We start from the raw sequence: 60,948 nt of genomic DNA, 5'->3' as shown, positions 1-60,948 counted from the left end.
CACACCACACCGCACACGGTCACTTTATACAACACCACACCGCCCCTTTATACCACACCACACCACACACGGTCACTTTATACCACACCACACTGCACATAGTCGCTTTATACCACACCACACATGGTCGCTTTTTTAGAGGCGATAAGCGGAGGCGGAGAGAAAACTCGTTTTTTAATATCACTCCTGTACACTACGTATCCCTAAACTTAAAAATTTTTACTTTTTCTTCTTTGCTTATCTTAATTTTCGTCACAATATCCGCTTTCTGGCTTTGATTCGCATCTTGCAGCGGCGTCTCGAGCTCGTACCTCAAGTTTTTGCTTGCGTAACAAAGCAAAAAATCGACCGAGTGACCGCTCGTAGCTCAAAAAACTCGTGTGTTTACACTCGTATGTCGAGGTACCACTGTATATATCTTTATATATTATATTTTACATAGTATATTCTCTTATTTATCTGCCTTCTTTTTTCTTTTTTTTATTCCTTCTCCCCATTCTATTTCCTTCACTGCATGTCGTACTCTGTATGTATGTGTGTGACAAATAAAATTTTATTTGATTTGATTTGAAAATTTTATTTGAATTTTTAACTGATTATTTATTTGATTTATGATTTATATTAATATACGTGCTTTGAATCTGACATGTATTTCGCCATGAAAAAATTATTACATATTTATATAATCTCAGTCATATCATATCCTCCCTTCCTCTTTATATGATATAAAATTTGTATTGTTTAAATGAGGTTATTTATTGGCGGTTTAGTAGTGTCTAAATCAAAAAAGTAAAACCACGCCCACTTTCATGATGTTGTGAAGATTTTTCTGTTCTCTCAAAGTGAAAGTTAAAATCCTGTACCGTTTCCTCATAAACCTCTTTATACCTTCAGATGAATAGAAAATGAAAGTAAAAAAGCTGGTAATAAAAAGCACCTCGGTGTGTGTTTAGGATCCGGAATAGCAGAGGCACTCGCAGAAGGAGGTGAGTACATCTCTCATAATACTTCACAAGAAAACTAAAAGAGAAAGATTACTGTCATAAGAATAAAAATGTCTCAATAGATAAATAACCTAGAAGTAAAGAGTTTTATTTAGTTTAGTTGTATGTCCATATTTAAAACTGATTCAGTAGATCTGTTAAAAAAAAAGAATAAAAGCTGTTTACTATTTACAATCAGTTGCCTGTGCAGTGTACTGGTCTGTTTACAGCTGTGAATTGTCTTTTATAATGTTTATAGTGTAATATTCCATTCCATTCACATGTTGTTACATCTCTGCTGTTTAATTTCAGAGATCTGCTGAATGTAAAATGTAAATGCAGGGGAATGGAATTATTCAGGCTCTTCTTTGTGCTTGTCATTAAACTGCAAAAAGCAGAGCTCTGGAAAAAACCCTAATATTTCGCTAATATTACCCGAATATTCTTTACCCATATATGAACATACATGTGTCATACAGTAAGGAAAATAAGTATTTGAACACACTGCTATTTTGCAAGTTCTCTCACTTAGAAATCATGGAGGGGTCTGAAATTGTCATCGTAGGTGCATGTCCACTGTGAGAGACATAATCTAAAAAAAAAATCCAGAAATCACAATATATGATTTTGTAACTATTTATTTGTATGATACAGCTGCAAATAAGTATTTGAACACCTGAGAAAGTCAGTGTTAATATTTGGTACAGGAGCCTTTGTTTGCAATTACAGAGGTCAAACGTTTCCTGTAGTTTTTCACCAGGTTTGCACACACTGCAGGAGGGATTTTGGCCCACTCCTCCACACAGATCTTCTCTAGATCAGTCAGGTTTCTGGCCTGTCGCTGAGAAACACGGAGTTTGAGCTCCCTCCAAAGATTCTCTTTTGGGTTTAGGTCTGGAGACTGGCTAGGCCACGCCAGAACCTTGATATGCTTCTTACAGAGCCACTCCTTGGTTATCCTGGCTGTGTGCTTCGGGTCATTGTCATGTTGGAAGACCCAGCCTCGACCCATCTTCAATGCTCTAACTGAGGGAAGGAGGTTGTTCCCCAAAATCTCGCAATACATGGCCCCGGTCATCCTCTCCTTAATACAGTGCAGTCGCCCTGTCCCATGTGCAGAAAAACACCCCAAAACATGATGCTACCACCCCCATGCTTCACAGTAGGGATGGTGTTCTTGGATGGTACTCATCATTCTTCTTCCTCCAAACACGTTTAGTGGAATTATGACCCAAAAGTTCTATTTTGGTCTCATCTGACCACATGACTTTCTCCCATGACTCCTCTGGATCATCCAAATGGTCATTGGCAAACTTAAGACATGCCTGGACATGTGCTGGTTTAAGCAGGGGAACCTTCCGTGCCATGCATGATTTCAAACCATGACGCCTTAGTGTATTACCAACAGTAACCTTGGAAACGGTGGTCCCAGCTCTTTTCAGGTCATTGACCAGCTCCTCCTGTGTAGTTCTGGGCTGATTTCTCACCTTCCTTAGGATCATTGAGACCCCACGAGGTGAGATCTTGCATGGAGCCCCAGTCCGAGGGAGATTGACAGTCATGTTTAGCTTCTTCCATTTTCTAATGATTGCTCCAACAGTGGACCTTTTTCACCAAGCTGCTTGGCAATTTCCTGTAGCCCTTTCCAGCCTTGTGGAGGTGTACAATTTTGTCTCTAGTGTCTTTGGACAGCTCTTTGGTCTTGGCCATGTTAGTAGTTGGATTCTTACTGATTGTATGGGGTGGACAGGTGTCTTTATGCAGCTAACGACCTCAAACAGGTGCATCTAATTTAGGATAATAAATGTAGTGGAGGGGGACATTTTAAAGGCAGACTAACAGGTCTTTGAGGGTCAGAATTCTAGCTGATAGACAGGTGTTCAAATACTTATTTGCAGCTGTATCATACAAATAAATAGTTTAAAAATCATACATTGTGATTTCTGGATTTTTTTTTAGATTATGTCTCTCACAGTGGACATGCACCTACGATGACAATTTCAGACCCCTCCATGATTTCTAAGTGGGAGAACTTGCAAAATAGCAGCGTGTTCAAATACTTATTTTCCTCACTGTATATATGTGTATTTGGGAAAATATATCTTACATATATAAAAATTGATATTTTTGTAATATTTTGAAATATATGTGGCATTTATGTACAGGTATCTGACATATATTTCTATATCTGTGAAATTCAAACATAAATGTATGCATTATATATGTTTTGCATATCCTGCCTTATATCAGATTTCTGTATGGTTTATAGTTCAGAACATGTTGAGAGAATATTTTTCTAACTGTAGGAACACTGTAGATGACATGGCCAGCAACAGGAAACAGTGGTTTCTCCTGGCAGCAGGTTCTAAAGACTGGGTAAACTACAGACACCAGGTGGGAATATTCAATCCAGTATTTAGATTTTACTGTTGGTGGGTTGGGGTTCCGTACAGACGCATTGAAATGTTTTAAATCCATATATTTACTAGAAGGTTATTAATAGTTCATGAGTTCAGAGACACGTGATTCAGTCTGTGCAGTCTGAAGACTTATTCCATCGGTTCTCTTACAGGCTGATGTGTGTCACGCTTACCAAGTCCTACACCAGAACGGCATTCCGGATGAACAGATTGTGGTGATGATGTATGATGACATCGCTTATAACCATGAGTAAGTTAAAGTTACACAGATGAATTTTGTGGAAAAAGTAAAAAATTTTAAAATGCAATATTTAAGACTTTTGTCTTTAAGATCAGCAAATAATTTTAAATAATTTTTCAACATTTCAGTGAACTGTCTAGTCTAAGATTGACGACTCAGCATGTTTGTTTATGAAAATATGGTAAATGAAATATAGATACAAACTGCTGTCATATGTACATGTACATGAATTGTCTTTTAAACAACACACTAAAATTCTGATGGTTCATCTGCAGTTTTGCTTCAGTTCACAGAAAGTGACTTTGATTTACTGCACATTCATTTCATGATTAAAGTATACTTCACCTCCACTACACTCTTACTGTACTCTTCCTTCAGAATCCCCCCTACACCATTTCTCTTTCCATCCACACCATGATAGAACAGTTTAAACACCTCCAATGTTCCTGCTCTTACTCCCTTTCCACTTTGTCTCCTGAACACACAACATCTCTACCTTTCTCCTCTCCATCATATCAGCTCCCTCTCTCCCTTTACCCGTCATAGTACCAACATTTAAAGTACCAACCCGAACCTCCACTCTCCTCCACTTCTCCTTTCCCTGCTGTCTCTGTAGATGTCTTCCTCCTCTTCTTCTCCTCCTTCAGCCAACAGTAGCCCAATTTCCACCGGTACCCTGTTGGCTAACGATACCTGTAGCTGATTCCTGATCTGCATATTTGATTTGGCACGTTTTACACTTGATGTCCTTCATAACAAAACTCTCCACATTTATCTGGGCTTGAGACCGACACTAAAAGTATGCTGGCTTATGCAACACTAATGACTGGGTAATTAATAATAATAATAATTTTCTACAAATTATACAGGGTGTGTCATAAGTGCAACATCACACAAAAAGGAAAAAAAAAAGTAATTCAAACTTTTATGTCTAACATGTTTCTGCTACTCTTACAGGCAATATTCTAAAAAGAAATGTTCCTTACAAAAAAACACATCTTTAAAAAATACAAAATGTATATTAAATATCTGATGCTGATCCTCACATTGCATTTGTCTGTATTATGTGTTTTTTTTCAGGAATCCTTTCCCTGGCAACATCATCAATGTACCAAAAGGTCCAGATGTTTACAGTGGTGTTCCTAAAGACTACACTGGAGAGGTAATGCGATTTGTGGAACAGAGTAAAAAAAAAAAAGTGTATATAAGAAAAATAATGTAATTGTTGAATGTATTTCTAGCACGTATCTGCTGCAAACTTCTTGGCTGTTCTACGTGGAGATTCACAAGCTATAAGGAAAAGTGGCAGGAAAAAAGTCATCAAAAGGTATCAATCATCTATTATTCATTTACATTTACAGTATATGGCATGGGCCCTTATACAGTGACTTACATTTAATATCATCTATACAACCAGCCATTTTTCCTGCATGAGATCAGAGGAGCAGTTTGCATAGTTTTCATGACTTAACATTGAAATGTAAATATTAAAATAATCTGGATCATTATGTCTCCACAATATTGCAGCACACTGACATTTATTATCTGTTTACATTCTGTTTCAGTCGTGCAAATGATTCTATCTTCATCTACTTATCAGACCATGGAGGCCACGGAATCTTTCATTTTCCCAATTCTACAGTTAGTGCAGATTATTTTTGGTTAATAATAATAACAACAACAACAACAACAACAACAACAACAACAACAACAACAATAATAATAATAATAATAATAATAATAATAATAATAATAATAACAACAACAACAACAACAACAACAATAATAATAATAATAATAAAAATAATAATAATAATAATAAAATGCTACTGTTGATTGTATTGTCTGTTACAGCTTTATGCTCATGAACTCATTGACACAGTGAAAGAGATGTCCAGGAAAGGCCAATTTTCAGAGGTACATATACTCTAATCATACTGAGTTTAATTACCTGGGGCTGGGCAACACCCCCAGCAGTAAACAGAGGCTGGGTGACGCCCCCCCAGTAAAGAACAGAGGATGGGGAAGTGGCTTGCTGCTGGGACGACCAAACCTGCACCTGAACTCTTTGCAAAAAGCCGGGTAGCTGAAACAACAACTGCTCTGGAGCTCCCACTTGAGGACTTTGCCTGAGAGGTGAATGATAACATTGGTGATTCTCGCCTGATCGCTCATATGGAATGTGATTGGAGAATAAATGTGAAGTTGCACTGGCTGAGGAACGAACTGCCTGGTCCAATCCAATGTATTGTGCTGTTTTTTACAAATTGTTTTGAGAAATGCATTTTACTGGTATACAAATATTAGAGATTGATTAGAAAAATGCTCCAAAGCAACTGAGAAAAATTTTTTTTTTTTTATTGCGAAACATACTTGGCAATAAAACTCTTTCTGATTCTGAACCAGGTTTTAGAATGATTCATGAGTCCCGGCTGCTTAGAAAGTATTACTGGTGCTCGTTTTCGTGGGTTTTTAATGTCACTATGTTTTTTCTTTTTTGTGTGCAGATGGTGATTTACATGGAAGCGTGCCATGCAGGATCAATGCTCGATGAGCTGCCGAGATTTAGCAAAGGTTAAAAGTTTTCTAAAAATATAAGAGAATATTTTAAAAAAATGTGTTGTTGATGTGTCTTTATAAGCACGAGTCTGTGTGTGTTTCAGTGTATGCCGTTGCAGCATGTACGCCAGATGAGAGCTCGTATGCCTGCTTCCACGACAAAAGGAGGAACGCGTTTCTCGCTGATGTTTTTACTGCATACTGGCTACATCACACCAAGAGTGTTAGTGTTTTATAGAAGAAATCACCATGTGTGCTGTTATAGAAAAATATTTAAACCACAGGATCTTGTGATGAAGCAGAGTCATCTTAAACTTGATTCAGCATTTCCCTTTTAGGAACTCAAGCTGCATTGCAATGTCGATTCTGCGTTTGCATTTAAGGCTCACTGTTAGGTGTCTGCTGTTTTTTTTTCTACTGCTCTCCCCCTCCCTCCTTCTGTCTTTAGCTCTTTACTGTCTATAGGTGGAGCCACCTGGTAATTGAAATGGAGGCCTGGAAAAAAAAGGACCAATGATATGCAAGAGCCTGACTAGAGGAGGCGGAGCCTTCCGTTTAAAAGCAGCTCCTGAAGTCCCCAAGGGGGGAATAAAAGAAGAGAGAGAGATGGTGCGATTTGATGATAGTTGTCTCGATTATACTAGCTCACCTGGTTTAGGAACAGGTAAGAATGTGAGCACACCTACATTCCACCACGTAGGTTTTTCCATTGCTTAGACAACCTAGTTAGAGTGCAGGTGCCACCCACTGTATTTTCTAGTAGCATAGCCTAGAGTAGTCAGCTAGTCTGTTGCTGTTTGTTAGTTAGGTTAAGCTTCCAAAATACAGCCTAGAGTAGACCTTTTTCTTGTGTTCATTTCTTTGGCACTGTCCATGTTCTTTTCTTGAGCATGCAATTGAAGACGTGCAATCCGCACTTTGGCATGGGCCTCATCCCTTGATCCTGCAGACAAAGAAAGATAAAATGGGTCGAAGCGGGGTAAGGTAGCTCTAGCTTTAACCGTCGGCTCAACCATCTCTGCACCTAAATTCCCAGAATCAACATCATTGGATTCCACACCACTAGCCACAGTTGTATCAACATTTGGTGAGAGTTTTAGAACCCCTAATTCACACAGCTTAGCAAGAACCTTACTCTTGATCTCTTTTTTTCAACAGAATCCGAGAAACTGGTACACTATAGTAAGCAGCTAGTTCTAATAGGTCATCCTTCCGACACTTCTCAAAAATATCCAGACTTGGAGAAGCAACAAACAGCTGAAGATCAAAGGTTGCCATGACTATTGACCAGTCAACCAGAACACACGATAAACCATAAATTCAATAACCAACTCTATCCAAACAGATCCCGGATGAGCCCCCACTTGTTATGTTCCCACCTTGGCTAGGCCTAGGGGAGTGTGGGAACAATAACCATTTAGTTGTTATGGATTGTTAAGATAAAAAGCAGGACCAGAGTTTAGAGTAGTTATTGTTTTATTGGTCAAGTGCAGTAAGGTAACAAACAGTTTCCAAGAGTGTTTTACAGAGTCAAGAAGACTAGACTCACACTGGCAAAAGAACATGGACAGTGCCAAAAAAATGAACACAAGAATAACGTCCACTCTGGGCTGTATTTTGGAAGCTTAACCTAACTAAAAAACAACAACAGACTAGCTGAGTACGCTAGGCTATGCTACCAGAAAATACAGTGGGTGGCACCTGCTCTCTAACTAGGGTGTCTAAACAATCGAAAAACCTACATGGTGGAATGCAGATGCATGCACATTCTTACCTGTTCCTAAACCAGGTGAGCTAGTATAACCGAGACAACTAGCAACAACTCTCTCTCTTCTTCTTTCTTTCCACCCCCCCTCTGGGGACTTCAGGAGCTGCTTTTGAATGGAAGGCTCCACCTCCTCTAGTCAGGCTCTTGCTCATCATTGGTCCTTTTTTTTCCAGGCCTCCATTTCAATTACCAGGTGGCTCCACCTATAGATAGTAAAGAGCTGAAGACAGAAGTGGGGAGGGGGAGAGCAGTAGAAAAAAAAGCAGGCATGTAACACTCACCATGTCAGAAATCCTCTCGCCTCCCGGCTTATTTGTTGATTCCGTAAATTTGTAGTTAAAAGGTTCCAGGACGCGAAGAAACAATCTGCGGCGTTCCAGTGGTATCTCCCATGCCCCTTTCATTGGGCTGCTCGGTGGGTGCAGCACCAACCCCCCAAGCCACAAACAGGTTCAAAATGCTGACCCTCCATGGTCATGTCTTAGATCAGATCTGAGGACTGGTTTGTCACGGTAGATCTAAGTTTGGAGAAATTCCAGGTTCCTATCTATAGGCCCTGTGTTGTGAGTGCCTGGTTGTCATGTAATGCTTATGACAAATGCGTCCCTCAAGGGGTGGGGAGCGGTCATGAGTGGGTATATATGAGGTCTATGGGAAGGGCCCACTCTACTATGGAACATCAATTGCCTAAAGATGCTGGCCCTGCTTCTGGCTCTGAAGCACTCAGAGGTCACCATGTGTTGACCCATTCGGACAACACCTCGGTGGTCTCATACATCAACCACCAGCGGGGTCTGAGTTCACACCCCCTGTACAGGCTGGCACGACAGATGGGCTCCAGGGAAGCTCCTCCTGAGAGCAACATACATCCCGGGCCGGTTAAATGAAGCAGCAAACACTCTGTCAAGGCAGGGGTTAATACCCAGGGAAATGGCGGCTCCATCCTCATGTGGTGGAGCGAATTTGGGATCAAGGATTGGGATTCAAGCCCAGGTGGACCTGTTTGCATCTTAAGAGACATCGCACTGTCCCCTATGGTTCTCCCTGATTCCCCCAGCCCCTCTAAGGCTGGACGGCATGGCACAGGTGTGGCCTGTACGCGTTCCCCCCATTGTGCTGCTTCCGGGAGTTCTGGAGAGAGTTCCGGAGTCCGTCTCCTCCTGGTAGCCCAAGGTTGGCCAGACAGATAATGGTTTGCAGACCTGGTAGCCCTCCTCGATCAGCCTCCATGGGAGATTCCTCTGAGGTTTAAGACAAAAAAAACTTCTACAGTCTGCTACACTGACTCAGGACTGCAGTTTGCTTCTGTTCATCATCACTGTACCCCGCAACATTGTTTATCTGTAATAAATGGACATTCGGTGCAACCCGGATGAGGATGGGTTCCCTCTTGAGTCTGGTTCCTTTCAAGGTTTCTTCTTTATTTCATCTCGGGGAGTTATTGCAAGAACAGGTTGCAAAAGGGTTGGCTCCGTCCACCGTCAAAGTCTACATGTCCGCTGTTTCGGCATATCATTCACCCGTGGCGGGACAATCACTGGGCAGAGACCTGCTTTTGACTTGTTTTCTCCGAGGCACCCAGAAGCTGAGGCCCATTGTGCGACCTAGAGTGCCTTGGTGTGACCTGGCCATTGTGTTGGAGGCTATATCTAAGCCCTCCTTTGAGCCCCTGACTGAGGCTTCATGGAGTCATCTCACAGTTAAGACTGTGTTTCTGCTGGCTATCTGCTCTCTGCATCCCCTTGCGGTAATGCCGGCACTCCATGTGCATTTTAAAGCTTCCTGGTCATGAACTCACCCTGCCGGTCACACCGCGCCTTCCATTTGACAGATTACACAAGTGATTAAGAGCGTGGACAACGCGCCCGCATTCCCAAAGCGTGGCGACACAGTGTCTTGTTTCCTCAAGGAACTTGGTTTACATACGTAACCTAGAGACGGTCTAATTTTAGATTGTTATTCTAATCTTTTTCTCTTTTTTTAATAGAAAAAGCTAATGATCAGCACTTTTGATGACCAGTTTAAATACATGAAAAGGAAAGTCCAAGAAAACGGGACAGAATTGGGAGTGAGTCAGACACCCTGTCATTATGGAAACGCGGTATGTATAATAGAATGATTAATAGATATTAGTCAGTAGAGGAAATGAACTAATGCAGGTCCACTATTCCCTTCGTGGGAAAAACATGTTTATATTCATATCAGTTTAATTGTATTTTATTTGTGTAGAGCTTTTAACAGTGAACATTTTCCCCAAAAACAGTTTTACAGAAATAAATACGTTACAAACACACAAGCCAGTGGTGATTATAGTAAGAAAAACTGAGATACTATGAGGAAGTGGAAGTGGTAGCTCAGTAGTTAAGATGTTGGAATTTCTGATCAGAAGGTCATGAGTTCAGATCCCACCACTACTAAGCTGCCACTGCTTGGCCCCTGAGCGAGACCCTTAACCCTCCATTGCTGTTGTATAAATGAGATAAACAATATACAGTAAATATAAAAGTAAATGTAGGAAGGAACCGTGAGAGGAACCAGACTCAAAATGGAATCATCTTGTCCATCCGCAATTCTTGTGGTTGTTGTATTTAAAAGTGTATTAAACATTAAAAAAGTCTTGTTATTCACTGTAAATAGTATTAAACTGTCATTTTATTGTTTATTTACAAAATATTTTATAGGCGATTCTCCACCTCCCCCTGAGTGAACTTCTGGGATGTTCCTCTGAACGCGTTAGGAGGGAATACAAATCCCAGTCACGCAACTTTGAAGTGAACGATGCTGTAGAAAGCGCAAATGTTCCACTTTTAATCCAAGAAAACAGGATTAGAAATGAACAGAACATCAGGAGGAGAGCGGATCTCCAGAGGAAACAGAACGAGCTTAAGAGAGTAAGTGCACAAAATCCTCACACACAAATCCTCACACACAAAATCCTCACACACAAATCCTCACACACAAATCCTCACACACAAATCCTCACACACAAAATCCTCCTCACACAAATCCTCACACAAATCCTCACACACAAATCCTCCTCACACAAATCCTCACACACAAAATCCTCACACACAAATCCTCACACACAAAATCCTCACACAAAATCCTCACACACAAATCCTCACAAAATCCTCACACACAAATCCTCACACAAAATCCTCACACAAAATCCTCACACACAAATCCTCATTTCAAATTCAGTTTACATTAAACTACACACCTTTACACACACACACACACACACACACACACACACACACACACACACACACACACCTTCACCACACACACACACACACACACACACACACACTTCACCACACACACACACACACACACACACACCTTCACCACACACACACACACCTTCACCACACACACACACACACACCTTCACCACACACACACACCTTCACCACACACACACTTCACCACACACACACACACCACACACACACACACACACTTCACCACACACACACACACACACACACACACACACACACTTTCACACACACACACACACACTTTCACACACACACACACACACACACACACACACACACACACACCTTCACCACACACACACACACACACACACACACACACCTTCACACACACACACACACACACACACACACACACACACACACACACACACACCTTTATTACACACACCTTCACCACACACACACACCTTCACCATACACACACACACACACCTGAGATGTGTGTTTAGTTATTTGCACCTATTAGACAGTACAGGAGAATAATTACTGTGTTGATGTTGGTAGAAGCAGAAGATAATGGATAAGGCCATGCAGAAGATCGCTCAGCGCTGCACTGCTGATGGAGGTTCACAAGCTCTGAGTGAGAGATGTGAAGCGACTCGACTGTACGAGCTCAAAGTCGTAGCTGAGCGTTTTAGAACAACAATCTTCAACTGGGATGAAGAGGCGGTACTTCCTTTTAATCACCTTTTTCTTTATGTGGTAGTTTGTTGAAGATGATGCTGTTTTTTTTCTTATTGATTTTATATTTCACATATCAAATAGAAAGATTTAACAGATACACGATAAATTAAACGTTTTAAAATGCTGATTTTCTGAAGTATATCAGTTTTACTGCCTGAATAATTGCCATGATTACAATAAGTATATATATATATATTCTCTCTCTCTCTCTCTTTCTGCAGTTTGTTGTCACTCGTTCACACCTGCAGGTTTTGGTGAATCTGTGTGAGTGTGGGTTGGAGGTTCAGAGGTACGGTTGTGTTTCAGTTCCTCAGTAATTTATTTGGTTTTAAAGAAAAGCCGTCATTAATGATTTCTTTGTTTGTCTCCATCAGCATCACTGCAGCCATTGATTATGTTGGTCAACGGATTCGGTTCTAAAGGAGACACCAGACGCTGTGGAGTGACAGCAGATTTTATTCTTCTTTAATCTTTCATTTAGATTTTTCTTAACTATCCATAGATGCATCCCATAATTATATCTTTTAGAACACAGATCTAATGATGTTTAGGAGCATGTTACAATGAGTCAATATTATCATTATTAGATTTCCTTTACGCTTCTTACAAAAAAAAAAAACATTATAGACTGTAGCTGGAATAGAGTTTATTTCATACAAAGTTTTCCTTCATAACTATACTTTATCATTAATAAATAGATTAGTCCTAGACATACTTGTGTGATAGTAAATAACGATCTTCTACTGTAACCATAATCACATTCTGGAATAAAGACATTAGAAAGTTTACAAGGAATAATGTTTTTATTTCTGTCAACTTTTTATATTTATGTGGTAAATATTATAACTGTAATAGTTTAAGTGAAAACTTTGATGTTTCATTCATTCATTCTTTTTGGATTTTTCATTGTGTGGTTTCAGCATTCTGAGAAGGTCAGTGTAGATCTACAGATACAGTTTCTGCTCCTCCAGTGGGATCCTCAAACATTCCTAATTCAGTTGTGTATTATAACCTGTTCAGCAGATCCTCGCACTGATCCCGGGGGATGCTGTTTTTCAGCGACCTTAAGCAAGCAGTGTATAAACTAATGCCCTCAATCTGAAACAGTGCTGTAAAGTGAAGTGGGCCACATTTTAATCCTCACTTACATCTCTATCCTCCAACATACTGCAGACTCGTGAGCTGACTGAATACACATTCATGAGTAAAACAAATTACACCCTCCCTCATTTATATTGTTATTTATCTAAGAACAGTGAAATAACTTCAGATGACCAAAAACCCCAGATCCATCTATCGCTATCCATCACTTTAAACTCAAAAACAAGAACTTACACACATCAACTCCGAATAGTGCTGGAGCTGCAGAAAAACAGACACCATCAAAAACATAACATTAATGATTGAAGCATAGAACTGACACAAAGCGAAACTTAAAGACACACATGGATGATAAGACTCAGGTGGAACAATAGGAACTAATGAGGGACAACAGGACAAAATGGCGACATCTGGTGGAGAAAATAGGGAATCACAAGGAAAAAAAAACAGATTACTGATTCCTCACACTGTTGATTCAGCAGCACTAAGAGCTCTTATGTAACTCAGGAGGCTCTACTTCCATTCTGTTTAAAATATTATACATTTAGTTTGATGCCCTTTATGTTCTCATTTCCAAGTGGCCTGTTTTAAGGTGTGCGTATGATTATTACTCCACAGTGCTAATTATTTTCTCTCTATTTTTAAGGGGAGCTACTTTATCTAGACTGTAGTAGAACATTAATTCTATACATATACTGGCCTGGTTGAGCTCAGTAGGGTCTGAAGGTGATCCATTTGCTGTTGATAACTCTGGTAGATTATTGATTATTTATTTAATAAAAACAGGCAAGAAATCTAAATTGTAGGGCAAAACTCAGAACTATGAAACAGACTTTGGTCGGGAGATTAGCAAAAAACTATATAAGGGCATAAATGAGAAAAAAGCATGAGACATGAAACAGCAGTTTGGTAATCAGTAAAACTCCCTCCCTTTTTTATTTATTTTTACAAATTACTTCACGGACACAAAACTGAAACAATGTGAAAAGTAGGCAGGAGAAAAAGGAGATGCAGCAGCAGTAAAGAGGGATGTGGTGAAAGCCAAGGAAAAGGCATATGAGGAGCTGTAGGAGAAGTTGGACACTGAGGAAGGAGAAAAGGATTTGTAGCGATTGTCCAGCAGAGGAACTCAGCTGGGAAGGATGTGCTGCAAGTTGGAGCAGTAAAGGATGGAGATGGAAATGTGTTGACTAGTGAGGAGAGTGTGTTGAGAAGGTGGAGGGAGTATTTTGAGCAGCTGATGAATGAGGAAAATGAGAGAGAGAGAAGTTTGGATGATGTGGAGATGTGAAGCAGGAAGTGTATAGAATTAGTAAGGAGGAAGTGAGAGCAGCTATGGCAGTAGGAACGACAGACTGGTTCAGATTGGAGGTAGGTCTACATCAAGGATCGGCTCTGGGCCCTTTCCTGTTTGCAGTGGTGATGGACAGGTTGAAGGACTTGGTCAGACAGGAGTCTCCATGGACTATGATGTTTGCGGATGATATTGTGATTTGTGGTGAGAGTAGGGAGCAGGTGGAGAAGATCCTGGAGAGGTGGAGGTACACGCTGGAGAGAAGAGGAATGAAAGTCAGTAGGAGTAAGACAGAGTACATGTGTGTGAATGAGAGGGAGGGCAGTGGAGGGGTGCGGTTGCAGGGAGAAGAGGTGGAAAAGGTGGAGGAGTTCAGGTACCTGGGGTCAACAGTGCAGAGTAATGGAGAGTGTGTTAGAGAAGTGAAGAAAAGAGTGCAGGCAGGGTGGAGTGGGTGGAGAAGAGTGATAGCAGGAGTGATTTGTGATAGAAGAGTATCTGTGAGAGTGAAAGGGAAAGTTTATAGGACTGTGGTGAGACCTGAGATGTTGTATGGATTAGAGACAGTGGCATTGAGTAAAAGACAGGAGTTGGAGCTGGAGGTAGCAGAGCTGAAGATGTTGAGATGTTTGTTGGGAGTGATGACGATGGACAGGATTAGAAATGAGTTTATTAGAGGGACGGCGCATGTAGGACGTTTTGGAGACAAGGTGAGGGAGGTGAGATTGAGATGGTTTGGACATGTGCAGAGGAGGGACATGGGGTATATCAGTAGCAGAATGCTGAGGATGGAGACACCATGAAGGAGGAAAAGAGGAAGAACATGGAGGAGGTTTATGGATGTGGTGAGGGAAGACATGCAGGTAGTTGGTGTGAAAGAGGCAGATGTAGAGGACAGGGGGGGATGGAGACGGATAATCCACTGTGGCGCCCCCTAATGGGAGCAGCCGAAAGACAAAGTTTTGTACCTTTATTGTAGAGGGATTTATTTTAATTAGACTGTAGAATATTTCTTGTTTATAAAAAGATTAAATGTTTAAATTATAACTAAATTATATAGAAGGTTTGGTGCAGAAACAAATGCACAGCCAATATAATTTTATTAGCAACATGTTCAAAGAAATAGCAATTGTAAAACAAAATCTGAATCACAAACACTTATAGTTGATTTGCTTCTTTAAACATGCCATATTTACTTGATTGTACTCAAATCTACTTTTTGTAAGTGAACAGTATAACCATTGAACACCGGAAACAATGACTGAACGTCACCTCAACCTCTGTAGCCTCAACCTTTTCAGCTCTAACTGACCTCAAACTATTTCAGACTAAAATGTTCAAAGGGATTTATTTTATTACTGTTGTTTACTATGAAAAATATGATTGGGATGTTTTAAACTCAAAGATTAATATTCCCACTAAATGTCATTAATGTTCATTAATTAATTATCATTTTCCAAATCATTCATGTAACTTGCCTTATTACTGAAATATTTTTACTGGCTAAAGCAGAACACAGGAAAAATGTGTTATTGAAAAATAGTATCTTGTTTTTAGCAGCTAAAATGTAGTTACTATTATGGCATTATGTTAAGTAAATGATTTAATCAAAGCTGGTATATGTCTAAACATGATAGTTAAGTGTAATGTAATGCTGATTTTTTCTTTTCAGAATTTTTTTTTCTTAAATGACACTAACTAAAATTGAACAAGTTCTTTGCCCAGAAGTGCACGTCTCACTTTTGATAAACCCTCAGGTGCACATCACCTGATACCACAATCTACTGTTCCAACTACAAGACCAACAACTACTTCCTACAAAAAATGCTGCTTCTCCTCATCATCTCCTAAGCAACACATATTTATATCGGACATCTGCCCTTGAGCCAAGCTCCCAAATCCCTTAAAAAAACTCATCAGCTTTTTTCTTTAATTTAGCAGCTAGCTTGAGAAAAAATCGTTTAAATTTTTTCCAGAATGTTTTGAAGTCAAATCTTTGTGCTGCCTTGTACACTTTGTTGGTGTAGCTCTTTCCACTGTTATGCTCTACCACTCTTTCTATCATTTCTAGAAGATCAGTAACCTGTGTTGTGCTGTCTTGTGCTGTGTTGTCAAACATCAGATATCTATCTCCACACTTTTGTAAACTTCTTTTCAGGTGTTCATTAGAGCTATTTTTTATGTCACTATTTTTCACCCCATCAGCTTTAGTGAAAAGTATAATCATGTGATTAGTCACTTTCTTACCAAAGACCTTCTGTACCTTTGTAATGATTTCTTCCTCCTGCTTTGTAAATGTCCCATATGGAATAACCAAAAGGAAGGCATGAACCCCTTGTTGTGAAAGATAAAAACTCCTGGCTAGCTCTTTGGCTAATTCCTTATCTGACATTTCTGTATCAAAGAATCCTGGTGTATCAACTACACGTACACTCTTTCCATGAATTACTGCCTCCTCAAATGCACACTCCTTTGTTACAGAATCTACGGATCGACGTGACTCAAATCTGTTCCTCCTCAAGATGGTGTTTCCTGTTGCACTCTTCCCAACACCAGTCTTCCCCAGCAGTACGATGGTTCTTTTCTCCATTTCCACAGATCTGATGTCAATATGCTGTAAGTTCAGAGAAAATCATAATTAGAATGGAAATGATGAAAACTGTTGATAATACATGCTTATACATGATATGTCTAGAACTACAAAACACAAGGGTTTAAATAGACAAAGTAATCAGGAGTACACAGAAACAGATATAGACTATCAGTATGAAACAAAGGACAAGACAAAGGGGCCGTGACAAGGATAGGATGATACATGACATAGTAATGCTGCTTTCAAGGCATGTTCACAACATGGAATTCCCTGTATAGAACAAGTAACAAACAAAAACCTCTAGTTTCATTTCCATTTACAGAGGGATGTGTTCTGCTTACACTGAAAGATGTTTAAAGTGTAAAAAAAGTACTTTTAAATGAGTTTATATTGGTATTGGTTTAGTTATTATATAGGCACAGGACCTTGTTACGGCTACAACAATGACCATAATATGTGGCCACATGCCTCCGCCCCATGCACAATGCTACGTAAACAACTGCCAGCAGGGTGCGGTAGGATGACGCAGGGACGGCGTGGCCTATGCAGAGAGCCCAAAGCAAATGGCAGGAAGATCAGACAAGATACAGCTGGAGGCAAATGAGAGTGGCGGTTCCTCACTGTCTTTTAGTAGAGCAACGCTTACAAAAGGACACCATGGAGTTAGTGAGACAGGGAGCCTGTGGTATCCAGATAATGCTGGCTGTTTCTCTCACACTCTAGGTGGAGACGGTAGCAGCAGATTCCTGACAGACCCTCGCATCACTTTAACATTGTGAATACACTCTGTGGTCCTGCGGCAGTTTGCGCTGACACAGCTGGAGGCTTTCATGCACCAATGGCGCTCTCGACAGAGCCAGCTTGCCTAACAGGGCCTGAAGATGTGGCCAGAAAGCCTCACTCCTTCTCCCGCTACAGCCACTCTCCACAACCCTTTCAACAGTACACTTGATCCCCCTTTATTTTTTTTTAATTCTCAAATAAACGTGTGTTCTGCCCGTCACTGCACCAAGTCACCACACCTATTCTCTCTCATTATCACTAACATTAGCTAGCCTGTTGCTAAGTGTATTTATTATTGTCCACAGACTAGCTTGCTGCTCACAATACAGAAAAAACAGACTTCACTTTTTTTTTTCAAGTTTTAGATCCTCTTTCAGTTGCAAGTAGCTTTTAAATAAAAAAAAGAAAAAAGATTTGAATATCAATAATGAAAAATGAAAAATAAAGAAATCCTAAAGATTACTTACTGATATTTTGGATTTACTTCAGATGCTCTGAGATGAAGTTTTTCTTCACTCGTGTTCTTTATGTAGACTTTTTAAAACAATTTTATTGGAGCGCTGCTCTGCTGAAGATTCAGATGTTCTGCAGCTAAGAAGAAGACATTTGGTGTCAAATTTGGAAATGTGCTTTCACTGCTTTTCAGAGTAGAACCAGGCTATATTCACATTTTATCCTCTTTCTTTCTCAATCATTTTACAGTTTGTCTCAGTTGCTTTTGAGCATTTGGATCCTTAATATTTACAAACCAGTGAAGTGCATTTCTCGAAACAACGTGTACAAACATCACAACACATTGAATTTCTTGCAAAAGTTTGAACTTTTCTCAAAATCTGTTTCATTTCTTTTTTACGGCATCTATGAATCTCAGCAGCACAAATTAATATATTTGTTGAATATTTGATTTATATTGATTGTAGGAGACAAACAGGATTCACACTTTTCACACACTGACTGTTGATTTCTGTAAAGCTGCTTTGAGACAATGTCTGTTGTAAAAAGCGCAATAGAAATAAACTTGACTTGACTTTTACTGTACTGTACAAGTGTTTGTTTGTTTCTTATTTATTGATTCATTTTCAGAATGTAGAATTCTGAGTTTTACTCCGTCTGTATTCAGTCTCCAACTGAAGATTCACCACATTCACCTTCCACCTGTTTTAGAGAAGTGGTTGATGATTGGTTGATCTGATGTCGTTCACTCGCCTTCATTAGTGACCTTCAACATTCATCTGCACGATTCATCAGTTCAACACATTTACACAATAAAGTTTAATAGAGATTTTAGAGACGGATTCTGAGAACTGATTTAATAATTTTACACTCAATGACGTTTACAGTGAACTGATGCTGAGATGTTTTTGGGGTTAAAACTATTCAGGTGAAACCAGTAGAATATCTTCTGATCAACAGGAAAATAAAGAACTGATGATGTAGGAAACAGCAAACACTTTTATACAATCAGTTACATTCATGTAGAAAAACATTCACAATCTGATCAAAGCCACAAGAAATGTTCTTCTGATGAGCACAAGTGATTAAATGATGTGCAGGTTGAACAAGTAGTTTTGAGAATTAAATTTATAAACTGAAAAACGCTGCAAAGCAACTGAGAAACACTGTAATACAAACAGTTTTTGATGTGTTATTGCTCTTTTTACAGAACTGTACACATGTGTGTGATATCTGTTTTGTAACTGAACTTTAGAGTAAGAGCAGATCAGGACTTTACTCCACACCACCACCAGTAAAGAACCTTATCTCCTGGGTTCTGGTGTGAAACTGAAATACAGTTCTGGTTCACTTCTGTATTTACAGTATATAAATTCAAGTTTAGCACTCTAAATTCAAATCAAATTCATATATGACTGCTGCATTGCTTCATCAGCTTCTCTTCTGACCCTGACATGCCCATCGCTGTGGGACAAAGTCTATCTGGACTCATCACTCTACAATCTTTATTCTCTGTAGCAAACTGAAACTTTTTGTCTATTATTATTCTCGCTAACTTTTTTTTTAGCTACACAGCAACTTTGTCTCAAATGCTTATAAAGCTGTGTGTGGAAGTGCTGTTATTGTCACTGTTAAACACAGCTACAAGATCTACTGTTGATTTTTAATTTAAAATGGTGATATTAATTTTAATGTGAAACGCAGAAACACATCTCTGTCCACTTCCTCTGGATATGTCTTTCAACATAGTTTAATAAATAAGAAGCTACACACTGCACACGTTAAAATAACTAAATAATACCTGATCATGTTTATAATCAGTATCAATCAAATAAAATAAAATCAAATCAAAGTTAATACATGTATAAAAAATCACAATACCAGAATTTTTTTCCATGAGGTGTTTGAGAACAGCAGTAAACTAGTCACTTTAATAAATCAGTTCTTTTATAAAACAAACACTCACCTTTAGTGTAAAAGCTCAAATCTAATAAGGAGTAACAATGGAACACTTCTCTCTCTTACAGATCACAATCAAATCTGCTCACAAATCAGGAAATATCTTTACTCTTTTTGTTCTTAGTCCAAGCTCCACCCAAACCTTAAACAACATTTACCAGATAAAACATATGAAGAGCTATAAATAATCAGTGGAAATTAGATGTAACCATGAGCAGAAAAAGTATTGTAGAAAATATAGAACAGAAAAAATCTTTAAGAAATACAATTAAATTAGAGAAATAGAATATTTTAAAAGGGTTCTACTGTCAAAATTTGCATTTGTAATGTATTGACTACAGATTAAAATATTACAGATAGTAGACAATAGCAAACTCACAGAACAGGTACTTTATAGCAGTATTTTATAGTTGGATATTTTTTATATAAGAGCAGATTTTAATTTAATGTTCTGTGTTTAGAGCAGGATATGGGTCTTATACCAATCTCCATATTGTTCTACTTGAAAACATCAATAATAAAAAAAAAAGAATAGTCTAGGTTTTATACTTTCACACTGCAGTTTATTAAATTTGAACTTCACAACAACAGTGCTGTTTCCTCATGCTCATGAAAAACACAATGAACAACTGCGTTTATACTCTTGAGGTATTTCACAAAGCAGGATAACTCAATAAAGGCACAGGTACAGTGGGGCAAAAAAGTATTTATTCAGCCACCAATTGTGCAGGTTCTCTCACTTAAACAGATGAGAGGCCTGTAATTTTTATCATCGATACACTTCAACTCTGAGACAAAATGAGAAATAAAATCCAGAAAATCACATGGTCTGATTTTTAAAGAATTTATTTGCAAATTATGGTAGAAAATAAGTATTTGGTCACCTTCAAAAAAGCAAGATTTCTGTCTCTCACAGACGTGTAACTTCTCCTTTAAGAGGCTTCTCTGTCCTCCACTTTTTATCAGTATTAATGGCACCTGTTTGAACTCGTTATCAGTATAAAAGACACCTGTCCACAACCTCAAACACTCAGACTCCAAACTCCACTATGGCCAAGACCAAAGAGATTTAGTTCAGATTTAGTTCAGATTTCTGCTGCCTTTTTGTTGTGAAATCTTTCTGAATGTAACGGTCTGCTGCATTTCTACGGTTTAAAAAAAATCAGACAGGTTTCTCTGAAATCACATGACCTGTTTAGGCTTAAAGAAAGCTGATTTCTCTGAAATCACATGACCTGTTAACTTGACTTTAAGAAAAAAACTGGATTTCAGTCTGTTTAGCCTAAAATACAAATTGCCTGAAACAATGTATAACAATGTAAAATATAATGCAGATACAAATCAAGTTTCTTTTATTTTCATTCTACCCACTTCCAGATGATATAGATTACAGTGAAACAAACAATGTTTCTCAAGGACCAAGTCAATCTGCTCCTTAAAACAACACAAAATTACATTGTGGCTATATCCACAATGGACTTTTAAGTGCAAAAGTGTGTGATGACTGTATGGGGTTAATGCAGAGTAGGTATGAATAACTGAGCTGAAATTAAGTAAATAATAAACACTTTGCAAAACCTGGAGTACAAATACATGATGACAAACAAATGGTATCAATTTCATTTCAATAAAAATACTGTAGATCAGGCAGGTCCACAGGGAAGAAAAGGGTCTGGACAGACAGACAGACAAATGCAGTTTAGCATCTACCAAAAGTAGCAACTGTGCAAATTGACAAGTGCAGATAAATATGTAAGTATATTTCTTCACTTCTCTAACACACTCTCCATTACTCTGCACTGTTGACCCCAGGTACAGTTGTGTTCAAAATTATTCAACCCCCAATGCTGTAAATGGTTTTAGGGAATTTAGTGTACATTTGTAATTGTATTCAGAATGAAATCCTTCAAGGACTTCTTAAAGAACCATATGCAACTAAAATGACATCAATTAGTTTTGTAATACAGTAGTAAATGTTTCTTTTGTGAATTCTTCATTGACATAATTATTCAACCCCTTAAAGACTACCACTCTGAAGAACAGAGGTTCAATGAAGTGTTTTCAATCAGGTATTGAAAACACCTGTGGATATCAGGGAGCAGCAATAAAGCCTAATAAGCACCAATTAGGCAGCTTTAAAATGACTGTGATACTCAGCTCCTTCTAGACATTTACTGGTGTGGTTACAAACATGGTGAGGTCAAGAGAATGGTCCAGGAAGACAAGAGAACAGGTGATTACTCTTCACAGGAAGGGCAATGGCTATAAGAAGATTGCAAAGATGTTAAACATACCAAGAGACACCATAGGAAGCATCATTCGCAAATTCAAGGCAAAGGGCACTGTTGAAACGCTACCTGGTCGTGGCAGAAAGAAGATGCTGACTTCGACTGCTGTGCGCTCCTGAAGCGTAGAGTGGAGAAAAGTCCCGTGTGACTGCTGAGGAACTGAGAAAAGATTTGTCAGATGTGGGTACTGAAGTTTCTGCTCAGACAATACGGCGCACCCTGCGTAATGAAGGCCTCCATGCCAGAACTCCCAGGCGCACCCCCTTGCTGTCCCCAAAGAATAAGAAGAGTCGACTGCAGTATGCCAAAAGTCATGTGGACAAACCACAGAAGTTTTGGGATAGTGTTCTGTGGACTGATGAAACAAAATTAGAACTGTTTGGGCCCATGGATCAACGCTATGTTTGGAGGAGGAAGAACAAGGCCTATGAAGAAAAGAACACCTTGCCTACTGTGAAGCATGGCGGGGGGTCAATCATGCTTTGGGGCTGTTTTGCTTCTGCAGGTACTGGGAAGCTTCAGCGTGTGCAAGGTACCATGAATTCTCTTCAGTACCAGGAGATATTGGATGACAATGTGATGCAGTCCATCACAAACCTGAGGCTTGGAAGACGTTGGACCTTTCAACAGGACAATGATCCCAAGCATACCTCCAAGTCCACTAGAGCATGGTTGCAGATTAAAGGCTGGAACATTTTGAAGTGGCCATCGCAGTCACCAGACTTAAATCCGATTGAGAACCTCTGGTGGGACTTAAAGAAAGCAGTTGCAGTGCACAAGCCTAAGAATGTGACTGAACTGGAGGCTTTTGCCCATGATGAATGGGCGAAGATACCCGTAGATCGCTTCAAGACACTTGTGTCAAGCTATGCTTCACGTTTAAAAGCTGTTATAACTGTAAAAGGATGTTGTACTAAGTACTAAGATTGAATGTCACTTGGGGGTTGAATAAAACTGATAATGATGTGAGCTCAGGAAAGACATTTGTGGTTATTTCATTATAAATGTTATGTTATATTTGTCTGACCTACACGTGCCTCTTTGATTTAATTGTAAGCAGGATGACTGAATGATCATAATCAATGTCAAACCGACCAAAACAATCAATTTCAGTGGGGGTTAAATAATTTTGAACACAACTGTAGGTTGCCGGGAGGTGCTGGCAGTGTTGTTGGGGTTACAACACTTCCTCCCAGTCCTTAGAGGTCGCTATGTGTTGGTCCGCTCGGACAATGCTGCGGTGGTCTCGTACATCATCCACCGGGGGGTCCTCGGTCTCGCCCTTGTGAGCAACGGGCGCAGGGGGTCCTCTTGTGGTCCCGGGACGAACTCCTCTCATTTAGAGCCGGTTACATCCCGGGACGGTTGGATGTCTGAGCAGACGCCCTGTCGAGACAGTGGCTGCCGTGGGACGGTCTTGGCCGAGGCTACGCCTGTACGCCTTTCCCCCGATTGCGCTGCTCTCGGGAGTTCTGGGAAAGTTTTGCCGGTAGCACCGTCTTCTCCAGGTAGCACCTTGTGGGCAGGCGGAACCCTGGTTCACCCCCGCCCGGTGTTGTGGAGCCTGTGGCCCCTGAGGGGACACGGTTTGTAGCGGCTGTTCTCTACCGAGGTAGTAGAGGCCCCTCTCCACTCCAGAGCTCCCTCCATGAGGAGGTCGTACGCCGCACGATGGACGACTGTTCGCGTCACGGTGTGAGCACCATGACTTGGGCCCAGATGACTGCCCGGTCGGTTCAGTTCTGGTGTTTTTGCAGGTACAGTTTGCCGCAGGGTTAACCCCTTCGACCCTGAGGGTTTCCGTGTTCGCTGGGTAGGTCCCATTGGTGACACGTTTCCTCCGCGGCGCCCGGAGGCTGTGGCCCGGGACACGACTCGGAGTGCCTGTCTGGGACTTGGCAGTTGCCTCGCCCCACCTGGAGTTGCCCCCCTGGCATGGCCAGAGTGTTCTTACACGTGGCCGGGTGCTCCCACACGATGTGTCGTGTTACAGGCATTCTGCCCTCCTCTGTTATGGCCCCCAACCAGGGGTTACGAGACCCGGCTGTGTCCAGTGCGGGCACTGGGTGCTTATCTCCACAGGACGAGTCCTTGGAGGTGGTTGGTGCAGTTGTTCGGCTGCGAGTCCTGGTCCCCGCTCCGATTGCGGTCAGGGCTCGCCCCGCCGGAGTGTGGCGGCCTCTGCAGCCGGGTGCACATGAGTGTTGCTCCGGGACGTCTGTGACGCTGCGGGTTGGTCCACCCCGCTGGCCTTTGTCAGGTTCTATGGCCTCGACCTCGGAGCCACCCCGGGCTCCTCTGTCCTGCGTGCTGGTGCCGAGGCCCTCACTCTTTGGCAGGGTCTGGTCAGTGTGGCGTGATTGGACACTCGTTCCCATAGCGTTCGACGCAGCTCGAGTTCCTGAAGGGAACGTCTCAAGGTTACGAACGTAACCCTAGTTCCCCGAGGAACGAGACGCCGCGCCTCCGGCCACACTCCCTGCATCCCTGCGGCGCTTACCTTCTCTCTTTGCAGAAGCTAATGTCGCTACCACCGCACAGCCATCTTGTAGCTTCCTGGTTTACGCGACGTCGCCTGTCTATGACGTCACGGCTTGCCTATTGGCTAGATTTCACACGTGGTTCAGAGCGTGGTCACACAGGGGCGTTCCCATAGCGTTTCGACGCAGCGTCTCGTTCCCTCGGGGAACTAGGGTTACGTTCGTAACCTTGAGACGATCTTTTTAGCAAAGCCTACACATAACTCACATCACATATCATAACCTTGTGCTCCAGAACATCTGATCACATGCACATTATCAACTTGTGCTGTTAATATCATGAACAGCAGCTACGCTAATTCCTCTCCACTGCTTCTCTTTCTCTCTCCATCCCGAGACACCCAGAGGTTTGGCCAGCTCCAGTCATCTCCCACCTCGTGATGATTACGGACCTTTGAAGAAGTAGATGCCGAACTCACAAACATCCCGAACCATCTAGAGACGTACCAGTGCCATTGGGATCCCACTACATGTGTGGAGTTTTGACATTGGTCCTCCTGGAGTGTTTAAAGGCTCTGGCATGGAGAAGCTGATGCTGGATCTGTGGTGATCACAAATGCTGAGCTCATAAAACTCGGAGCTACTGACCATATAGACTGTATAAGACTGCAGAAAGAACATCACTTATAATCTTATACTCCAGTAATCATGTTAGTTCTCACTGTCCAGTGTTCTGTATTGTTGAAAGATTTATGATCAAACTCTTGATGTCACCCAAAATGAGGATGGGTTCCCCTTTTGAGTCTGGTTCCTCTCAAGGTTTCTTCCTCATAACATCTAAGGGAGTTTTTCCTTGCCACAGTCGCCACGGCTGCTCATCAGGGACAAATTCACACCATTCACCATCACTGTTGATTTGTGTAAAGCTGCTTTGAGACAATGTCTGTTGTGAAAAGCGCTATACAAATAAACCTGACTTGACTTGACTTGGATGTGGGACAAGGTCTATCTGGACTCATCACTCTACAATCTTTATTCTCTGTAGCAAACTGATGTCTTTTTGTCTATTATTATTATTCTCGCTAACTTTTTTTTTAGCTACACAGCAACTTTGTCCCAAATCTGGAGATGCTTATGAAGCTGTGTGTAAAAAGGCTGTTATTGTCACTTAAACACAGCTACAAGATCTACTGTTGATTTTTAATTTAAAATAGTGATATTAATTTTAATGTGCACGTCTCTAAAACAATCAAATAAAATCAAATAAAAGTTAATACATATATAAAAATTCACAATACCAGAATTTTTTTCCATGAGGTGTTTGAGAACAGCAGTAAACTAGTCACTTTAATAAATCAGTTCTATTATAAAACAAACACTCACCTTTAGTGTAAAAGCTCAAATCTAATAAGGAGTAACAATGGAACACTTCTCTCTCTTACAGATCACGATCAAATCTGCTCACAAATCAGGAAATATCTTTACTCTTTTTGTTCTTACTCCAAGCTCCACCCAAACCTTAAACAACATTTAGCAAGTAAAACATATGAAAAGCTATAAATAATCAGTGGAAAGTAGATGTTACCATGAAAAAAGAAAGTATTGTAGAAAATATAGAACAGAATAAATTAATAAAAAATGAGCAAAAAAATATTTTAAATGGGTTCTACTGTCAACATTTGCATTTGTAATGTATTGACTACAGATTAAAATATTACAGATAGTAGACAATAGCAAACTCACAGAACAGGTAGTTTATAGCAGTATTTTATAGTTGGATATTTAATATATAAGACCAGATTTTAATGTAATGTTCTGTGTTTAGAGCAGGATATGGGTGTTTTCCCAATTTCCATATTGTTCTACTTAAAACAGAAATATTTAAAAAAAACTCCTGACTGTTAGGAATTTTACTTCTTACATGTCTCCTTCTACTATTTTTAGGTACTGAAGCTGGGTTTTGTGTTTGGACAATACTAAATATGTTTCTAAACCCTGTTAAAAATAAAAGACTAGTCTTGGTTTTATACTTTCACTCTGCAGTTTATCAAATTTTAACTTCACAACAACAGTGCTGTTTCCTCATGCAGACCAGACTTTGAGAATTCCTGGTGCATAATATTAATTAATACCAGTAATGCTTAATATGTGCATTATTTAATGCTTATTTAAGAGTAGAAGTAAACAGTAAAACATAGAACTAAAAAAACTGAAAACAAATCAGTATTTGATCTGCATTACTTCTTTAAACACATATGATGAACATAATGTACTTCACATACATCATAAACAGACGCATTAAGGTTCATGGTGCAAATGATTTATTTCAGATTTAGTTCAGATTTCTGCTGTCTGTTTGTTGTGAAATCTTTCTGTATGTAATGACCTGCTGCATTGCTATGGATTAAACAGGTTTCTTTGAAATCACGTGACTTGTTTAGGTTTAACAAAAATAACTGGATTTCTCTGAAATCACATGACCTGTTTAGACTTGAAAACAAAACTGGATTTCTCTGAAATCACATGACCTGTTTAGACTTAAAGATAAAACTGGATTTCTCTGAAATCACATGACCTGTTTAGACGTAAGATAAAACTAGATTTCTCTGAAATCACATGACCTGTTTAGACTAAACTACAACTTGGTTAAACAATTGTACTATATACAAATATTTTAGACAGATTAGGAAAAATGTAAAAGATAATGCAGATACAAATGAAGTTTCTTCACTGTAATACAGATTACAGTGAAACAATGTTTCTCAAGGATCAAGTCAATGTGCTACAATGTGAAACTATGAATGTTACAACTCAGTGTGTCACTTTGCTGAAAAAAATGTAAAAAAAAAAACAAAGGTGTATTTATACACATTAATCAAACACAAAAGTGAAAACAGTGGTGAATGAAATGACCTTTAAACACAGGACCAAATGTGGGACTGATCTAGAGACTTTGCATAACTAAGAACACACATCACAATTCAAACAGAGTAGGAAATGTGGAAGTCTTTACTGATGCAAGTCAGCATATGCCTTACAATCAGAAGCGACTGGTGTTAGTATTAATATCATTGTGTGAGTCTATTGTGGCTATATCCACAAATGATTTTGATGTGCAAAAGTGTGTGATGACTGTATGGCGTTAATGCAGAGTAGTTATGAATAACTGAGCTAAAAATAAGTAAATAATAAACACTTTTTTAAAACTGGAGTACAAATACATGATGACAAACTAATTGCATCAATTTCTTCCAACAGAAATACTGTAGATCAGGCAGGTCCACAGGAAAGAATAGGGTCTGGACAGACAGACAGACAGATGCAGTTTAGCATCAACCAGAAGTAGCAATTAATTGACAAGTGCAGATAAATATGTAAGTATATTTCTTCACTTCTCTAACACAATCTCCATTACTTTGCACTGTTGACCCCAGGTACTTAAACTCCTCCACCTTCTCCCCCTCTTCTCCCTGCAACCGCACCCCTCCACTGCCCTTCCTCTCATTCACACACATGTCCTCTGTCTTGAAATTCAAATTTTGATTCTTCTGACCACAGAACAGTTCTCCATTTTGCCACAGTCCATTTTAAATAAGCCTTGGCCCAGAGAAAACACCTGAGCTTCTGGATCATGCTTAGATATAACTTTTTTTTTTACCTATAAAGTTTTAGCCGGCGACGGCGAATGGCAAGGTGGATTGTGATCACCGACAATGTTTTCTGGAAGTATTCCTGAGCCCATGTTGTGATTTCCATTACAGTAGCATTCCTGTATGTGATGCAGTGCCGTCTAAGGGCTTAAAGATCACGGGCATCCAGTATGGTTTTCTGTCCTTGACCCTTACCCATAGAGATTGTTCCAGATTCTCTGAAACTTTCAAATTTACCTTTAATTATATGTTATTATTAGAAATAGTAGAAAATATAAACATGCTGTGAAAAGCCCCTAATCAAATCAATAATAATTGTGCTTTTAAGTCGTCGTCTTCTTCTTCTTTTTCTTTCGGCTGCACCCATTAGGAGTCTCCACAGTGGATCATCCGTCTCCATACCACCCTGTCCTCTACATCTGCCTCTTTCACAACATCTACCTGCATGTCTTCCCTCACCACATCCATGAACCTCCTCCTTGGTCTTCCTCTTTTCCTCCTTCCTGGTGTTTCCTGAATCCTCAGCATTCTCCTACCAATATACCCCCATGTCCCTCCTCTGCACATGTCCAAACCATATCAATCTCACCTCCCTCACCTTGTCACCAAAGCATCCAACATGCGCTGTCCCTCTAATAAACCAATTTCTAATCTTGTCCATCCTCGTCACTCCCAACGAAAACCTTAACATCTTCAGCTCTGCTACCTCCAGCTCCGCCTCCTGCCTTTTACTCAATGCCACTGTCTCTAATCCATACAACATCTCAGGTCTCACCACAGTCCTATAAACTTTCCCTTTTACTCTCACAGATACTCTTCTATCACAAATCACTCCAGCTATCACTCTACTCCACCCACTCTTTTGCACTCTATCTTTACTTCCCTAACACACTCTCCATTACATTGCACTGTTGACCCCAGGTACCTGAACTCCTCCACCTTCTCCACCTCTTCTCCCTGCAACCGCACCGCACCACTTCACTGCCCTCCCTCTTATTCACACACGTACTCTGTCTTACTCCTACTCACTTTCATTCCCCTTCTCTCCAGTGCATACCTCCACCCCTCCAGACTCTTCTCAACCTGCTCACTACTCTCACCACAAATCACAAATCAATATCATCCTCAAACATCATAGTCCACGGAGACTCCTGTCTGACCTTGTCCGTCAACCTGTCCATCACCACTGCAAACAGGAAAGGGCTCAGGGCCGATCCTTGATGCAGTCCAACCTTCACCTTGAACCAGTCTGTCGTTCCTACTGCACACTTCACTGCTGTCACACTGTCCTCATACATGTCCTGCACCACCCTCACATACTTCTCTGACAAACCTGACTTCCTCATACAATACCACAACTCCTCTCTCCATTCTTTCGTATGCTTCTCTAAATCCACAAATACACAATGTAACTCCCTATGTCCTTCTCTATACTTCTCTATCAACATTCTCAAAGCAAATAAGGTGTCTTTGGTGCTCTTCCTCGGCATGAAACCATACTGCTGCTCACAGATGGTCACCTCTTCTCTCAGCCTGGCTTCCACTACTCTTTCCCATAACTTCATGGTGTATCCTCTGTAGTTACTGCAGGTCTGAACATCTCCCTTATGCTTAAAGATCAGTACCAGCACACTCGTTTTCCATTCCTCAGGCATCCTCTCACCTTCCAGAATCCTGTTATACAATCTGGTTAAAAACTCCACTGCATCTCTCCTAAACATCTCCACGCTTCTACCGGTATGTCATCTGGTCCAACCAACTTTCCACTCTTCATCCTCCTAACCGCTGTTCTCACTTCCTCTTTACTAATCCTATCCACTTCCTGCTTCACCATCTTCACACCATCCAACCCTCTCTCTCTTTTATTTTCCTCGTTCATCAGCTGCTCAAAATGCTTCCTTCATCTTCTCAACACACTCTCCTCACTAGTCAACACATTTCCATCTCCTTTCTTTATTGCTCTTACTTGCAGCACATCCTTCCCAGCTCGGTCCCTCTGCCTGGCCAATCGGTACAAATCCTTTTCTCCTTCAACCTCTCCTACAGCTCCTCATATGCCTTTTTCTTGGCTTTCGCCACATCCCTCTTTACCTGCTGCTGCATCTCCTTGTACTCCTGCCTATTTTTCTCATCACCCTGTCGATCCTACTTCTGTTTTGTTAACCTCTTTCCCCTTATGCTCTCCTGCATGTCCTCATTCCACCACCATGTCTCTTTGTCTTCCTTTCTATTTCCAGATGTCACACCAAGTACTTTTCTAGCTGCCTCCCTCATCACTCCTGCAGTAGTTTCCCAATTATCCAGCACCTCTTCACCACCACCGAGCCTCTGTCTAACCTCTTCCCTAAACCTCACACTACAGTCTTCCTCATTCAGTTTCCACCATCTTATTCTTCTTTTCGGTTTTTCTTCTTCTTCACCTTCAAAACAATCCTACAGACCACCATCCGATACTGTCTAGCTACACTGTCCCCTGCCAACACCTTACAGTCTCAATCTCCTTCAGGTTGCATCTCCTAAGAGAACATAATTCACCTGTGTGCACCTTCCTCCACTCTTATAGGTCACTGTGGTAGAGCGGCCTTACTGGTTCGCCTTCTACCCAAATGATGGCAATACTCGCTGTGATGTTCCGTGTAAAGTGGTGTTTATTTACAGCGTGCTCAAGTGCAAAGTCCAAAATATATACAATACCCCAGAAAAGAAAAAGTGGCAAAATAACAAAACAAAGACAATTACAGGGAAAGTAAAGAAAACTATATACCAAATAGGCGCACCTGCTCATGTGCATTCACTACAATAGTTCTCAGCCTCTGTTATCTCCACAATGCACCACTCCTACGACTCCACACTGTATTATAGTGGGAGGCTGGTTTATATAGTGTAAGCCCCGCCCCTTGGACACAACCATTTTACCCAAAGGGTTTTGGTATTTTGTAGCCAGTCACAAAATGGCTTAATAACATTGTGAATATCATAATAAATAAATAAACATGACAACAATAATAATACTAATAATAGCACTAATAATACTAATAACAGAAATTCACAAAATCAATAATAATAACAATAATAATAATCACACAAAAAAAAATGTCCCTTCAACATAAGCTTGCCGACTTCCGGGTTTACTGCGCATGCGCGACGCAGCGCTGGCCCTTTAAAGCCGGCCGCTATTCAGCTCGCTCCGATTGGCTGCCATCCAAACCCAACCCGGAAGACCGACGCAGCTAACAGGTGAGCACACAAAGTTTTAGGAAGTCCTTCCGTGTGTGTGTGTGTGTGTGTGTGTGTGTGTGTGTGTGTGTGTGTGTGTGTGTGTGTGTGTGTGTGTGTGTGTGTGTGTGTGTGTGTGTGTGTGTGTGTGTGTGCGCGCGCGCGTGTGCGTGTGTGTTTGCGAGCGGCGTGCTACCTGGCGTGTGTGTGCACCCACAGCGCTGTAGCAAGAACCAGAGCAGAAGTAAAAGTGTTGTGTGTATTGTCATGCCCGCCATAGGGACAGTTCACTCTGTCACATCCACCCTATGATCCTCCTTCTTCTTAAAATACGTGTTCACCACTGCCATTTCCATCCTTTTTGCAAAATCTACCACCATCTGCTCTTCCACATTCCTCTCCTTAAAGCCATACCTACCATCACCTCCTCATCACCTCTGTTCCCTTCACCTACATGCCCATTAAAGTCTGCCCCAATCACCAATCGTTCATTTCTAGGTACACCTTCTACCACTTCATCTAATTCACTTCAGAATCTTTCTTCTCCTCCATCTCACAGCCGATTTGTGAAGCATAAGCACTGATGACATTTATCATCATCCCTTCAACTTCCAGCTTCACGATCATCACCCTATCAGAAACTCTCTTCACCTCCACTACACTCTTACTGTACTCTTCCTTCAGAATCCCCCCTACAACATTTCTCTTTCCATCCACACCATGATAGAACAGTTTAAACACCTCCAATGTTCCTGCTCTTACTCCCTTTCCACTTGGTCTCCTGAACACACAACATCTCTACCTTTCTCCTCTCCATCATATCAGCTATCTCTCTCCCTTTACCAGTCATAGTGCCAACATTTATTGTATCAACACGTACCTCCACCGCTATTGTGCTCGGAGTGTACATACCACCTAGCGCTAATGCTAAGGAAAGCGCTCAGTGTGCTCTACGGGACCATTAGCGGACTTCAAAACACACACCCTGACGGACTGTTTATAGTCGCCGGAGATTTTAATCATGCAAATCTCAGGACTGTGCTTCCCAAATTATATCAGAATGTGGACTTTGCAACCAGAGGAGAAAACACGCTGGATGTTGTTTACACAAACATCCGGGGCGCATACCGGGCGAAGCCCCGCCCCCACCTCGGGTACTCAGACCACATCTCTGTTATGTTGATCCCAGCATACAGACCACTCAGCAGGCGTTCAAGACCTGCTCAAAAACAAGTTAGAACCTGGTCAGCAGGATCCATGTCTGCTCTCCAGGACTGTTTTGAATGCACTGACTGGGACATGTTCAGGGAAGCTGCAACCAGTGGCGAATTCATCAACTTGGAGGAGTACACGTCAACAGTGACCAGTTACATCGGCAAATGCATTGATGACGTGACTACCTCCAAGACCATCACTATACGCTCCAACCAGAAGCCATGGATGACCGCCAAGGTTCGTGCGCTGCTAAAAACAAGAGACTCTGCCTTCAGAGCAGGGGACAAGACGGCCTTAAAAACAGCAAGGGCCAAACTGTCTCGTGCTATCAGAGAGGCGAAGCGCGCACACGCCAAGAGAATCCATGGCCACTTCCAGGACAGCGGAGACACCCGGCGCATGTGGCAGGGCATCCAGGCGATCACAAATTACAAGACCACATCACCTGCTTGTGACCGTGACGCCTCCCTTCCAGATGCGCTGAACGACTTCTACGCCCGGTTTGAGGTGCAGAACAACGTGGTGGCGAGGAAGACAATCCCTCCTCCCAGTGACCAGGTGCTCTGTCTAACCACAGCTGAAGTGAGGAAAACTCTATGCAGAGTTAACCCATGGAAGTCTGCTGGACCTGACAACATTCCTGGCAGAGTGCTCAGGGAATGTGCAGAACAACTAGCAGATGTCTTCACTGACATCTTCAACATCTCCCTGAGCAGCGCCACTCTTCCTTCGTGCCTCAAGACGACGACCATTATTCCTGTGCCGAAGAAGTCTTCTGTGTCCTGCCTCAATGACTATCGTCCCGTTGCACTCACACCCATCATGATGACGAGAGGCTTGTCATGAGGCACGTAAAGACCCAACTCCCACCCTCACTGGACCCCATGCAGTTTGCGTATCGTCCAAACCGCTCCACGGACGATGCCATCTACACAACCCTCCATCTGGCCCTCACCCATCTGGATAACAAGGACTCTTATGTAAGGATGCTGTTCATAGACTTCAGTTCAGCATTCAACACAATCATTCCCCAGCACCTGATCGAGAAGCTGAGCCTACTGGGCCTGAACACCTCTCTCTGCAACTGGATCCTGGACTTCCTGACCGAGAGACCTCAGTCAGTCCGGATCGGGAACAGCATCTCCAGCGCCACGACACTGAGCACTGGGGCCCCTCAGGGCTGTGTGCTCAGTCCACTGCTGTTCACTCTGCTGACTCACGACTGTGCACCAATGCACAGCTCGAATCATATCATCAAGTTTGCTGATGACACGACCGTGGTGGGTCTAATCAGCAAGAACGACGAGTCAGCATACAGAGAGGAGGTGCAACGGCTAACAGCCTGGTGTGGAGCCAACAACCTGTCTCGGAACGTGGACAAAACCAAAGAGATGGTTGTTGACTTCAGAAGAGCACAGAGTGACCATTCTCCACTGATCATCGATGGATCTTCAGTGGAGATCGTCAAGAGCACCAAATTCCTTGGTGTTCATCTGGCGGATAACCTCACCTGGTCACTTAACACCAGCTCCATCACCAAGAAAGCCCAGCAGCGTCTCTACTTCCTGAGAAGGCTGAGGAAAGCCCACCTCCCTCCCCCCATCCTGACCATGTTCTACAGAGGGACCATCGAGAGCATTGTGAGCAGCTGCATCACTGCCTGGTTTGGGAATTGCACCGTCTCGGATCGCAAGACCCTACAGAGGATAGTGAGAACAGCTGAGAAGATCATCGAGTCTCTCTCCCCTCTATCATGGACATTTACACCACACACTGCATCCGCAAAGCACACAGCATTGTGGATGACCACACACACCCCTCACACACATACTTCACCCTCCTAACAGTTTTTTCCCGCAAGCCATCAGGCTCCTGAACAAACATCTGGACTGAACTCTCTCTCTCTCTCTCACACACACACACACACACACACACACACACACACACACACACTTACACACAACTGAGTGACTGATCTGTACAACCGGACTCAACACACATACACTTCACACACCCAGGTCTCAGTACCATCCACACCTCTCATTATAGCATAATGTTTACATTCCGTTTGTTGCTGATCTCAGGGACTTGCTCTTTTTGCACAATATTCCATTAACCCCTTGGTCACTGGTCACTTTATCTTGATTGCTGCTACTATATTTTTTTATACTATTAGTGAATTTCAAAATTCTGTTTATATTTGTTTACATTTCTGCTACTGTGCACCTTATCCTGTCACGACAGGTTTTACTGGCGGAGCTACTGCTGTTTTTTTTATTTTTATATTTTGTGTATTGTCCTGTGTTGTCCTGCACTGTCCTGTGTTGTCTCTTGCACTGTTTGCACCAGTTGCACACATGCACTTTATGTGGCGAGGATCTTAGTTCCTGGCTCTGTGTTCTTCTGTTCTGTGACTGTTGTTTTATGTTGTTTTATGTAGCACCTGGGTTCAGGAGAAACGTTGTTTCATTTCACTGTGTACTGCATCAGCTATATATGGTTGAAATGACAATAAAAGCGACTTGACTTGACTTGACTTGACTCCACTCTCCTCCACTTCTCCTTTCTCTGCTGTCTCTGTAGACGTCTTCCTCCTCTTCTTCCCCTCCTTCGGCCAACAGTAGCCCAATTTCCACCAGGACCCTGTTCGCTATCGATACCTGCAATATCTGCAATAAAATTCTTAATCGTGACCCGCATATTTGATTTGGCACATGTTTTACACTGGATGCCCTTCATAACACAAAACTCCACATTTATCCAGGCTTGGGACTGACACTAAGAGTGCACTGGCTTGTGCCTCCTTAATGGCTGGGTTAATAATTGTGCTTTTAAGTAAACGTTTGATTTCTTTGCTTTTATGCCATTTTCTAAAAAAATAATCTTAATCTATAAATAACTTAAAATATTTTGCTCTCCATAAAAATATCTCCATTCAAACACCAGACGTCTCACAGCTTCATCATGCAGCTCTTCAGAAACTCTCCCTCAGTAAATAACCGGCTGATGTGACTCTGATCTCTGTTTTCACACAAATTCACTTTGTGATTTTGCTCTGGTGAAAAACATCTGCTGAAATGTCAGATTCTTCTTTAACTCTTTTATTTTCTGGATCTTCTGCTCTGCATTCAGATTTTTTTAGCTTCTCAATTAAATTAAATTCAATTCATTTTTATTTGTATAGCGCTTTTAACAATGAACATTGTCTCAAAGCAGCTTTACACAGATAATGTGGTGATTAAACATAAATATGTTCTTTGTAAGTATGTTTGTCCCTGATGAGCAACTGTGGCAAGGAAAAACTCCCTGAGATGGCAAAGGAAGAAACCTTGAGAGGAACCAGACTCAAGAGGGAACCCATCCTCATCTGGGTTGCACCAAATGACCATTTGAAGCAGATATACAATGTTGTGGGGTACAGTGATGACGATCAGAAGCAAACTGCACTCCCGAGTCAGTGCTGCAGACCACCGACACCAACTACAGTCCAATCCGTCCTCAAAGCACCCGTTCTACTCCGGGATTACATGGAACCACCCAAGGTGTTGATGAGAGACCGTCCCGAGCTGCACAGAAGTGTGAAGATCCAAGGAGGGGAGAGGGGCAGGAACAGTGGTCACTGGAGCCTCAGGAGCATGTTTAACTCGACCGAAAGAGAGAGAGGGAGAGGGAGAGGGAGAGAGAGAGAGAGAGAGAGAGAGACGGGAAGAGAAGGATATGGATTATTAAGTGTAACTATTGGTGTATGAAAGTTAATGTCACTGTTCTCCTGATTTTTTGTCTCGTAGTTCCGGCTTACATTCATTTCCTTAATTACAGCCACATTCGCTCCATTGACTCTATTTAAATACATATACTCAGAAAGTAAACATCTACTCAGAATTCCATCGGTTTTGAAAGGCTCTGTTTTCAGAATCCACTTTTCTCTTCGCCATTGTAAGGGGCTTCACAATAACTGTACAATAGCATTAAATACATCAACAAAAGCTCGACTTGATTGACGCTGGAATGTTCCCAAGTAGTCTAGTGTTCGGTAAGGCAGCTGAAGCGCTGCATTATGGGATCTGTAGTTTGTGTTATCAGCGCTTCATATCGCCGGGAAATTAATAACAATAATAATAGATCTTTATAAAATCATCTCACGGCCCGGATATAATTGTACGTCGGGCCGGATGTAACACTGAGTTTGACACCCCTGATCTACGTGAAGACACTGATCATGTTAATGATTTCTCACAATAATTATCAACAATGATTTAACAAGGTAGGAAACAGCTATTTTTAGAAAAGGCTCGCGGGCACCATGTTGGTGACCCCTGGTTTAAAGACTATAATCACACTCTTGATGTCACCCAAATGAGGATGGGTTCCCCTTTTGAGTCTGGTTCCTCTCAAGGTTTCTTCCTCATAACATCTAAGGGAGTTTTTCCTTGTCACAATTGCCACGGCTGCTCATCAGGGATAAACACACACCATTCACCTTCACTGTTGATTTCTGTAAAGCTGCTTTGAGACAATGTCTGTTGTAAAAAGCGCAATAGAAATAAACTTGACGTGTCTTGAGTTAACAGTCTGTCACTGAAGGAGCTGCTCAGAGACTAAACTGTTTCTTACAGTGGGTGATAGTCGTTCTACAGCAATGATGATAGTTTTGCTACCATCCTCCTTCTTCCACCTCCTGTACAGTGTCCAGGGGAATCCCCAGGACTGAGATGGCCTTCCTGATCAGCTTGTCCAGTCTCTTGCTGTCTGCAGTAGAGATGTTGCTGCACCAGCATACCACACCATAGAAGATGGCTGAGGCCACCACAGATTCAAAAAAGTTCTTCAGTAGCTCTCCCTGCACTCCAAAAGACCTTAGTCTCCTCAGCAGAGAGAGTCTGCTCTGTCCTTTCTTGTGAATTTCCTTCCTTATTATCTGTAAAGTCCAGTTTGCTGCTACACGCAACATATGTGCATATCTTAATGCCAAGAGAGATATATAGCTGTCAATTACAAACAGTGGATCCTCAATGTGCTCCTTGAGAAAAAACACACCATCTGAATCAATCTGAGCTTGGACAAATTAATTGATCATAGACACTTTGACATTTTTCTCAGACAATGCCTATAAAATAAACCACTTAGCTGTACCTTCATATGACTCATCTGTTGTTTTTCAGTGTAAGCAAGTAATAGTTATGATCAAATAATGCAGGTCCAGCATCTGTCACCAAGATAGCATTGGGAACATGGGTGGTTAGATTTACAATATAATAATAAGAGGTGGTTTTAAAAAAACGCCAAAATAAATAAATATCTTGTATAACTAATACAAGCAATTTAGTTTATACTATTAAATATAACATAAGCTAAAACTATATAAGAAAGAATTTAAAACATCTTGATTTCCTATAAAGTCTCTACTCGCAGCTAAATAGCAAAATATCGCTAACTATTAATAGACTCTGATTACTGTCATCAAAATATTTTACTGATCAAATACAACCAGAAAAAATGTTCAGTCTCCCTGTGAAAGGTAATTCCCTGAGGTATATGGTAAATTGGGTGGTGGGTTGTACATCTCCAAGCAGCACATGACCTGGGCATTTTTCTCCAGTACAGCTATGTGAAATAGGGAACTCTTGCCTGGTGATGATGTAACAATCTAGCAGCCAATGAGGCATTTAGCTATTTAATATGTCTACAATCATCAATCATACTTCATGGTTTTTTTTGACTCGTTTCTTGTTAGTGGTGTCTTTAAACCTTAAAGTTTTCTCCTTATTATCCTAAAACAAGTTTTGATTTACTGTTTTGTTTTGTTTTTTTTGTCAGTTTCTCTTATTTTCTTTTTGAAAGATTGCTTCTTCCTGTTTAAAGCAGCGCACCGAAGCCAGCTGATCTCCACATTAAGGAAGGTAATGCCACTGGTATGGTGTGTGTTTATGTTTGGTGTGTGAAGTGTTCAGGCAGGCTTTCTCATCACTAGTAATACTCTTATCTAGTATTTGTGTAGTATCAGAAATCTCACAGCAGGGCGATTGTGTGACGACTCCAGCCTTGATTCCTCAAAATAGATCATTTCTGTGTATGCAGTGTAACATGTACCCCTTTTATTAATAAACAAGAAATTTATTTACAAAGTCTGTGTTTACAATCATGATTTACACTTTAATACATTTTCCTTCAGAAAAATATAATATATATATATATATAGTAAGATAAAGTAGATCTCCACTCCCAGCATCTCATACAGAACATTTTTTTAGCTCTCCTGTTTATACTGGAGCTTTTTTTGTTTACAATGCAAATGCAATGTAAACACAAAAGTGAACATTTAAAGTGTGTAAACTAGTCCCTATAAGCCCATCCCTAATGGACATTTGGTGCAACCCAGATGAGGATGGGTTCCCTCTTGAGTCTGGTTCCTCTCAAGGTTTCTTCCTTATGCCATCTCGGGGAGTTTTTCCTTGCCACAGTTGCTCATCAGGGACAAACATACTTACAAAGAACATATTTATGTTTAATCACCACATTATCTGTGTAAAGCTGCTTTGAGACAATGTTCATTGTTAAAAGCGCTATACAAATAAAAATGAATTGAATTGAATTGAATGTTCATTTGTAATCTATTCATCTCTAAAGCTTATTTAGGACAATATCCATTGTTAAAAGGCTATACAAATAGTGTGTAGTCTTGGTATAATAATTTTTCACACAACATAGAGCATTCATGTTTATATCAATCATTGTAAGAAATATGAAAAGATTCTTGATTCTTGTTTATGAAAAGATGAAATGTTTTAAATTATAACTACATTATATAAAAGGTGTGGTGCAGAAACAATTGCACAGCCAATATGATTTAATTAGAACATGTTCAGAGAAATAGCAATTGTAAAACAAAATCTGATTTACAAACACTTATAGTTGATTTGCTTCTTAAGTATAACCCTTGAACACTGGAAACATTGACTGGACGTCACCTCAACCTTTGTAGCCTCAACCTTTTCAGATCTAACTGACTTCAAACTATTTCAGACTAAAATGTTCAAAGAGATGTTTTTACTGTTATTTACTATGAAAAAGATGATTAGGATGTTCTAAACACAAAGATTAATATACCCACTAAATGTCATTAATGTTCATTAATTAATTATCATTTTCCAAATCATTCAAGTAACTTGCCTTATTATTGAAACAATTTTACTGGCTAAAGCAGAACTCAGGAAAAATGTAAGTGTTATTGAAAAAAGTATCTTGTTTTTAACAGCTAAAATGTAGTTACTATTATGGCATTATGTTAAGTACAAGATTTAATCAAAGCTGGTATATGTCTAAACATGATTGTTGATAGTTAAGTGTAATGTAATGTAGTGTAATGTTTTTTTATAATTCTTTTTTATTTAAATGACAGCAACTACAACTGAGCAAGCTCTTTGCTCAGAAGTGCATGTCTCACTTTTGATAAAAAACGTTAAACGTAACCCTGATAACAAACGTTACTGTTTCAACTACAAGACCTACAACTACTCCCAACAACGAAGGCTTCCACTTATCATCTTTTGACAAACCGATATCGGACATCAGCCCTTGAGCAAAACAGTCAGATGCCTTATAAGCTTTCTTAAATTTAGCAGCTGCCATGAGAAACAATTGTTTAAATGTTTCCCAGAATGCATCGAAGGTACTTCTTTGTGCTGCCTTGTACACTTCGTTGGTGTAGCTCTTTCCACTGTTATGCTCTACCACTCTTTCTGTCATTTCTAGAAGATCAGTAACCTGTGTTGTGCTGCCTTGTGCTGTGTTGTCAAACATCAGATATCTATCTCCACACTTTTGTAAACTTCTTTTCAGGTGTTCATTAGAGCTATTTTCTATGTCACTATTTTCCACCCCATCTGCTTTAGTGAAAAGTATAATCATGTGCTCAGTCACTTTCTCACCAAAGACCTCCTGTACCTTTGAAATTATTTCTTCCTCCTGCTTTGTGAATGTCCCGTATGGAATAACCAAAAGGAAGGCATGAACCCCTTGTTGTGAAAGATAAACACTTCTGGCTATCTCTATGGCTAATTCCTCATCTGACATTTCTGTATCAAAGAATCCTGGTGTATCAACTACACGTACGCACTTTCCATTAATTACTGCCTCCTCAAATGCACACTCCTCTGTTACAGAATCTACAGATCGACATGACTCAAATCTGTTCCTCCTCAAGATGGTGTTTCCTGTTGCACTCTTCCCAACACCAGTCTTCCCCAGCAGTACGATGGTTCTTTTCTCCATTTCCACAGATCTGATGTCAATATGCTGTAAGTTCAGATAAAATCATAATTGGAATGGAAATGATGAAAACTTTTGATAATACATGCTTATACATGATATGTCTAGAACTACAAAACACAAGGGTTAAAATAGACAAAGTAATCAGGAGTACACAGAAACAGATATAGACCATCAGTATGAAACAAAGGACAAGACAAAGGGGCCGTGACAGGGATAGGATGATAAATGACATAGTAATGCTGCTTTCAAGGCATGTTCACAACATGGAATTCCCTGTATAGAACAAGTAAAAAATAAACAAAAACTTCTCTAGTTTTATTTCCATTTACAGAGGGATGTGTTCTGCTTACACTGAAAGATGTTTAAAGTGTAAAAAAGTACTTAAATGAGTTTATATTGGTATTGGTTTAGTTATTATATAGTCACAGGACCTTGTTAAGGCTATAACAATGACCATAATATGTGGCCACATGCCTCCGCCCCATGCACAATGCAAAGCAAATGGCAGGAAGATCAGACAAGATACAACTGGAGGCATATGAGAGTGGCGGTTCCTCACTGCTGAATCCAAGATGGTGGCGCGGCAGTGGCTCGCAGCGGCCTCTCCGGATCCAAAAATGGTGCTTTCACCATATTTAGTCCGACTTATTACAATACATGGACACCAAAGCCAGCTTTGTTCATGTGTATGACAACCAGACACTGTTATGTACAGGTATCATGCAACCAAAAACCTGCATGATGAAGTTTTTAATAACCTTTGTGACCTCAGCTTGCTGTGCCCTCTGCCACAAAGACCCCCAGCCCTCGGTGTCACCTGATGTCGGTGGCCGGGAGAGGGGATGTCGGAAGCGCTGCTCGAGAAAGCGGAAGCGCGGCAAGTGGGCGGGTGTCTGTGCTAGGCTAAATGCTAACCCTAGCCGTCCGGCTCTCCCATCCATTCCTCTTTCAAACACTTGCTCCCTGGACAATAAACTGGATTACATCCGACTCCAGCGGACCACAACTGTGAGAGTTTAGACACTGCTGCATCTTTTTTATTTTCACAGAGACGTGGCTCAGCGACAGAGTTCCGGAAGCCGCCATCCAGCTAACCGTGTTTCGTGCACTTTTAAATGTGTGTTACCGAACTGAACAACCTGGACTTAACACACACTCATTACTTATCTCAGCCCATTCCACCATCATTTATTTATTATTATTTATACTTTACCATACTACACTGTTTACCTGCTGTTTTTTGCACCTTTAACTCTATTATAACGTTTACATGCTGTCTTTTACACCCCTTGACTGCTGCTGTTTTTTGCATTACATTTTTCCGTTTATATTCCCGGGTATAGTTTTTACAGTTCTCCTCGCACAGTACTGTATAATCAAAGTATACAGTAGGTTTAAATGGTCGGCGCTATCTTGTGTTTTGTGTCTCGTCTTGTGTTGTCTTGTGTTGTCTGTCTGCACTGTCTGTCTGTACTATTTTTCGTCTGCACTGTTTGCACTAGGTTGCACTCCTTCTCCAGCTACAGCCACTCTCCACAACCCTTTCAACAGTACACTTGATCCCCCTTTATTTTTTTTTATTCTCAAAAAACGTGTTCGCCCGTCACAGCAGCAAGTCACCACACCTACTTTCTATCATTATCCCTAACATTAGCTAGCCTGTTGCTAAATGTATTTATTATTGTCCACTGACTAGCTTGCTGCTCACAATACAGAAAAACAGACTTCACTTTCGTCGAGCCTGACGTCAGTTCCTGTTTCCTGTTGTTGATAGTTTTCCGAGAATTTTGTTTGTATCGGTGTTAAAATTTTTACAGTTCGTTTTTTTCTTTCTCTCATCACCTTAAAAATATAATTTTGATTTCCTGCATCCTTTACTTTCCGTTGGCTCCATTTAGTCTCTTTTTGCTTTCGGAAGAGTGCTTTATTCCCTGTTTGAGGGTTTGAAAGCAGTGAGTGGAGGTCATTCCCATCAGAACTACTAACACACACTACAGTAACCACATTAAGGTACGTAATTTCTCTGCTATGGCGAACATCCAGTTCATTCAGTGTGTAAAGTGTGACATGTTTAGAAGATCTAAGCATTAGAGGAGCGCATTCAGAGTCTAGAAAGAAGTAGTGAGTGTGAAAGCAGTCCAGGTTCTGCAGGGGAAAGTCTGGATGCACTAGGTGGAGTCCCGACTCCGGCATTAGAGCCCTCACAGCGGGGCGAGTGGGTGACGGCTCGGCGGCATACTCGCAAAGCCAAAGCTAACGCTAAGGCTTGCCCACGGGAGCACCATTCCTCTCCACTTCACGTGTCCAACAGGTTTGCTTTCCTCAGTATGGCACCCGTTGAGAAACCTAAAAAAGCTCTGGTTTTAGGAGACTCTATTTTGAGGCACACGAAATCAGCTATACCTTTAGGGGCACCAGCAGCACAGGTTATGTGTATACCGGGAGCCAGGGCACCAGACATAGCAGGTCAGCTTAGGTTCCTAGGAAAGCACAGGTTCGCTAAGATTTTTCACACAGGAGCTAATGATATACGCCTTCAACAGTCAGAGGTTACGAAGAGTAATATTATAGAGGTGTGTAAATTAGCGAAGGCATTGTCTGATGCAGGCACATGCTCTGGCCCCATCCCAATGCGACATGGCGATGTAGCCTACAGCAGGTTATGGTCACTGAACTGCTGGATGTCCTAGTGGTGCTCCAAAAACAATGTGGGCTTCATAAATATTTGGAGCAATTTTAAGGGGAAGGCTGCCCTGTTAAGGTGGGACGGTATCCATCCCACTCTGGAAGGTGCTGCTCTCATTTCTTGTAGTATAGGTCATAGTCTCAGAACAGCACTAGTTAACAAGTGACTGTCCAGAGCCAAGGCCAGGGAGCAGATAGACAGGCTAAACCGACCGTCTGCTAGTTGCACAGAGTCATCACTCAGGAGCCACCATATTGAGACTGTGTCTGTCCCCCGAGCGAAACCAAAATTTAGGAATTCTCAGAAAGTCTAAGTAACCTGATTAACATTAAATTAAAAAGGACTGAACGCACAGCAGCACCTCTGATCTAAAGATAGGATTGCTGAATATTAGATCACCTACGTCAAAAGCGCTTACTATAAACGAAATTATTACCAGCCAGGAGTTTAAAATAATGTGTTTGACAGAAACGTGGATTAAACCGAATGAATATGTAGCAATAAATGAAGCGAGTCCTCCTGGGTATAGTTACATACACCAACCCCGTCTATATGGCAGAGGAGGTGGAGTCGCAGCTATTTATAATATAATCTAAGCGTCACACAAAATACTAAACACAAATGTAAAACATTTGAAGTTCTTTACAGCAACATAAAATATTCAGTGTCCGAAAGCAGATCCAGTCAGTCAATTCCACTAATTATAATTTATAGACCCCCAGGGCCCGATTCTGATTTTCTCATAGAATTTCTAGATTTCATCACAAATTTAGCTACTTCCTTAGACAAAGCATTAATTGTTGGTGAATTTTATATTCATTTTGATAATCAGGAAGACTCCTTAAGAGCAGCAGTGGTGTCCATTCCAGATTCAGTTGGAATTAATCAGAATGTTATAGGACCCACTCATAGTGGTGACACACTCTCGATTTGTTGTTAACATTTGGATAAAAAATTTAAAACTTAGTCAGAATTTCACAGTCTGAAGTTATTTCAGACCATTATCTAATTTTGTTTAAAATTTGCCTAAGTCATTGCATTACTACCTCACCACGTTACTGTGTTAAGCGTACTTTCATGTCAGCTACAGCAGCGCGTTTTATTAATAATCTTCCAGAAATTACGATATTAGATAGATCTCCGTCAGACCCCGCAGAGCTCGACTGGGCCACTGAACACCTAGAATCAACGTTACGTTACACTCTAGATGATGGAGCTCCCCTTAAGACCAAAATAATCAGGGAGAAACAATGATCACAGTGGTATAATGATCATACGCGCACCTTAAAACAGACCCCTCGAAAACTAGAACGTAAATGGCGTCAAACAAAATGAACAGTATTTCAAATAGCATGGAAGGAGAGCCTCTTAAATTATAGAAAATCTCTTAGTGCTGCCAGATCAGCATATTTCTCCACCCTCATAGAAAATAACAAACATAATCCTAGATTTTTATTCAGCACGGTAGCAAAATTAACAGGAAATAAAAGCATTGCGCTCACATGCACACCATCATTAGGTAATAATGATTTCATCAACTTTTTTAATAATAAACTTGAAAACATCAGGCAAGAAATCCAGACGGTTAATATAAATCCAAATAATTTTACAAGTAACCCGCTAGAGAGCAGCGTAATTATAACAGACAATCAACTACAAAGCTTCACCCCTATTAATGAAAATGACTTAATTTCATTAATTTCCTCATCAAAATCATCAACCTGCATTCTCCATCCCTTGCCTACTAGTTTCTTTAAACAGATCATTCCAGAGGGAATTAAACCTGTTTTAAAAATAATCAACTCTTCCATTAGCACTGGTTATGTACCAAAATCCTTCAAACTGGCAGTTATCCACCCCCTTATTAAGAAACTTGACCTTGATCAATGTCAGCTGTCCAACTACAGACCAATATCAAACCTCCCCTTTATCTCCAAGATTCTAGAAAAGGTTGTAGCACAGCAATTCTGCTCACATCTACTTATTAATAACATTTATGAAATGTATCAGTCAGGATTTCGGCCTCATCATAGCACAGAGATGGTGCTAGTTAAGGTGGTAAATGACCTGTTATTGGCCTCTGATCAGGGTTTTGTCTCTTTACTTGTTTTGCTCGACCTCGGTGCAGCTTTTCACACCATTGATCATCATCTCCTGCTTGCTGGACTTGAGAACGTTGTAGGAATAAAGGGAACAGCTCTCTCTTGGCTCAGGTCTTATTTGACTGATCGCTATTAGTTTGTTGATGTAAATGGTGAGTTCTCCACACTCTCTCAGGTAAAGTTTGGTGTTCCTCAAGGATCTGTCTTAGGCCCACTGCTTTTCACTTTATATATGCTGCCTCTTGGTGAAATTATACATAAACATGGTATTTGCTTCCATTGCTATGCTGATGATACACAGCTGTATATTTCAGCAAAGCCAGATGAGAGAGATCAACTAAACAATGTTGAGGAGTGTGTAAAGGACATTAGACAGTGGATGCATGATAACTTTCTTCTGCTCAACTAAGATAAGACAGAAGTACTTTTACTAGGACCACATGCAGCTAGAAGCAAACTTTCCGATTACGTAGCATCTCTGGATGGTGTTTCTGTTTCAGCATGTACGGCTGTCAAAGACCTCGGTGTGATTATTGACTCAAATCTTTCCTTTGAGGCTCACGTGAATAATATTACCAGGATCGCCTTCCTTTACCTTAGAAATATTGCTAAAATTAGAAATATGATGTTGTTACAGGATGCAGAAAAACTAGTTGATGCTTTTGTAACATTTAGATTGGACTACTGTAACGCTTTACTGTCTGGGTGTTGGGGTAAGTGCAGAAATAAGCTTCAGTTAGTTCAAAATGCAGCAGCAATAGTCTTCACTAGATCTAGGAAATATGACCACATCACCCCTGTTTTAATCATCTACACTGCTCCCAATTACATCTCACACTGATTATAAAATATTACTACTGACGTATAAAGCACTTAACGCTCTCACGCCTCAGTATCTGAGTGAACTTCTGTACCAGGATGATCCTCCACGCCTACTTAGAACAAAAGGTGCAGGCTATCTGTTGGTTCCTTAAATAATGAACACTACAGCAGGGGGCAGATGTTTCTCTTATAAACCCCACAGTTATGGAACAGCCTTCCAATTAGTGTTCGGGACTCAGACACAGTCTCAGTGTTCAAGTCGAGGCTGAACACATATTTATTCAGTCAAGCCTTTGATCAGTAGATTTTTTTCTTAGGTAAAGGAGCAGATCTGGAGGGAACATGGATATCGAGTGTTTGGTGAACTGGGATATTTGTATGCTGTCGTCCCCTCACATTCACACGTTCACTTAGGTTTGTTGATGGTGGTGTGGTGGGTCGTCTCTTATCCCAGAGATCCCTCAGGTTGGTGTTACCTTCTGGTTCTTCCTTTTAGTTATGCTGCCATAGCGAGTCCAAACTGCACAGTGACATTAACTCTTATACAACAATAAAGACACTTAATAATCCATATCCTTCTCCTCCTGTCACTCCTCTTCTCTCTCTCTCTCTCTCTCTCTCTCTCTCTCTCTCTCTCTCTCTCTCTCTCTCTCTCTGCCGAGTTAAACTTGCTCCTGGGCTCCAGTGACGACTGTTCCTGCCCCTCTCCTCTCCGTGGATCTTCCCACTTCGTCCAGGCCTGCTTCTGGATAGTGTTCTCTTCGACTGGAGGCCACTCTGTGCAGCTTGGGACGGTTTCTCATCAACGCCTTGGGTGGTTCCATGAAATTCCAGAGTAAGTGTGGCAAGTGTAATGGTGTCACACTAAATTATTGGAGTTACAATTGATCAGTGGCATTAAGGTGTGAGTTTTCTTTCTTTATTTTGACATTTATATTGGCGAATACATGAATGATGCACGTGGTCACAGGTAGAATACTCTCACGTGTATGCGCAAAGGTAGAGATGACGTCATTTCCGTGCATTTGCCAACTAGACATTGTCCTAGTTGGGTGCGTTGGAAAGCAGACTAGTCCTGTAGGTACATGTGAACTGAAAATTGAGGTCTATGGGTTCTGCTTTAGTGTTCCAGTTCTTGTTGTGAGTGGACAGGTGGACCAGCTTATCATTGGTACCAATGTGCTGAAACCTTTGATCGGAGAGATAAAATCAAATAAGGAGTTCTGGAGAGTCCTGGATAAACCAGACCAAACAAATCAGAGTGAAAATTGCCAGTTTCCAAGTATCGAGAGGTGGAAGAGCAGTACTATCCCTGACAAAGTTGGTACTTTAAAGTCCAAGTCTGCTGTGGTTTTGCAACCGATGAGTGAGCACCTTGTCTGGGGTCGGCTACCACCGGGACTGAAACTGTCAGTGGGCAGCACGGTTGTAATTGAGCCTAGTGTTTTTTTGCTGTGTCCATCGTAATGTCCTTGTCGGAAGAGTGATCTCGCCTTTATGGGGAGATGGTTGGCTCCCGGTTAGGATGATAAATCCCACAAACTCTAAAATTGTGCTACGCAAAAACGCAAAACTTGCTGATGTCTGTCCATGCATTGCCTTGGAAGATTTTGAACAGGTACCAGAACAGAACATTTTTCAGAACCTGGCCGTGAGTGGCAACAGTTCTTGTGGTAGCATGTCAGCGAAGAGCTCAGTGTCTGGGGTTGAGCACTTTAGTGAAACTCGATTAGATGAGCTTGGCCTCAAGGATTTCAATGTAAGTGACTGCGAGATGTCACCTTTCTGGAGAGGCAGGCTCATTGATTTGATAAAGGAATATGGGTGTGTTTTCTCTAGACAGTCATTGGATTGTGGCGAGGCGTAGGGATTCTGTCATCGCATTTGCTTGATGGATGAGAGACCGTTTCACTTACCTTATCGGAGACTATCACCTGCTCATTACCACAAGCTGAAGCAGACTTTAGATGAAATGGAACAAAGAGAGATCATCAGAAAATCAACCAGCGAATTTGCATCACCGTTGGTATTGGTTTGGAAAAAGAATGGGGACTTGCGGCTGTGCACTGACTTTAGGTGTCTAAACGCTCGCATGGTGAGGGACACACATCCTCTACCTCACCAGGCCGATGTGCTAGCAGCACTGGGGGGAATGCGTTGTTTAGTACCATGGATTTAACATCAGGGTACTACAATTTTCCTTTGCATGAGGAGGACAAAAAGTTTACAGCTTTCAGTTCTCCTCTTGGTTTGCATGAGTACAACCGCTTGCCACAGGGTCTGTGCAACAGTCCCGCAACATTCATGAGGATGTTTTTTGGTGATCAAAATTTTTTGAGCTTGCTGTTACCTTGATGACCTGTTGGTTTTCGGTAAGAATAAGGAAGAATGTTTGCAAAGACTTGAGATGGTGTTTCGACGTCTCAGGGATCATAATTTAAAGATCTGTGAAATTTTTAGGTCACATTGTTTCACAGGAGGGCGTGGCTAGTGATCCAATGAAGGTGGAGGCTATTGTTGGTGTGTCTGAGGAACACTTAATGGAAGCTGATGGTGTCACTCCTTCTGTGGGTAAAATTAGGTCCTTTTTGGGGATGGTTATATATTATCAGCACTTTATCGAGAATTGCTCAATGATTGCAAAGCCTCTTTTTCAGTTAACAACGGGCCAAAAGAAACCTAGGAAGGTGAGGGGCATAGGGAAGCGGTCCGGGGCTGTCCAGAAACTCACCCCTGGTGATTGGACAGATGAATGTAGACAGGGGTTTGCAGATTTGAAGATGATGCTGGTGAAGCAAGTTTTACTTGTTTACCCTGACTTCTCGAAGCCATTTATTCTGTCTGTGGATGCAATGAGTGGTCTTGGGGCTGTGCTTTCCCAAGTACAGGAGGGTCATGCTGTTGCAAGACCAATTGTTTTCGCTTTGAAGTCTCTTAACCATGCCCAGTCCAGGTATCCTGCTCATAGACTTGAATTTCAGGCCATGAAGTGGGCAATTTGCGATAAATTCAGTCACTGGCTCCGTGGGCACAGATTTACGGTTTGGACGGATAACAAGCCGCTCAAGTATATTTTGACCAAGCCAAAGCTTGATGCCTGCGAGCAGAGATGAGTCGCGAAGTTGGCTCCTTTTGAGTTTGACATTCAGTACATACCGGGACCAAAGAATGTGGTAGCCGATGCGTTGAGTCGGGAGCCTTTTGCTACTTCTAAGATTTTGCACAGACTAACGAGAACCCCATACGATATTCTGAAGCATGAAGCGGAGAAGCTTGGGGTTGGGCGAGTGCAGGATATGTTTAATTTGTCCTGTGTATGTGAAAGAGAGGAGGGATTTGAAATGATGCCTGCGTCTCAGAAGTGTCAGGAAGTGTCTAACCTAGTTCAGAGCTTTGCTGGGGGGTCAGTGTCCTCTGTGGAGATGTCAGCTGTGCTCCGCTCTCATAGCCACACTACCCGCTTAATAAGCTTACGCATGCTGAATTGCTTGACAAGCAGCGTCTGGATCCAGTTGTGAGTAGGGTGAGGTTCTTTGTAGAGCATGGTAGACGGCCTAGTAGGCGAGAGAAAGTTAAAAAGTCAGAGGAAACTGTATGAACACTGAAAAAATGGGGTAAATTCACAATCAAGTTAGGCATACTTTACTGGGTGTCTAAGAACCCTCTAACCAAGAGAAAGATTTTTCAGTATGTTGTACCGGCTGTCTTGAGAGGTTTGGTTCTAAAAGGGGTGCATGATAATGCAGGTCATAAAGGCCAGCACCGAACTCTTTGGCTTGCACGGCAGAGATTCTACTGGAATTCTTCGAAGCATGACACAAACTTGTGTCGATAACTACAACAGCACCATTAGAGTTGGTTTGTGTCGATTTTTGTACTGTGGAACAATTCTTTCTGTGTATATGGTTTCCCGGCTTGTATCCATTCAGATAAGGGTGCAAACTTTGAAAGTTCTTTGATTGCAGAAATGTTGACATTATCGGGTGTTGCCAAATCCCATACTACTCTGTATCACCCTATGGGTAATGGTCATACTGAAAGGTTTAATCGTACTCTTGGTGATATGATTAGGTCTCTGCCTCCAAGGTCTAAAGTTAACTGGCCTCAGATGCTAAATACACTGACTTTTTCGTACAATTGTACTAGGCATGAGACTACTGGCTATCCACCTTTCTTTTTGATGTTTGGCCATTCCCCGAGGTTGCCAGTGGATGTTCTGTTTGAGAGTGTGATTTTGGATGGTGAAAATGTTTACGTGAGTAAATATGTCCAGTCCATGGGAAGGGCAATGTCACTTGCACAACAAAATGCACACCAACAGCAGAACAAACAGGCTGATTATTACAATCGAAAGTGCAAGAGTCATTTGTTGGAGTTGGGTGATAGAGTCCTCATAGCGAACAAAGGGGAGAAGGGAAAAAGGAAATTAGCTGACCGTTGGGAGAGCACAGTGTATGTTGTAGTGAGTAAGAACTGTTCCTTAAATACATACAAGATTCGTCATCCTGTGATAGGAGGTGTCAAAGTTGTCCATCGGAATTTGTTAATGCCTGTAAACTTTTTACCCATGCCTGCTTGGGATGACTCAGTGGATTTAGAGTGTGACTTAAGTTCAAACGGTGATATGTCATAATCAGACTGTCAGAACAGTGATACTGAAGACAGGACTTCTCAATGAATTGCTGACTTGAATCAGGTTGAGGGGATGGGTACAGGTGAAACGGTGGATGTGATCAACAGTGTTGAACATGAGATTGGGATCCATGAGGCGGGGCAGCACACTAGACAAGATGAAGGGACGGGATGTCAGGATAATTCCGACAGTTCGTCTAATGCTTCAGTGTCCTTGTGCTGCACATCAATGGGGGAGACACCGCTTGAACTAGATGTTCAGACTGGAGACTCAGTATCTCAAATTGTAATGGCTGTTGTGGATCAGGGTTGTGATGTTTCGGAAGAGGAACTTGGGGGCTCACCCCAACATGTTGATTTTTCCCGGTATGCGGCAGAATCTCATGAGCGGCGAGGTACACGCACAAAATTTGGTAGAATTATTAAACCTGTGAGCAGATTAATACAGATTATGTCGAACCAATGGGTTTGTTTTGTGTTAGAAGTGTGAAATTATAATTATTTTTTTTCTCTCCATCGTGTTTTTATGTCACTTTGTGTCAGGCCTATCCACTTGTTCTGGGTGGAAGAAAGATCTTCTGTGTTTCTTGATATTGACATGTTGGTGAGTGTCATATTTGAGACTGTGTATATGGTATAGTTTTTCAAATGGTAGATTGGGGGTTAGCTACCCTTGGTGTATCTAAATCTTTAACAAGATAGCTTTAAAGCTGTATAAGGAGTTTGAGTTGACAGCGCTGGAAAGTCATGATGATCTGTCTAATAATAAAGTGTGAAACCAATGGGGGTTAATGTGGCAAGGGTAGAGATGACGTCATTTCCGTGCGCCCTCTCTCTTTTGCCGAATGTGATAGCGATGAGAGTGGTGAAAGGACACAGAAGCTGGAAGTAAATCATACGACAATTGTACCAACGTGTGAAGTCTTTTCATTTTAAAACCGTACACAACGCAGAGCGAACCCACTACATAAAAACAGGAGCTTTGAGGATGGATTTGACTTTAGATAATGTCAACAGTCTGCTACATTGACTCAAGACTACATTTCGCTTCTGATCATCATCACTGTACCCCACAACATTGTATATCTGCTACAAAAAGACATTCGGTTCAACCCAGATGAGGATGGGGTAACTCTTGAGTCTAGTTCCTCTCAAGGTTTCTTCCTTATGTCATCTCGGGGAGTTTTTCCTAGCCACAGTTGCTCATCAGGGACAAACATACTTACAAAGAACATATTTAATTTTAATCACCACATAATTTGTGTAAAGCTGCTTTGAGACAATGTTCATTGTTAAAAGCGCAAAACAAATAAAAATGAATTGAATTTACTTTCAATTACATAGTTTTAGATCCTCCTTCAGTTGCAAGTAGATTTTAAATGAAAAATAAAGAAATCTTAAAGATTACTTACTGATATTTTGTATTTACTTCAGATGCTCTGTGATGTTTTTCTTCACTTGTTTTCTTTATGAAGACTTTTTTAGACTGTTTTTTTTTTTGCTCTGCTGAAGATTCAGATGTTCTGCAGCTAAAAAGAAGACATTTGGAAATGTGTTTGGATCCTTAATATTTACAAACCAGTGAAGTGCATTTCTCAAAACATCGTGTACAAACAGCACAACACACTGGATTTCTTGCAAAAGCCTAAACTTTTTCTTTTGTACGGCATCAATGAATCTCAGCAGCACAAATTCATTTATTTGTTGGATATTTATATTGATTGTAGGAGATGAACAGGATTTACCCTTTTACTGTACTGTACTGGTGTTTGTTTGTTTCTAATTTGATCCGTTTTTAGAATGTAGAATTCTGTGTTTTACTCCTTCTGTATTCACTCCCCAACTGAAGATTCACCAGATTCACCTTTGACCTGTTTTAGAGAACTGGTTGATTATTGGTTGATCTGATGTTGTTCACTCACCTTCATTAGTGACCTTCAACATTCATCTGCACAATTCATCACTTCAGCACATTTACACTATAAAAGTTTACTATAAAGTTTAAAAGAGATTTTAGAGAACAGATTCTGATAACTGATTTATCCATTTTGTATTCAATGACGTTTACAGTGAACTGATGCTGAGATGTTTTTGGGGTTAAAACTATTCAGGTGAAACCAGTAGAATATATTCTGATCAACATGAACATTAATAACTGATGATGTAGGAAACAGCAGACACTTTTACACAATCAATTAAATTAATGTACAAAAACATCCACAATCTGATCAAAGCTACAAGAAATGTTCTTCTGATGAGCACAGGTGATTAAATGATGTGGAGGCTGAACAAGTAGTTTTGAGAAACTTCATCTCTGATCTGAGAAACGCTGCAAAGCAACTGAGAAACACTGTAAAACAAACAGTTTTTGATGTGTTATTGCTCTTTTTACAGAACTGTACACGTGTGTGATATCTGTTTTGTAACTGAACTTTAGAGTAAGAGCAGATCAGGACTTTACTCCACACCACCACCAGTAAAGAACCTTATCTCCTGGGTTCTGGTGTGAAACTGAAATACAGTTCTGGTTCACTTCTGTATTTACAGTATATAAATTCAGGTTTAGCACTCTAAATTCAAATCAAATTCATATATGACTGCTGCATTGCTTCATCAGCTTCTCTTCTGACCCTGACATGCCCATCGCTGTGGGACAAAGTCTATCTGGACTCATCACTCTACAATCTTTATTCTCTGTAGCAATTATTCTTGCTAACTTTTTTTTTTAGCTACACAGCAACTTTGTCCCAAATCTGGAGATGCTTATGAAGCTGTGTGTAAAAATGCTGTTATTGTCACTTAAACACAGCTACAAGATCTACTGTTGATTTTTATTTAAAATAGTGATATTAATTTTAATGTGCACGTCTCTAAAACAATCAAATAAAATCAAATAAAAGTTAATACATATATAAAAATGTACAATACCAGAATTTTTTTCCATGAGGTGTTTGAGAACAGCAGTAAACTATTAATAAATTAATAAATAAATCAGTTCTATTATAAAACAAACACTCACCTTTAGTGTAAAAGCTCAAATCTAATAAGGAGTAACAATGGAACACTTCTCTCTCTTACAGATCACGATCAAATCTGCTCACAAATCAGGAAATATCTTTACTCTTTTTGTTCTTACTCCAAGCTCCACCCAAACCTTAAACAACATTTAGCAAGTAAAACATATGAAAAGCTATAAATAATCAGTGGAAAGTAGATGTTACCATGAAAAAAGAAAGTATTGTAGAAAATATAGAACAGAATAAATTAATAAAAAAAATTGTTAAAATGAGCAAAAAAATATTTTAAATGGGTTCTACTGTCAACATTTGCATTTGTAATGTATTGACTACAGATTAAAATATTACAGATAGTAGACAATAGCAAACTCACAGAACAGGTAGTTTATAGCAGTATTTTATAGTTGGATATTTAATATATAAGACCAGATTTTAATGTAATGTTCTGTGTTTAGAGCAGGATATGGGTGTTTTCCCAATTTCCATATTGTTCTACTTAAAAACAGAAATATTTAAAAAAAACTCCTGACTGTTAGGAATTTTACTTCTTACATGTCTCCTTCTACTATTTTTAGGTACTGAAGCTGGGTTTTGTGTTTGGACAATACTAAATATGTTTCTAAACCCTGTTAAAAATAAAAGACTAGTCTTGGTTTTATACTTTCACTCTGCAGTTTATCAAATTTTAACTTCACAACAACAGTGCTGTTTCCTCATGCAGACCAGACTTTGAGAATTCCTGGTGCATAATATTAATTAATACCAGTAATGCTTAATATGTGCATTATTTAATGCTTATTTAAGAGTAGAAGTAAACAGTAAAACATAGAACTAAAAAAACTGAAAACAAATCAGTATTTGATCTGCATTACTTCTTTAAACATAATGTACTTCACATACATCATAAACAGACGCATTAAGGTTCATGGTGCAAATGATTTATTTCATATTTAGTTCAGATTTCTGCTGTCTGTTTGTTGTAAAATCTTTCTGTATGTAATGACCTGCTGCATTGCTATGGTTTAAACACAGGTTTCTTTGAAATCACATCAACCAAGTTACAAAAACAGCCTTCTTCCACCTTAGAAATATTTCTAAGCAAAGAAACATGTTGTCCATATCCGATGCAGAGAAGCTCGTCCATGCATTCATGACCTCCAGAATAGACTACTGTAATGCATTACTAGGTGGATGTCCTGCATCATTAATAAACAAGCTTTAGTTAATTCGGAATGCGGCAGCAAGAGTTTTTACAAGGTCAAGAAAATATGACCGCATAACCCCGATCTTATCGTCCCTACACTGGCTTCCGGTTAAGTTTTGAATAGACTACAAACTACTGCTGCTTACTTATAAAGCACTAAATGGTTTATCTCTATGTTTCTCTCCAGTCTTCTAACACGCTACAATCCGTCACGCTCCCTGAGATCTCAAAACTCTGGACTTCTAGTAGTTCCTAGAATAGCAAAGTCCACTAAAGGTGGTAGAACATTCTCACATTTAGCTCCTAAACTCTGGAATAGTCTTCCTGACAGTGTTCAGGGCTCAGACACACTCTCACAGTTTAAGTGTAGATTAAAAACCTTGTGCTCCAGAACATCTGATCACATGCACATTATCAACTTGTGCTGTTAATGTCATGAACAGCAGCTACGCTAATTCCTCTCCACTGCTTCTCTTTCTCTCCCCATCCCGAGGCATCCTGAGGTTCCTTCAGCTCCAGTCACGTTCCACCTCATGAAGATTACGGACCTTTGAAGAAGTAGATGCCGAACTCGCAACCATCTAGAGACGTACCAGTGCCAATTGGATCCCGCTACATGTGTGGTTTTGACATTGGACCTCCTGAAGTGTTTAAAGGCTCTGGCATGGAGAAGCAGATGCTGGATCTGTGATGATCACAAATGTTGAGCTCAGTAGCTCCTAGTTTTATAACCATAAAGACTGTAGAAAGACTATTACTTATAATCTTATACTCCAGTACTCATGTTAGTTCTCACTCTCCAGTGTTCTGTATTGTTGAAAGATTTATGATCACACTCCTGATGTCACCCAAATGAGGATGAGTTCCATTTTTGAGTCTGGTTCCTCTCAAGGTTTCTTCCTCATAACATCTAAGGGAGTCGCCATGGCTGCTCATCAGGGATAAACACACACCATTCACCTTCACTGTTGATTTCTGTGAAGCTGCTTTGTGACAATGTCTGTTGTGAAAAGTGCAATACAAATAAACTTGACTTGACTTTAAAAAAATGAGACAGGTTTCTTTGAAATCACTTGTTTAGGTTTTACAAATATTACTGGAGTTCTCTGAAATCACATGACCTGTTTAGACTAAACTACAACTTGCTTAAAAAATTGTACTATATACAAATATTTTAGACAGATTAGGAAAAATGTAAAATATAATGCAAATACAAATTAAGTTTCTTTTATTTTTATTCCATCTATTCCGAGATGATACAGATTACAGTGAAACAATGTTTCTCAAGGATCAAGTCAATGTGCTACATAAAACAACACAAAATAATAAAAAAAAAATCAAACAGTGAAATGTGAAACTATGAATGTCACTTTGCTGAAAAAACTGTGAAAACAAAGGTGTATTTATACACATTAATCAAACACAAAAGTGAGAACAGTGGTGAATGAAATGACCTTTAAACACAGGACCAAATGTGGGACTGATCTAGAGACTTTGCATAAATAAGAACACACACATCACAATTCAAACAGAGTAGGAAATGTGGAAGTCTTTACTGATGCAAGTCAGCATATGCCTTACAATCAGAAGCGACTGGTGTTAGTATTAATATCATTGTGTGAGTCTATTGTGGCTATATCCATGCCACACGCACTCATGCAACCCCATACCATCAGAGATGCAGGCTTCTGAACTGAGCGCTGAGAACAACTTGGGTTGTCCTGGTCCTCTTTAGTCCGGATGACATGGCGTCTCAGTTTTCCAAAAAGAACTTCAAATTTTGATTTGTTTGATCATAGAACAGTTTCCACTTTGCCACAGTGCATTTTAAATGAGCCCTGGCCCAGAGAAAACACCTGAGCTTGTGGATCATGTTTAGATACTGCTTCTTTTTTGACCTATAGAGTTTTAGCCGGCGACGGCGAATGACACGGGGGATTGTGTTCATCAACAATGTTTTCTGGAAGTATTCCTGAGCCCATGTTGTGATTTCATTACAGTAGCATTCCTGTATGTGATGCAGTGCCGTCTAAGGTCCCGAAGATCTTGGGCATCCAGTATGGTTTTCCGTCCTTCACCCTTACACACAGAGATTGTTCCAGATTCTCTGAAACTTTGGATGATATGATGCACTGTAGATGATGAGAACTATAAACTCTGTGCGATTTCTCCCTGAGAAACTCCTTTCTGATGTTGCTCCACTATTTTTCACCTCAGCATTGGGGGAATTGGTGATTCTCTGCCCATCTTGACTTCTGAGAAACACTCTCAGGATCATGTTGCTAATTGACCTAATAAGTTGTAAATGTATGCATTTTTATAAAATAGGAAAATCATTCTGAAGCGTCTTTACATCTACTTTAACCGCTCCCACCACCCACACTGTAAATTCACGATTAGACACGCAGCACAGAGTAAAGTGCGGCTGACTTGACCGCGGTGTCGCTCGCGTGCTGAAACAGTGTGTGTGTGTGTGTGTGTGTGTGTGTGTGTGCACTTCTGCTGTAGTGTTCCATTCTAAACACATAGCTGATGCACGAGCCCCTCTCTTTCCCCAAGTTTAAACATGTGGAATTGCCAAATTAAAGCCTCTTGTTTTTCTAAAAGCAGTTCTTTCTGTTCAAAAACTTCCGGAAATCTTCGCAGAAACACTATTGACTGTGAGTATTGTCATGTACTGGAATGATGCTCTGTATCTTTAAGAAATGAAAGTGCAAAGCATACTGGGAGCGGGATGTTGAATATGTGTAGTGTTCTTGAGAACAAGAGTAAAAGATGCTGTTCTGAATCCCGATTGGTGTGTGTGACTAAGTTAATAAGATAAACGAGGTATATAAAACAGATACACAACAAGTATGAAGATATTTTCTCCTACATGTGGAAATATTAACTGATCTTTTAGCTTTTTGTTTAAATTAAGAGTTTTTAATAATTAAATAATTTAGGAAAATATTTCACTGAATTGAGAAGAAACTTTTATTATTATATATATATAAATATCTCAGGCCGTAGCCATCATTTTAGAAATGGGGGGCGAAATGTCTAGTGTTACCTGTTTTTTTGTTTTTTAGTTAACCCTTGTGTAATTGACAGGTTTTATTTTTAATCGTAATTTTTTTACTTTATATGCTTTATGATTATAAAACAGAAAGAAAGAAAGAAATACAACAGCTTGCCACTGGGACAGTACGCTTAAAATGACATTTTTGTACCTTATTTACCCCAAAATCTATAGTTGTACATTAAGGTACACATTGGTACTCTAAGGTAGTTGCACATTTAAATAATACTTCATTTTGTTCTCTTCTACAGTCCATATTTCAGGAATAAAACAAGTCATTTAAAACAAACTATTTAAAGAAAATATGTATTGAACTTAACTGACAATGTCCAGACCCGATATCAATTATACAATGAGATAAAATAAACATTTAGTGTCACTTCTTTTAAGTTTCCTGGCTGGTTTGTTTAAAAGTAGTAGCTTTTTACACAGTGTTAAAGCAAACATATATCTCCACATATAAAGCTACTTTAAGCTGCCAAAAGTGTTTCTGCGAAGTTCCTTCCCATCTATGAACAGCTGAGCAATCATTTCCTTATTAATACTGTCAATTTTGTCACTGTGAATGTGACACACAGCAACACTGTTTAGACGGGACTGTGTCATTGTGCTTCGGACCAGGTTTTTAATCTTCGAAGACTGCTGAAGCTTCTTCAGCCTCTGCTGAAGAAATAGGAAAAACGTCTCTAGGTTACGACCGTAACCCTAGTTCCCCGAGGGAACGAGACGCTGCGTCGAAACGCTATGGGAACGCCCCTGCGTGACCGCGCTCTGAACCACGTGTGTAATCTGACCAATAGGCGTTTGGAACGTGACGTCATCAGCGGGCGACGTCGCGTAAACAGGAAGCTACAAATGGCTGCGAGATGGACCAGACGCTAGCTCCTGCGAGAGAAGGTAAGCGCCGCAGGGATGCAGGAAGTGTGGCACGGAGACGCAGCGTCTCGTTCCCTCGGGGAACTAGGGTTACGGTCGTAACCCAGAGACGTTCCCCTTCAGGAACTCGAGCTGCGTCGAAACGCTATGGGAACGAGTGTCCAATCACGCCACACTGACCAGACCCTGCCTAGAGAGTGAGGGCCTCGCACCAGCACGCAAAACAGAGGAGCCCGGGTGGCTCTGAGGTCAAGGTCGAGAACCTGACGAAGGTCAGCGGGGTGGACCAACCCGCCGCGTCACAGATGTCCTGGAGTGGGACCCCAGCAGACCAGGCCGTAGAGGCCGCCACACTCCGGGTGGAGTGAGCTCGAACCCCAAGCGGTGCGGGGAGGCCAGAGGACTCGTGAGCCGACACAATCGCATCCACAACCCATCTGCTCAATGTCTGCTTATTGGCCGGGAAACCTTTCTTATTAGGGCCATAGCAGACAAGCAGCTGCTCCGACTTCCTCCAAGGACTCGTCCTGCGGAGGTAAGTATCCAGTGCTCGCACCGGACACAGTCGGTGCTGTCGCTCCTGGTCGGGGGCAGTAAACGGAGGAGGGCAGAATGCCTGCAACACGACAGGGCGTGAGGGGGCCGTAGGCACCTTAGGCACGTACCCAGGTTTCGGGTAGAGAAACACCTTGGCCATGCCAGGGGCAAACTCCAGGCGAGACGGGGCCATGGACAGAGCCTGCAGATCCCCAATCCTCTTCAGGGAGGAAATCGCCAACAGAAAGGTGGTCTTAACCGACAGAAACCTAAGGGCCACATCGGCCAACGGCTCGAAGGGGGGCTCAGAAAGAGCCGCCAGCACAACAGCCAGATCCCAGACAGGCACTCTGGGTCGCGTCCGGGCCGCAGCCTCCGGGTGCCACGGAGGAAACGTGTTACCAGTGGGTGTCTACCCAGCGACTGCCCCGCAGGCGGGGAGCTATATGCCGCGATGGCCGACACGTAAACCTTCAGGGTCGAGGGGGTTAACCCAGCTGAAAACTGTTCCTGTAGGAACCCCAGAACGGACCCAACCGGGCAGTTAACAGGATCCAGGCCACGGTGCTCGCACCAAGACGTGAACAGTCGCCAGCGTGTGGCGTACGACCTCCTCGTGGAGGGAGCTCTGAGTGAGAAGGGTCTCTACCACCTCGGTGGAGAGACCGGCTGCCACGAACCACGCCTTCAGGGGCCACAGCCACAGCCTCCACAACTCTGGGCGGGGGTGAACCAGGGTCCCGCCCGCCTGAGAGAGAAGATC

General features: G+C 41.0%; 3 protein-coding genes across 3 annotated transcripts; 1 reads left to right on the top strand and 2 right to left on the bottom strand.

Annotated features, from left to right (window-relative positions):
• Window positions 1-851: 851 nt before the first annotated feature.
• LOC124388481 (legumain-like) lies at window positions 852-12,757 on the top strand. The gene is made up of 14 exons (XM_046853146.1): window positions 852-986; window positions 3,290-3,377; window positions 3,556-3,653; window positions 4,725-4,806; window positions 4,886-4,971; window positions 5,210-5,285; window positions 5,499-5,561; window positions 6,152-6,218; window positions 6,308-6,426; window positions 9,959-10,072; window positions 10,653-10,862; window positions 11,766-11,930; window positions 12,167-12,234; window positions 12,320-12,757. Exons 2-14 carry the CDS (start codon window positions 3,306-3,308, stop codon window positions 12,363-12,365), a joined length of 1,266 nt encoding a protein of 421 aa, XP_046709102.1. The 5' UTR covers window positions 852-986; window positions 3,290-3,305; the 3' UTR covers window positions 12,366-12,757.
• A 2,666-nt stretch (window positions 12,758-15,423) lies between these two features.
• Window positions 15,424-26,509, bottom strand: LOC124388510 (GTPase IMAP family member 4-like). Its single transcript, XM_046853209.1, has 4 exons — window positions 26,280-26,509; window positions 20,136-20,270; window positions 18,184-18,307; window positions 15,424-16,954 (listed from the first exon to the last, which is right to left on the bottom strand). Exon 4 carries the CDS (start codon window positions 16,928-16,930, stop codon window positions 16,244-16,246), a length of 687 nt encoding a protein of 228 aa, XP_046709165.1. The 5' UTR covers window positions 16,931-16,954; window positions 18,184-18,307; window positions 20,136-20,270; window positions 26,280-26,509; the 3' UTR covers window positions 15,424-16,243.
• Window positions 26,510-40,208: 13,699 nt separating this feature from the next.
• On the bottom strand, window positions 40,209-41,248 carry LOC124388504 (GTPase IMAP family member 4-like). The gene has a single exon (XM_046853199.1). It carries the CDS (start codon window positions 41,246-41,248, stop codon window positions 40,418-40,420), a length of 831 nt encoding a protein of 276 aa, XP_046709155.1. The 3' UTR covers window positions 40,209-40,417.
• Between the last annotated feature and the right edge of the window lie 19,700 nt (window positions 41,249-60,948).

The sequence above is a fragment of the Silurus meridionalis genome, chromosome 7, assembly GCF_014805685.1.
Source record: "Silurus meridionalis isolate SWU-2019-XX chromosome 7, ASM1480568v1, whole genome shotgun sequence".
NCBI lineage: Eukaryota > Metazoa > Chordata > Actinopteri > Siluriformes > Siluridae > Silurus > Silurus meridionalis.
This window is presented reverse-complemented; position numbering and strand designations above follow the sequence as displayed.

Excerpts from the sequence above, each read along its gene's own strand:
- LOC124388481 (XM_046853146.1), top strand. The coding sequence starts at position 3,306 with ATGGCCAGCAACAGGAAACAGTGGTTTCTCCTGGCAGCAGGTTCTAAA. Across the intron at positions 5,286-5,498 it reads TTCATTTTCCCAATTCTACA|CTTTATGCTCATGAACTCAT; the intron begins GTTAGTGCAGAT and ends TGTCTGTTACAG. Across the intron at positions 6,219-6,307 it reads GCTGCCGAGATTTAGCAAAG|TGTATGCCGTTGCAGCATGT; the intron begins GTTAAAAGTTTT and ends TGTGTGTTTCAG.
- LOC124388510 (XM_046853209.1), bottom strand. The coding sequence starts at position 16,930 with ATGGAGAAAAGAACCATCGTACTGCTGGGGAAGACTGGTGTTGGGAAG.
- LOC124388504 (XM_046853199.1), bottom strand. The coding sequence starts at position 41,248 with ATGGAGAAAAGAACCATCGTACTGCTGGGGAAGACTGGTGTTGGGAAG.